The sequence below is a fragment of the Engraulis encrasicolus genome, chromosome 14, assembly GCF_034702125.1.
Source record: "Engraulis encrasicolus isolate BLACKSEA-1 chromosome 14, IST_EnEncr_1.0, whole genome shotgun sequence".
NCBI lineage: Eukaryota > Metazoa > Chordata > Actinopteri > Clupeiformes > Engraulidae > Engraulis > Engraulis encrasicolus.
This window is the reverse complement of record NC_085870.1, coordinates 46,783,791-46,855,879: the sequence shown is the minus strand read 5'-3', so window position 1 is coordinate 46,855,879 and position 72,089 is coordinate 46,783,791. Positions and strand designations below refer to the sequence as shown.

General features: G+C 42.6%; 3 protein-coding genes across 7 annotated transcripts in view; 2 read left to right on the top strand and 1 right to left on the bottom strand.

The window, feature by feature from the left end:
- The first annotated feature begins 12,199 nt into the window (after positions 1-12,199).
- LOC134463373 (uncharacterized) lies at positions 12,200-31,167 on the top strand. The gene is made up of 6 exons (XM_063216584.1): positions 12,200-12,438; positions 12,882-13,112; positions 17,809-18,039; positions 18,778-18,861; positions 25,963-26,253; positions 29,588-31,167. The coding sequence occupies exons 1-6, from the start codon at positions 12,420-12,422 to the stop codon at positions 30,289-30,291; spliced, it is 1,560 nt and encodes a 519-aa protein (XP_063072654.1). The 5' UTR covers positions 12,200-12,419; the 3' UTR covers positions 30,292-31,167.
- A 5,140-nt stretch (positions 31,168-36,307) lies between these two features.
- On the bottom strand, positions 36,308-47,367 carry LOC134462777 (guanine nucleotide-binding protein G(t) subunit alpha-3-like). The gene is made up of 8 exons (XM_063215985.1): positions 47,244-47,367; positions 44,363-44,405; positions 43,401-43,542; positions 41,568-41,725; positions 40,652-40,780; positions 38,792-38,921; positions 37,764-37,917; positions 36,308-37,066 (listed from the first exon to the last, which is right to left on the bottom strand). The coding sequence occupies exons 1-8, from the start codon at positions 47,278-47,280 to the stop codon at positions 36,879-36,881; spliced, it is 981 nt and encodes a 326-aa protein (XP_063072055.1). The 5' UTR covers positions 47,281-47,367; the 3' UTR covers positions 36,308-36,878.
- Positions 47,368-53,253: 5,886 nt separating this feature from the next.
- The window catches only part of ampd2a (adenosine monophosphate deaminase 2a), a 94,432-nt gene continuing 75,596 nt past the window's right edge, over positions 53,254-72,089 (top strand). For 3 of the 5 annotated variants that reach the window (XM_063215983.1, XM_063215982.1, XM_063215980.1), the window contains exon 1: positions 56,964-58,855. In XM_063215983.1, the coding sequence (XP_063072053.1) occupies positions 58,066-58,855 (790 nt within the window). In that variant the 5' untranslated portion in view covers positions 56,964-58,065. Of the gene's footprint in view, positions 53,546-56,963; positions 58,856-72,089 lie in introns of those variants that run through there. The other 2 variants (XM_063215981.1, XM_063215984.1) reach the window with 2 other exon arrangements.

Below are 72,089 nucleotides of genomic sequence, written 5' to 3'. Positions count from 1 at the left end.
TCCAAGTGAGGTCCAAGTGTACGTATGGACAGTTGGGTGCCAGCGGTTCGTTTCTCTGGTGGTTTGACAGGCGACCTCTCTTGTGGGAGGAATCAGATGTGGCTGGGCTGGAGCCTTGGAGAGTACAAAGACAGACATTTTGAGAAGCTGCACTCAAGTAAAACAATGTATAGCCTGCCTGCCTACTCTGCTTGTGATAAAAGCTTTCAATCAAAAGGAACAGTGCCTACAGATTGATTATTAGTTTTGAAATTCATTTTTATAATAATATACTCATCAGTAGGCCTAAATGATGGGGGCAGGCTACTTGTGTGTAGAATTCTCTAAATCAAGAAAAGAGCATGTTTAGGCCTATCCGTTACAACGTGCTGTTCTATCTCGATTACATTCTGAATCTTTAGAAAGGTGAAACATAGCCTACAAATATGGGCACGAGTCATGAATCACTTCAGATGACGGTAAATTATGTCTCGCCTAGCCTACATATGTCAACTTGAGAGCACTCTTCTTTTTTGGGTAGCCTATGTTTTTGCGCATCAGATTAGTTTGAACACAAAGTCGACAAGGCAAGCGCCATGGGCGAGGTTGAAATTCCCCGTGACACACCTCATAACAATCGCCATAAACACAATTGTTATGAAGTATCGCTTGGGGACTGCAACGAGGGGATATTGATTTGAATAACGGATAATTAACGACGATCATTATACAAGTTAGGAGGAGGGGACTTTGGGAGATGGACATAATCAGACGCAGATTTGGCTATAATTTCAAGATTTTCATCCTAACTAACAATCGCTCAAAATATGGGCACGACATATGAACCACTTCCAATGACGGTAAATGATCATGTCTCGCCTACATAGGTCAATTTGAGAGCTCTTCTTTTCTTTTTTATGTTTTTGCGCATCAGACTGCGTTTGCACATAAAGTGGACAGGGCAAGCGCCCTGAGCGAGGTTGAAATTCCCTGTGACACACCTCACAACAATCGCCATAAACACAATTGTTATGAAGTGTCGCTTGGGGACTGCAACGAGGGGATATTGAATAGCGGATAATTAACGACGATCAAGTTAGGAGGAGGGGGCTTTGGGAGACGGACAGAATCAGATGTAGATTTGGCTATAATTTCAATCTTTTCATCCTAACTTAGCTGCGCTATCTAGACTAAGTGAAGTTGCATGGTTATCACCAGACATCAAAAGGGAGATTATGGTCTTGTCTGCACGCTCTCACTACCATATTGCCAAAAGAGAATCCGTCTAGAACTAGAGCTCTAGTTCTAATAATCATCTGGCTCGCAGCCATTTGTGACCTTTGTTGTCAGACTCCGTGAACACTGAACAGGAGACGTGGAATGTCTGGACAACCAGCCTAGAACACTGCTCATCAAAGTTGTATTCGTAGTTATTACTAGTATGATAATTTCACGTCAATCAGACACTTTTGCAGTCCACTTTTGGGCTACTGATTTACAAGTAGGCTAAGTTGGCTGGTTGGCAAACAAGAAAACATCAGTGGCTTGGTTAGCATAAGATTACGCATAGCACCTACCACACCATTCACTACAGTAACCTAGACACACCACTACAGTAGCTAGAAGGGGGAACACATTTGAAGATACTTACAGGTCCTTTACCTGTCGACACATCACGGATAGTTGGGACCGTGTCCTCGGTTAGGCGAAGTCTGTGTGCCAATCCTGCATGGTATTGTCCCAAGTTTCCAAAGCAGTCTTCAGCGAAATGGTTTGCACACACTGTAATTTGTTTTCCAAGTGTTGGTGGAATCTTGCCATCAAAGATGAAATTTAGCCACGCAGATTTTCTCTGGTCAGTTGGAAGAAGATGCACAGACTTGTGTGGTTCCCCACAACCGACAACAAAACACCTTTTTTTGCTTTTGCTTGCCATAGCTCGGTTCCCGTTAGCGATGAAGCTAAGATACAACAATGGCGGACACGCAGGTTCTTCACTCCATGAATTAGTGGGTGGGGATTTCCGTTGGGGGCAGGCCTGGACACCGCCGGGCAGCACCCTCATTGGTCGGCCCCTATATCACGTCACACAGGTGGGGAACTGCTAACTGGCTCACAGGAGGCGGTGTCAAATTTCGCCTGGTGACTCACAGAAAGGGGCTGAATGATTTTTTTTCCACATCTGGAGTGTATGCAAGACCAGTAGAGACCAAAACAAGAGTAGGAAAGCCCTAACAAAGTGTTTTTTTCACAATATGTCCCCTTTCAAAACAAGTAAGGTCGCCAAATTCCGCCCACTTCACTGTGAACGTGATAATGTCACTATTTCAAATACTATTTGATTATGCTATCGTATATTTTTGGATAGCGGCAACTGTGTAGATGAGGTAGCAATATTAGCTAACATTGGTAGCCCTTTCTATCGTAATTTGGAGATAACGTCCAGCATGTCCAAAATCTAGTTTCAGCACAATTCGCCGGCGAAAGGCTCCCAATTCCGCCCGCTTGATTTCAGGTCACGTCGGTATTTCCGTTACTGTTTATTATTCCTTCATGCTGTTTTGCTTATTTCGTACACACTTGTAGTCCTGGCTTTACCTTTGCAGGAACTGTGATTAGTTTGGTCGTTACTGTGGAAACGGTTGAATAATTTTGGTCCTAAAGCGAAACAGGGAAGCGGCCAGGGCGAGTTTTTAGCCAGAATGTCGTCGTGAAATTAAAGTTCCACCTCTTTCATGCTGCCGTTACGACACCCTTCATTACAATGCTGTTTATGGCCGTTGACTCGGTTTAAATGTCATCACTGTTTCAAATTGTAAGCATACAAACTCTGTATCATGTCGATATCCATTCCTGACTTAAACAGCATACATAGGCCTAATTAATTAGGCGGGCGGAATTGGGGGAGGGGCGGAGGCGACTTGGCTATACTGTAGCTTGTTACGGGGGGGCAATCGCCATTCCGACACAACGCCACTTCGACACACCGCCATTCCGACATTTTTTTTTTCATTGTCATTCCGAGCCTCTGATGTCCCTGCTCTTTCGCAGCCACCCTTCCTTTGCAGCCAGTGTTTTTTCAGACTCTAAGCCCACATTTAATAGAGAGCTCTGTTTAAAAACTCTTCCTATCATTTAAATATTGTTGCAAGTGCTTAGGCGCGTGAACAACATTCTAATGCCAATGACATTTGCAACAATGTTGCGACACGAACGGAAAGTAGAGAGAGTGACAGCACAGTTACGATCAGTGTATCTAACACTATCTTAAATGCTGACGAGGTTGCCGATGTCGCGAAATCATAGCCTACCATTTTGATGCAGCCTACTATGCACGCGCAGCGCCATGCAGAAACCAAAACGTTGCGTGAGGAATGTAATATCTTGCGGTCCGCTTTTTGATCAGGGCTTTAGTAAATCCGCATGGCGTTATTGACAGCTGATAGACGGCCAGCGCAGTAGGCCTACCCTTTTCATGCTGACCGTACAATAGACTAACCTTGCGAGCTGCAAAGGCGAGCCACATGCTGCTCGAGAGTTGCGCAAGTAGGACTGTAGAACTGTGTAGGCCTACCGAAAATGTCCAATCAGAAGTTGAGTCCTTCTGTAGGCTATGCCTGTTTTCTTTTGTTTTGCCTACTTTTCTAGACATTCTTCTTCTCTGTCAGCAGTCACTGGAAGCAGCAACAAGCGCGCTGACGCTTTCAAAAAAAAAGCCACCAACGACGGTCATAAAAGGCAAAAAAAAAAAAAAACCTGCTGCGTTATAGCGTCAACAAAATTGTCGGGCGACATTGACCTCAATAGTTAACGCACCGTTAACGCGTTAACGTTGCCCAGCCCTAATTATATTATATTATCAGGGACGTGCACAGGAATTTCAAAGGGCAGTTGCTCTAACCTGAAGAAAGGGCAAACCCCCCCCCCCCTCAAAAAAAAAAAAAAAAACCATCAACAATGAGCGGCCTTCAGAATTTTTAGAAAACTGCACCATGGGTATTATTATTTTTAGTAGTAGTAGTAGAAGTAGTATATTATTGTCATAATTATTAATATTATTTTATTGTAGGCCTATACTGCCCTACAATTTCAGAACGCAGTATAATTCAAAATGCCAAACTGAGAAAAAAGGCTTTAAAGTTTCCTTTCTGTCCACGCGACTGTGTTGGAGGTAAAGTGGTGATGACACTTCCATATAATACTTTTTTATGGTGAAAATTTATGCACACAAGAAAAAAGCAAAAAAAACAACATTCTCATTACTTTTTAGCTGAAAAATCATTATACTGCGCTCTGTTGTGGTATTACTGTCTACACCAAAACCACGGTGTCAATGGAGAAGTGCAGTATAATTCGCATTATACTGCGTTCTTGGCTAGTACGACGTAACCTCCTAAAACCAAAAAGCGCAGTATAATCAGTTTTTTGCGTTTTTTTCCGAAACGGGACCAAGTTGGGCCAAAACATTTTAACACAAGAAAAAGAAGGTATTTTAAAGCCAATTTCCGGTCTAAACCCATTTTTGACCATTTTCAAGATACTGCGTTCTGATATTGTAGGGCAGTATAGTATCCTGAATATGCGTACCATGTGATATAACATGCTAGCTTTTAAACATGTAGGCCTACCTATTAATCATATCAGAGATGATCAGCCTTATGCCCACCTGCCCTAAATGTCTCCTGATCCACATTTCCTCATGTGTGGTATGTGGCTGCCCCTAAATTAAATGAAATTATGAGAAAAAGCCTTGATAGTTTTTAAACCTGTATCAGTCACAGAGATGATCAGTCTTATGCCTACCTGCCCTATGTGCAGAGGTCTGTGGCTCTGAGTCATCCTCATCTTAAATGAAATGAAATGATGAGTAAATTAATAGGCTAAATATGAGGATGCTTAATCAATTAACCCACTGTCATTTTTATAATCCTTGTAGCAGCCAAAGTAGACTTTAAGTTATAATAAATAGAAATAGTTAAAAATTGTTAAAAAGATCATTTAATTTGAATTTGAAATTTAATTAATAGGCATATTCCATGATTAAAATGATGAATATTATATAGGAAAGCTAAAACAATAAGAATTCACAGGTTTAGGTCATTTGTTGGGTCTTTTGTAGCCTATATTAAAAATGTGTACTGTCGCTTTAAGAATGGACGAGCCGGCTTTCATTTCAGATCGCAAAGAACCGTGGCATGGGAGCACCAGTTCTTATATGTTGCTCTGAAGCTCCGAGCTTCTCGCAGACTTTATAACCTTTTATTTTCATTACAGATATTTTAGTTAGTTCATGCACATTTTGTAGGCCTATGTCTTGAGAAGAACAGCAAACGTCAGTTATCACGTGGAGTGGATTTATTTCAATTACATGGACATTGACAGTGGAAACAGTAGCCTATCTTTGGGTCGGAGAATAGGCTATATCAGCGTAAGAAAACGCACTTTCCTAGCGGTCTCACCAAGATCAAACCTCTACAATCCTGAAAAAGATTCTCTGCCTCACCTGCACCTGTTCATTTTTTTCGCAGCCAACTCTGCAGAGATGTGCTTCCTTTAGCTAGCCTACCCCCTGAAGTTCTCTCTTGCTTGATAAAACGACATGTCATTATGTTTCTTAGTTGGGTTAGCCTTCCACAAAACAACCTGAGCCATGTAAAACGTTGACTGCAAGCAAGCTAGCTGGCTGTCGTATTCCCCCAATATCTGAACGTGGCACACCCCGGCTGTCAGATTATTTAGGATCAAACGTCCTAAACTCGAGATCGGCTTTAAGAGATATTAGCCTAACTGTGATCATGTAGTTTAATACTGTGTAGTCTGCTGTGTTTCCAGCTCACCTCAGGCCGTCAGGGCAGTCGCTCTACTCCCACGACATCTTCGACATATTTTGCGTCTCTGCCCTGGTCGCATGCATGCTTGTTCCCCCCTCCCTCCCATGTAGAGCTGCGCGTGCCCCCCGCATCGCGCATGCTGCCCCTCCCTTTGCCTATCTCTCGAGGTGCAGGTGAATCTGAATTTGAAAACTTAATTTAGGAAGCTTCAATCAAAAATACGAATTGCAAAGCAAATCAGTTGAAACATGAAATCTTAGCCTATTTTTCCGAGGCATATCTACAGCTGGCTGTCGGGTTTTTTTGCTACCTAAACGTGGCGCTGGCTGGCTGTCAGATGTATGATAACTAAAAGTTCTAAACTCAACATTGTATTAGAGAGGTTGATTGTGAGCATATTTTGTACCCTAATATGTAGACTGTGTGTAGGGCTCTAGCCGACACCCAGGCATCTTCAAAATCTTTCGTGTGTCTGCTCAAGCGCCTGTCGCGTGCCTTCTCCCTCCCCACCGGAGTTGTTGCGTAGCCTACCTACCTCACATCGCTCGTGCCCATTCTCGACGGGTCTGATGAATTTGTATGACTGACTTAAGTCTTTATTGTACAAAACTTCAATCAAAATTATGAATTATAAAGAAATCAAATGATATTGAAATAGGAAATTATAATTGCCATATTATTTTCCCCTCCCTTGGAAGGGCAATATCAGCCAATGTGGGCAAAAGGGCCGTTGCTCGGGCACCGTGGGCAACTATGCTGTGCACGTGCCTGTATATTATATTATATTATATTATATATATATATTTGTTCTCCCTGGCTTCCTCAGAAAAATAACTCACGCCACGCTACTGCTATTAACTAGCTCTTCCAGTGATAATATTAGCAGGAAACAGAAGTGATTCAGGTGTTTTTTCATGAAAATAGTTAACTTTAAAGCGACTGGTCTTCTCTTTGGAGCGTGAAAATATATTTAGATCCTCAATTTAAACTCGGAGATTCCAAGAGCGCATCCGTGACTAAAAAGCCTTTTTCTCCGGTTCGGAAAGTGCGGAAAGTGCCATTTTTCGCTAAATTAGCTGACGCTTAATTGAATAACTTCGGAATGGAACAACATAAAAGCGTGCCGTAAAAACCTGTAGAAAGCTGAGATTCTCAGCTTTCGAACAAACCCTAACATGTGTCTGTAGGTCTAAGACAAAATATTCGGTGGCTGTTCGAAAATGACAAAAAATGATGAAACTGGCTGGGAGTCTTGGGCCAACATTTCAAAAAACGCCTGGTAGTCAATGTGTTAATATTTACAGCTACATAATTCTCCTGCATATTTTCCTTAAAAGTTGACATCAAACGGGGCCGAGTTGGGAATTGTCCCTATCAACTCTTTGTGGCCCAGGGTATGGGCTAACAGGAAATCATAGTGGGGATGTAGCTGGCTCCCGGCCTAGTTCTTCTGTGTCGAGTTTCTTTGACCATGACTGAAGTGCCTTGAGCATGATACTATGCCACTATGCACAGGGTGCATTCTCACCTGGACAAGAGAGACATGGCTGTGAGAATCATGTTCTTTGATTTCTCAAGTGCCTTTAACACCATCCAGTCACTCATGCTGAAGAACAAACTGCTGCGAATGGGAGTGGAAACAGGACTGGTGACATAGATAACTGACTACCTCACTGGGAGGCCCCAGTTCGTCAGGCTCGGCGACCATACATCCCAGACTGTAGTCAGTAACACGGGCGCGCCACAAGGGACAGTGCTCTCCCCTGTTTTGTTCACCCTGTACACCTCCGACTTCAGCTACAACACAGAGACCTGTCACATGCAGAAGTTCTCTGATGACACTGCTATTGTGGCGTGCATCAAGGATGGACAGGAAGGAGAGTACAGGGAACTGGTGGAGAACTTTGTCAGATGGTGCCGGGATAATCAGCTACAGCTGAATGCCACCAAAACAAAGGAGATGGTGGTCGACTTCAGAAGGACCTCCCCGCCACTGGTGCCTGTCTCTATTGAGGGAGAGACAGTGGAGACAGTTGACACCTACAAGTACCTAGGTGTACACCTGGACAACAAACTGGACTGGGCTGCTAATTCAGATGCTCTTTACAAGAAAGGACAGAGCAGGCTTTACTTCCTAAGGAAGCTCAGATCCTTCAACGTCTGCAACAGGCTCCTGCTGATGTTTTACCAGTCTGTCATGGCAAGTGTCCTTACCTATGCTATCGCCTGTTGGGGAGGTAGTATTAGGAAGAGGGACGCTGGGCGCCTTGACAGGCTGGTGAGGAAAGCTAGGTCTGTGGTGGGCATGGAATTGGAGGACCTCACTACAACAGCCGAAAACAGGACACTGAGCAGACTGGACTCCATACTGGAAAATGACAGACACTCCCTGCACCCGCTTCTGGCCAACCTGCGGAGCGTGTTCAGCTACAGACTCCGGGCCTTCCCCTGCCGTACAGACAGACTACGGAAGTCATTTGTTCCTAGGGCCATCCAGCTCTTCAACACCACACAGAAAGACACAATGAGAGAGATTGTCATTGGTGACTGGACTGCCTAAACCACCACCCCCCACCCCATTCCAACTCTTTTTCTCTACTGAACAGCTACACTTCACCCAACCCCCCCAACCCATGGAGCAAGCGCCTGCACTACCTTGGACACTTTAAGGGATTGCCCAACACAAGACAATAAACTCACTACACCCCACCTCAGCTACCTCACCCATCTTACCCCTGGGATAGCAGCTGTGAACTACTTAACTTTTGCATTTTTAATCTTACTGGACCATCTCAACCACTGGAAACTGCCTTAATTTTTTTTTTTTTAAAGTAACCTGAGGGACTTCTACAATGCACAATAATTAGAACTACTTTGGCTCTTTTATGTGTACTGAACACGTTTATCTTGACTTTTTGTGTCTATGTATGCAACATGATGCCCTACAAGGACCTTGTGTGTGTGTGTGTGTGTGTGTGTGTGTGTGTGTGTGTGTGTGTGTGTGTGTGTGTGTGTGTGTGTGTGTGTGTGTGTGTGTGTGTGTTGTGTGTGTGACAATATGTGTGTTTTTGGGGGAGTGGGTGAGAGAGAGAGAGGGGATGTGTGTATGTATGAGAGAGAGAGAGAGAGAGAGAGAGAGAGAGAGAGAGAGAGAGAGAGAGAGAGAGCGTGTGGCGATATACTTTTACTGTAATGTGCATTTATGTGTATAAGTTCTTTGTGTATGTTTGGATTTGTGTATTTATGTAAGCTGACAGACACCTTAATTTCCTTCGGGATTAATAAAAGTACTCTACTCTACTCTATGCTTTATTGAGATGCTGGTTTGCAGTGGTCCTTTGAATGTGCGTTGCATGAATACAATTTCAGTGTATGCAGTGTTATGTTGCAATGACAATGGGAGTGTGTGAGGTGGCCTTTTTAATGTGTCAGCTCTTGGTGAGCCAATGATGAAAATAGCATTGGCCAGTCGGTAAAAACGTAATTCGCACCAAGTAGCACAGCAAACAAGCAGCACTACATGCTAACTCTCAAAGCAATGCCTAATTTGCAGCAAGCACATTATATGCAACAATGCCACAAAGTATGCCACACAAAGCAAGTGCCACAAAGCAAGCTTTCACAAAGAGGAAATTGAATAATGGCATAACAGCCCTTAGTAATCAGGTGAGGCCAGGCACTGATTAGCAGATTGGTTTAGATGGGACTGCTTGTTGCAAGAGTGTTACAAGTTCTTAAAATGTTTCAGCCATTCACACTTTCATCACTATCAAAATGCATATGCTACTCATACTGTGCTGCATCAATCACTTTTAAAGTATTGTAGTTTCCTTAGACATTGTTTCATGCTTGATAGTATCAGAGAATCTTTAACCAGTGAGAATGACTTTTTCAGTTGAGTTTTTCAATGAGTTTTTCAGGTGGTATAGCAGCTTGATGGCGATCACGGACAAATGGAGGATGAATGGGTTTCAATGGTGCTGCCTAAAATAACTTGGTTGCTTCCACAACGGCCAATGCTGCTATTGTGCAGAACTTACTGTTTATGCTCAATACGTGACTCAAAGTAATATTTTCACAGTAGTTCTTTGTTTTTTCAAAAGACAGTAGAATGCTGTAGTTGCAGAATTGCCCTAAATTAACAGCTATTTTTTACAGTGTAACGCATACCCAGATAGCAGAATGTTTTTGGCTGAGTTTTGGGCCAAAACATGTCTTGGCCTTTTGGCAAGCTTCCGAAATAGTCCTTGGGCCTAAAGTGGCCCAAGTTTGGCATGCCAAAACCAACCAAACCAAGCCATACATTGACCAAAGTTTACCCAAAACCTATTTGGGATTTCCACGTAGGCTCCAGCCTTTAAGGACCCAAAAGGAATTCCAGACCCCACCCTTCAGCCAAAATGCAGCCATAATGTACCCATAACTGTCCCAGAACAGCCATAAATGACCCTAAATATTGACATAATGTACCCATAATTCAGCCATAATGTACCCATAACTCTCCCAGAACAGCCATAAATTACCCTAAATACTGCCATAATGTTCCCATAAGTGATCCCAAATGTAGCCATAATGGGGCCAAATGACACTTATTTGTCTTCATGGTGTCATTGTAACACCATGTACCAATTTTCTACTTACATCATGTATTTGTGTGTAAGTGGTATAACACGGTATTGCATATTGTTACACTGGTATTACATGGTATTAAATATTGTTACACTGGTTATTACACTGTACCTAATGTGGTAGATCCACTGACCAACCATGAACATTAGGTGTGACAGGGCCAATCCACCCAGTCAGACGTTATGGGCCAAATGAAAATTCCACCATTTTGAAAGTGCTGACCTCCAACATCTAATCAGTTAATGGACCTACCCGCCTAGAGCATTAACACACCGAATCTGGGACAAATCCATCCACCTGGTCAGTAGTTATGGGCAAAACAAAAAATTGGCCATCTTGAATTCAGCCATCTTGAAAGAGTTGACCTCCAAACTCGAATCAGTTCAAGAACCTACCCTAGAGCATTCACACACCAAATCTGGGACAAATCTGTCCACCCGGTCAGAAGGTATGGGCCAAACAAAAATTCGGCCATCTTGAATTCAGCCATCTTAAAAGTGTTGACCTCAAAACTCGAATCATTTCATGAACCTACCCTAGAGCATTCACACACCGAATCTGAGACAAATCCAACCATTTGTTCAAAAGTTATCGCGTTAAGAAGAAAGACCTACCGCGGAGGTGGACGCGGTGGCCGACGCGGCAGCGCACACAAAACCATTATCCGCGTTTCGGGGATATAATAATACAAACTATAAAATAATAACTATAAGCTATATAAATAATTATAAACAAATACCAGTAACTATAAATGCTATAAATAAACTATAACTATGACTAAACTACCAATAAATAAAAATAAACAAGTGTAAAATACTGTATTAAATATACTGTCAAAGTAATTAAGCCCTAGTCTTCCTTACTGTGTCATTGTCCTAACCCTCTGTTGTAGAGCCTTCTGATTTTTCTTTTAGATTTTTCGCTTCCGAGAGTATAGTGCTTTTATATTTTTCCCTGTCCTCTCCTCATGTGCTGCACTCCCCCTCCTCAACTCATATGTTTTCAGCCGGGCATCTGATACGTGGATGTACTTATGGTGAGTAACTGTTTGTGAAGGCATACATGTACTTCCTGAATGTAATACTGACATGCATTTGTATCTTACAGTGTGCTGTGATGGATTTAATCCCGGGTGCATCGCAGTTGAAATCCATTGTACAGCTGGCCTGTGGAGATAAGGAAGGGGCAAAACAAACACAGAAGAACTTCCTGAAACGTTGTCCGGGAGTTTCCCAGGTTACATCGGCTGTTCAGCTGATTAGTGGGGATGTGCAGGGGGCCTGGGAGACACAGAAAGAGTTTGGGAAGGTGGTGAATGGCATGGCTGATGCTACCCCGGGGGTAGGCCACGTGAAAGGCCTTGTCCACTATGCCTGTGGAGATGAGAAAGGTGGAGATAACGCCTTGAAGGCTTCCAGCCGCTCCACTCTTGTCATGGGAGGAGGCATCGGTGGCTTCCTGGTGGGTGGACCAGTGGGGGCTGCTGCTGGAGGGGCATATGGAGGTCTGTTGGCAGACACCGCCATCACTGCAGTTACAGATGAACCCCATGGAACCATTGCCACTTTAGAACAGCTTAGCAGAAATCCAAAAGATGGTGGTTTGTATGTGGACCTGATCGGCGGAGTGGCCATGGATGCAGTGACTGGCCATGCAGCTGGGAATCCTTGGGGGAAGAAGATTGAGAACAAACTCAACGATGGTAATCCAGCTCCCCAGAAAAGCAGCAAACCCCTATCCGGCTCTGAAAATGGGCAAAAACCTGGAGGTGGCTCGACATCAGGATCGGCCCGACCCCCAAAAAGACGCTTAGGGCCTGATGATGGAGTGCAGCCTAAGAGGTTGAAACACAGCCAGACGCCTGGAAGTGGCTCGACACCTGGGTCGGATCAAGCCTCAAAAACGAGTTCAGCAGTCACCAGTCGGACATCAAAGGCAAAAATCAAGAATGTGCAAAGGTCCTGTAAACTCGAAGCTAGGATGACAGAAGGGCATACACGTAAGTTGCTCTTCTCAAAAGATTGAAAAAAAAAATTTGAAGACTAAAAGATCTAAAAGACCTATATTTACTTGGTCTGCAAGGTGTTCATCAAAAGTGATTTGGGACATCTAAGTTCAGTGGGAAACAACAGCAACATTATGGGTAGTTTTGATTGTTTGATATAGCTACAAGATTGGTAACATTACTTGAAAAATGTTTTTGGCCAAATTGAGTTTGAGTTTTGAGAAATTCTGAAGTGTAATAACCGTTTCGATTTCCTCACTGTATCTTTAACCCCTTAGCACAGAGCCTGTTATAACCTTACTGTCACCAAAATTGTAATGGCTATGTCTTTATCTCTTCCCGTCGGCGACCCCATCTGCATTAAGACGCTACCACACTGTAAATAATATTTATGATATTTATAATATAATAATTACCTTTTGTCATAATGTTTTAAGTCCTTCAGATGGAAGAGTATGCTCATGAGGGCGGGACGCTGGTCAGAAGAAGGTTTGGGATTTCCTTTGATGAAGAATCTAGCTCCTCCAGCTCAATAGATACAAGATCTGACATGAGAAGCTCATCCAGCTCAATAGGTGCAAGACCTGACATGAGAAGCAATGATGTGTATCAGGAAAGGCCTTTTCACAATGACCCTTCCCCATCTGTGATGAGAGAAGACGCAAGGTGTAAGTAGTACTTTTCAAAGGCTTTTTGTTTATAGATTTTCAAAACGGTTGGTTTACTTCAGGGTAGGGTGTGTAATTTGTTGGTTTGTTAGTTAAGCGTAGCAGTGGTACTCCATGGAACCAAACAAAACATCATCAAATGTACGTATAAATATCTTTAAAGGAACAGTCAACCCTTTTTTGATTTTCACATATTTGCAGTGTGTATAATTTTCTTCTCAGTGTATTCAGTACCTAGATTTATTAGTATTAGAATGATTAGCATTGCTTAGCATATTCACTGGAAGTGGATAGAACCATTAGCATCAAGGCACAAGCGATCACTGGATGGCATTAAGTATAGCCGTTTTGCCCTTTTGAATTTTACATTGACTGTTAAGAGGTTTATAAGTACATTTGATGATGTTTTGTTTGGTTCCATAGACTTCCATTGCAACGCTTAATATTAATTAGGAAATGTTAACACAGAGAGAAAAAATCCTGTGTGTTGTAATATTTTACCAGGGCTTAATTACATGCAAGCAATTTCCTGAAAGGAAATAGACTGTTCCTTTAATATTAATGTAAATTTCAATGCAAAACGGTTGTATATTGGAAGAGTATACTGTATTCACAGAAAAAAGACCTATATTTACTTGGTCTGCAAGGTGTTCATCAAAATTGATTTGGGACATCTAAGTTCAGTAGGAAACAACAGCAACATTATGGGTAGTTTTGATTGTTTGATATAGCTACAAGATTGGTAACATTACTTGAAAAATGTTTTTGGCCAAATTGAGTTTGAGTTTTGAGAAATTCTGAAGTGGGTAATAGGGTTGTGCCGATAGACGATGTCATCGTCCATCGGCGATGGACAGCTGGCATCACGATGGACAGCCAACATCGTGATGCCAAGGAATTTGTATTTTTGAAGCCGCTGCTATTGCCATCATTACGGTGTTTGGCATTGCAATAAACATTACCGTAAAATCCTTAGTAGCAGCGGACTGCGCAGGTGGCAGGACTGAACGGACCGTGGTTGTCAACACAAGCCTCAAGCAGAGTGAATTTTATAGCTACGAAAAAAAACGCAATGGAATAAAAAAAGCTTGTGAACTAAGCCCTACTATTGTTTGCTGCATTTGAGTTCAAGTAAGTGTCTGATTGACTACATTTATTTATGTGACCCAAGTTTCTACAACGGAGAGTCATGAGGCATTGGTTCTCCCACCTGAGTAGTTCTAGCCTAAAGTGAAAGCAACAAATCGTTCAGCAATTGCGACAGTTTACCATTTCATGTTTAACGGAAATTCGACTCAAAATGTTTAATCTCTCCGCGACGGAGATGTCTTGTGAAGTAGCCACACAAGATTGTAGGCTACACTTCTGATTAGCCCACTGCCAAGAGGGAGCGCAAGCGATTCCATGTCTGCCCGCGTCTTTGTGGCTTCACCGCAATTGTTTCCATTGATGAATTAAAAAGTCTCGCCGTGTGCGCTTAAGAAACATTCGCGTCGGGTAATTTGCTAACTCGGGCTAAAATCCATTGCAAAACCTCGAGAAGGCACGCGTGGGTTCTCATCTCTTCCATTTGACAAACGTTCTGGGCTTCCCTGCATGGCTAAAGTTATGTACCGGTATGCAAAAAACGCCGTGACACAGCTGGTCTTGAAAGAGAACTACGCCGTTAAATAACACACTGTAGTAGCAGCCTGCAGTAGGCTACATCGCGAAATTTACTGAAAATAAGTTTCTACGCGGTGGAGTTTGGAAGAGCGGGCTTGAAGCAGCTGATGGTGACACGCGAGACAGGAAGGGCGATGGGGAGGGGTCGGGCGGGGAGAGTCGCTCTCACAGACAGCAGAGGAGCGACCATCTCTGTTGCAGACAGTAGCGCAGCTGGAGGAGGTTTAAACATTTTTTTTGTAAGAATTTAAAAACTGTTAATATATTTGACTTAGGCCTACTCTTAAAGCAAATATATTAAAATAATAGCTTAGCGAAAGCCAAAAAAACGAAACATATGATAATTTTAAAAAATTATCCCCCCCCCCAAACGACGACGATGTCATCGTCCATTGCATCGTCTCACTGTAAACGTCGTCAGCTGCCAATTAGGGGGACATCGCCCAAGCCTAGTGGGTAACACTTCCAAATAAGGGGCCATAATTAACAGTAAAGTAGCTACAACCTAATACTTAAGTAAGGGTTAATAATCATTATTTAATGCCACATTAGACACATATTAATTGTTATTAATGCATATGTTGAGCATTAGTAAGCAGTTACTTAACTATTAGATAACTATTACCTTGTGTTACAAGTTAATAGCATATTATTATTTAACTAATAGATAAGTAAGGGCACAGTTAGTAGTTAAGTAGCTATCAGGTCATACTTAACTAAGGACCAAAATTAACACTTACTTAATACAAAAGCAAGGCATAACTAATGGTTAATTAATACATAAATATTGGGTTTTGGGACCCTTATATTAGAGTTGGCTGAGGATAACTAATGGTTAATTAATAGATAGATATTGATATTTGGGACCCTTATATTAGAGTTGGCTGCGGATAACTAATGGTTAATTAATCGATAGATATTGGTGTTTGGGACCCTTGTAATAGAGTTGGCTGAGCATACCTAATAGTCAAGTAATTAATCTACTGTGACATCTAGTTTTCACTCGTTCAAATCACTGTAATAGTGGCAACAGGAGCCATTATATAGCAAGGATTGGACGTACACTTCTCAATGATGGTGGGGTAATGTGATGTAATTTTTTCATGTACCACTTATTAGTTTTAACGGTAAAAACCCTACAATAAATGCAGAACATTATGAAGAGTAATAGTTTTGAAGCGAAACTAAACAATTTCTTTGTGATAATTAAGTTAATGTTTGAGAATATTAGCTCCAAGAAGAGCAGTGCATGATGGGTACGCAATCTATAGACAACAATAATTCGGTATTATTTAATCATTAGATATGCCTTACTTTTGTATTAAGTAAGTGTTAATTAAGGTCCTTAGTTAAGTATGACCTAATAGCTACTTAACTATTAACTGTACCCTTACCTATCTATTAGTTAAATAATTATATGCTATTAACTTGAGACACATGGTAAGGGGCCATATGAAGAGTTCAGATGCAAAACCCCCTAACTCCATTTCTGAAGACCTGCACTTCTATATTTTTAGAGAACCCCGTTGTTGGTTTGGTTTACATTCATGTACTTGATAATACATATAAATAGTTATATTACATAAATAAAATAAAAACATGTGCAATTTTTATAGCTTTGTATTAAATAAAAATAAATTAACATTATTTACTGAAATGGCACTTAGGGGGTTTTGCATCTGAACTCTTCATATATATATACTTAACATAATTAACAGCAAATTAGCTATAACCTAATACTTTAGTAACAGTTAATAATCACTACTTAATGCCACATTAGACACATAAATTGTTATTAATTCACATGTTAAACATTAGTAAGCAGTTACTTAACTATTAGATAACTATTACCATGTGTCTCAAGTTCATAGCATATAATTATTTAACTAATAAATATGTAAGGGTACAGTTAATAGTTAAGTAGCTATTAGGTCATACTTAACTAAGGACCTTAATTAACACTTACTTAATACAAAAGTAAGGCATATCTAATGATTAAATAATACCGAATTATTGTTGTCTATAGATTGCGTACCCATCATGCACTGCTCTTCTTGGAGCTAATATTCTCAAACATTAACCTAATTATCACAAAGAAATGGTTTAGTTTCGCTTCAAAACTATTACTCTTCATAATGTTCTGCATTTATTGTAGGGTTTTTAAATTTAATAAGTGGTACATGAAAAAATTACATCTAATCATCCCACCATCATTGAGAAGTGTACGTCCAATCCTTGCTATATAATGGCTCCTGTTGCCACTATTACAGTGATTTGAACGAGTGAAAACTAGATGCCACAGTAGATTAATTACTTAACTATTAGGTATGCTCAGCCAACTCTATTATAAGGGTCCCAAACACCAATATCTATGGATTAATTAGCCATTAGTTATCCGCAGCCAACTCTAATATAAGGGTCCCAAACACCAATATCTATCTATTAATTAACCATTAGTTAGCCTCAGCCAACTCTAATATAAGGGTCCCAAAACCCAATATTTATGTATTATATAACCATTAGTTATGCCTTGCTTTTGTATTAAGTAAGTGTTAATTTTGGTCCTTAGTTCAGTATTACCTGATAGCTACTTAACTATTAACTGTGCCCTTACTTATCTATTAGTTAAATAATAATATGCTATTAACTTGCAACACAAAGTAATAGTTATCTAATAGTTAAGTAACTGCATACTAATGCATTAATAACAATTAATATGTGTCTAATGTGGCATTAAGTAATGATTATTAACCATTACTTAAGTATTAGGTTGTAGCGACTTTACTGTTAATTATGGCCCCTTATTTGGAAGTGTTACCCTGAAGTGTAATAACCATTTCGATTTCCTCGCTGTATCTTTGACCCCTTAGCACAGAGCCTTTGTTATAACCTTACTGTCACCAAAATTGTAATGGCTATGTCTTTATCTCTTCCCGTCGGCGACCCCATCTGCATTAAGACGCTACCACACTGTAAATAATATTTATGATATTTATAATATAATAATTACCTTTTGTCATAATGTTTTAAGTCCTTCAGATGGAAGAGTATGCTCATGAGGACGTGACGCTGGTCAGAAGGAGGTTTGGGATTTCCTTTGATGAAGAATCTAGCTCCTCCAGCTCAATAGATACAAGATCTGACATGAGAAGCTCATCCAGCTCAATAGGTGCAAGACCTGACATGAGAAGCAATGATGTGTATCAGGAAAGGCCTTTTCACAATGACCCTTCCCCATCCGTGATGAGAGAAGATGCAAGGTGTAAGTAGTACTTTTCAACGGCTTTTTGTTTATAGATTTTCAAAACGGTTGGTTTACTTCAGGGTAGGGTGTGTAATTTGTTAGTTTGTTAGTTAAGCGTAGCAGTGGTACTCTATGGAACCAAACAAAACATCATCAAATGTACTTATAAATATCTTTAAAGGAACAGTCAACCCTTTTTTGATTTTCACATATTTGCAGTGTGTATAATTTTCTTCTCAGTGTATTCAGTACCTAGATTTATTAGTATTAGAATTATTAGCATTGCTTAGCATGATCACTGGAAGTGGATAGAACCATTAGCATCAAGCCACAAGCGATCACTGGATGGCATTAAATATAGCCGTTTTGCCCTTTTGAATTTTACATTGACCGTTAAGAGGTTTATAAGTACATTTGATGATGTTTTGTTTGGTTCCATAGACTTCCATTGCAACGCTTAATATTAATTAGGAAATGTTAACACAGAGAGAAAAAATCCTGTCTGTTGTCATATTTTACCAGGGCTTAATTACATGCAAGCAATTTCCTGAAAGGAAATAGACTGTTCCTTTAATATTAAAGTACATTTCAATGCAAAAAGGCTGTATATTGGAAGAGTATACTGTATTCACAGAATTAGATTCTGGCCCACTGAGAATTTGAGCTAGACACCCCTGTGTTAGACTGTTGATTTTTCATCATTTTGCCTGTTAAAAGCTAATAGAATAACTCACCTTTGTGTCATCATGTTAAAAGCCTTTCAGATAATTGAGCCAAACCGGAGAGGCAATGTGTATCTGCAAAGGCCCTTACAGGAGTTCCCTCCACGATACATAAGAAGTAAGTAATTCTTTCAAAGTCGTTTGTTCATAGATGTTTAAAAAGGCACTTAATGGTCACAGTATAATGTAAGGATCCACATTAGGAGGATAGAGGGTAGGAGGATAGACGGTAACCCCACGTTCTATGATAGAGAGAGAAGGTATTGCATTTCTCTCACACACACTGTTTTGAAGATGCCTCGAAAGTGTGTCTTGTAGCCTATGTAGAGACTATCCTAATTTGAGTTTCAGTATTTCAGTTTCATTTCAAACTAAAATATTTCAATGATTGTATGCAATAATTTGTTTCACATTACATTGAATTATACTGAAGCTGTAATACCAACATTTCTAGTCTGAGAGATAGATTGGCAAATGCATTTCCAATTTGAAACATGGATTACAATATTACATACATAGGTTATAGTACAAAGACCATTGCAAATTATGATTACGATTGGTTTACTTTAATTTAGAACACGGCAATATAGATAGTTAGATTAGGCCTACTTGACTAATAGTCTGTTAAAAATAGGAATAGTAATGGAATAGGATTCCATTTCTGTCTGTGATCGGCAGTGATCGGTGATCATCAGATCATGATTTTGATGATCAGTAATCGGTGATCGGGTCAAAAAAAGCTGATTTGCGCATCTCTACTACCCAGTCAGATTTGTGATGCATCTAAGGTCTGCTGCTGCTAGTCTACTGGTAGTAGCTTTTTTGTACTGTAGACACTGTATGTTGGGTTTTTGGGAGGGGCTTTGATGCCTTTACTTGTGAGAGGATAGTGAAGATGGCGACAGGAAAGTAGTTGGAGAGATGGGAGAGGATCGGGAAATGGGTTGGGACGGATGTCAAAATGATATATCACTGATTCTTGAAAGTTTGGCAAAAACATGTCCCAGCAGTAAAATGCTAATTCTGTTGAAAATCAACTAGATTTTCACGAACAAAATGAATCCAGGTAATGGCCAAGGGGTCTGTTACACAAATACACAGTTGTTTGAAATATTGAAGTGTAATTGTATTACTTTTCATGGCTATAAACCTGTCCACACCCTGTAAAAATGCCTGTCCCAAGGACTGGCATCATCATTTCAATTGACTTAAAATACAAAAATCACTAACAGAATTGAACTAGAATGGGCACTCGGTAGAGCGCAAACCTTCGCCTACGCCACTTATTTTTTTCTGGCCATCTTCAGAGTGTGGGGCATAACATTCTCCAAATGTTGGTGTTAGTTTCATGTAAATCGGACCGGAATATCGTAATATTACATATTTGGCCCAGTCTTGACCTCTTATTCAATTCCGCATGCACACGTTGTTCTGGCATGTAGTGCTTGGCAAAGAAAAACGTTTTTGACCTTTTCGTGACCTTGACCTTGACCTTGACCCAATCACTCCCAAAAAGTAATCGATTGTTCCTGGGTCATGACCAATCATCCCAGTAAATGTCATAAAAATCGTCTCAGTTCTGTCTGAGTTATACGAAGTACAAACAAACATTTTGACCTTGACCTTTGACCTTTGACCCAATCACTCCCAAAAACTAATCGATTGTTCCTTGGGTCATGACCAATCATCCCAGTAAATTTCATATAAATCTGCTCAATTTACGTTTTTTACCTTTTCGTGACCTTGACCTTTGACCTTTGACCCAATCACTCCCAAAAAGTAATCGATTGTTCCTTGGGTCATGACCAATCATCCCACTAAATTTCATAAAAATTGGCTCAATTTACGTTTTTGACCTTGACCTTTGACCTTTGACCCAAACACTCCCAAAAACTAATCGATTGTTCCTTGGGTCATGACCAATCATCCCACTAAATTTCATAAAAATCGTCTCAGTTCTGTCTGAGTTATACGAAGTACAAACAAACATTTTTACCTTGACCTTTGACCTTTGACCCAATCACTCCCAAAAACTAATCGATTGTTCCTTGGGTCATGACCAATCATCCCACTAAATTTCATAAAAATCGGCTCAGTTCTGTCTGAGTTATACGAAGTACAAACAAACATATTAACAAATAAATAAATAAATAAATAAATAAATACACGGCGGTCAAAACATAACCTTCGCCGACTTTGTCTTGGCGAAGGTAACAATTTCACCATGATGTGGAAGACCATATTAAAGTGGTTCTACAGATGTGCACATAGTGCATGTAGAACAATATTTACTATTATTTTCTGATTGCTCAAAATGTGTCCAGGATATTGGTCACCACCGTCAGATTTTTTCTAAAAGACAATAAAGTCAGGTATGCACAAGGTCATTTTCATTACTGAGGACCCCTTTTCAAACCTTTAGGTCTACTGCATACTTCACCATCACTGAAGCTCCTGTAAGTGTACTATTTTGTCCTCAATTTGTTAATTTGTTTGGACACTGGTACTGTCCCAATCATAAACTGTCAACACCGTCGGATGTTTTAATAGTATTATATTACATTAATGTTAATTAATATATACTTTCTCAGAAAAGGTATGAAGCACCCAAGAAACAGAGCGAAAATGAAATGGCTAATGTGAACAAACAATGCATAATATGTAAAAGAGTGTTTTTTTGTCTCACACCGTCAGATGTCACCACCGTCAGATTTTGTTCAGCTCATCATCTTGTTCCATATTTTACTAAATTGTGCTGGTTAATGAAACATTACTAGGCATGTTAGTAATAATTGTGATCCAAAATGATACTCTAGCCATCACTGAGGTGCATTTGGAGGTTTTTTTGTCAGAAAACCTGACGGTGGTGACATCTGATGGATTTAACCAAAAAACACATGTTTTACATGTTTTTGACATGTTTTAGGATTACTCATACAATAAGTATCTACAGTTATGTTGAATTGTTAAAGTAATTCACTTTAATACAGTAAACATATGTTTTTACTTCTAATTCTGTCTGCCGCTGTTGACAAAATAAGAAAGAGCCCATTTTATGAAAAATGTTAAACATGGGGAGCTTGGGCAATACATTCACTGCACAGCCAAGACCTACATCTATGATAATACACCTCTATATTTTGGATTTGAACAACTTAAAACCTGTTTTTGCCACATTTTCAAGTCCCAGTGGCCTACTTCCTAGAGAATCTAACTAATGAAGAGAAAACACATGTACAAACATACTGTGCACACACAAACATAAAGTGTTTATGCAAGATGCCATTGACTTGAGAGGGCTATTTATTTTGCTAAATGCAGGTACAAATTAGGCCACTTTCACCACTCTCAGATTACTGTCACCACCGTCAGTTCTTAAGTCGCCACCGTAAGAAGGAGTTTTGGACATTTTAAATGAATGTGCTTACAACATTTTCCTTAGGAGTTGTTGAATTATCAAAGTAATAGCCAATTTAAGCCTACAGGAATATTTGTGAATTTACAAAAAATTGTTTGTTCTATTTAGGTGTCAAGTAAGCATCGTATGGCGGTACATATTTTAAAATTAGAACACATGAAACAGTATTAAAATAGAACAAAAGTGAATTTTCAACATTTAAAGGCATATGTGTGAACCAAAAAATACACATAATCACTTACAAACTCCAGATACATATGCAACCAAATCAATACAATTTTAATTACTTTTAATTGTGTCTGACGGTGTTGACAAAAAACAAGGTGTGATCAGAGAAAAGCCTGATTTCTGAAAAAAATACAAAATGGGGAGATTAGCCTTGTGCATTTCTGAAAAGCTAAGACCTTAGTCAACAAGGATATACCATATAATTTTATAATTCACTTTGTTTTTTTCTGTCAACATTACAACCTGTTTTAGCCACTTTCTCAAGAATCAGTGATAATTGCTCTTTGTAGTCTTCCATTAAAGGGGCCCTATTATGCTATTTAGAATAACTTTCATTGTTAATATTTTGCTTTACTGTGGTTAGTTGAGTTAATTTCGAATGACCACTTGTTTTCATGTTCATTATTTTTTATCATTGTGCACATGCACCCTACGCCGCCTGTTTGAAACGCGTGGAAGTGCAGAATGTTAGACGTCAACATTCTGAAATCTCGGCGCAGCATGGAGCGTTTCATCAAGCATTCTATTACTAATATTACGTCAGCAGCACAGCTGCTTTTGACCTGGAATCCAACCCTGTAGCCTATGTCTAAAGTTGAAAGCCAAATAGTTCACCCAATGTCCACAATTAATCTGAAAAGGACGGATCATAAGTCCCACGCTATGTTATACAACTTATTAACCCTTACTTTTGTGCGCCTTGCTGTGTCATTTGCTGAAACCCAGTCCCTATCCAATGCGAGTCTTCCGTGCATGGGCTTCAGTTTGATTTCGAAATCGCTTGGGACAATTAGGCTACCATAAATCTGAGAAAGGTTTGAAAGTGCTGGGTAGGCCTACAGGCTATTGCGTCCGATTTGAGGTTTCCTGAAATAATACGCATATTGCATATGATGCGTAATAACGCGATTGTGGCCATATTAAAAAAAAACTAAAAGTCTTGTTTATTTCTGATATCCTGCGCAGAAGTAGACTATCTTTATCTTAAACATTAGGCTATTAACGCAACAGTAGGGGCCTGATTGTTTAACCCTCTGTCTAGCCTTGCATACTGTAGGCATAAAGGTTACCAGCCAAGTTTACTGCTCGCAAACAGACAAGTGTCGCCCTGGTCGTTAGGGAGTCTAGATCTGCAGTTGACAGTTGGAAATTTGAAGACACAAATAATATTCTCGGGGAGGATTGAAATCAGATCACCTTTCCTTGTTAATGGCAAGTTAACCTTCAAAAAATAGGCTATCCAATAAGCTAATCATCCGTAATTGCTGTACACCGTTAAAATGATATTTATTCAGCGAAGTTGTTGACATTTTCTTCGTTCCCGCGGCAGCCCCTGTCTGGCTGTCAAAGACGCAATCCGAAATTGAAAGAGTGCGCCCAGTAGCCTAAGACAAGCGGCACGACTTGTCGGACTCAAACCTATCAATTCAACGTCCGTCAGAGATATTGTGACACCCTATTTGTGATATGAACTCCGTGTTCAAATGCGTCCTGTGGTCTAGGCCTATTTGCAAGCCAGACTGAATACTGAGCGCACGCGTTGCTGTTGGTTTTTAAAAATGAGTTCTTGTTTGCTCGTTGTCTGTAGGTAATGCACAATGGCGATAGGCTATGTTTCATAAAAAATAATTTCAGAGTATTTTCAGGTGCATTGTTTCATTTTAGTAACTGCATTTCTTTTAGTCCCTGGCAGAAATGACGCGCCCGCTGGACTGGTCTTATAATAACGCCTAGACCTAGTCTCGGTTTCGTGGTTTTTCTGTTTGCATTTATCGACAGGGCAGGAGTTTTTTTTAAACAATATCCGTTCCAGTTTCAGTTTCATTATTGGCATGCCGCCCGACGACGCGACCATTTTTAAGCGACATCAAGCCAATATTCACGTTGCTGTTGCAGATATGAACAATACTGCGTTGCATTTTAATTACTGAATTGTAGCCTATGCATAGCCTATACTAACTGGCTAAGCGTTGCCAACATTGCTGATGCAAACGGCTACTGGTCAAGTCGTGATAGACCTATTTGGATAAAATCAGCGCACGTCTTTAGCCTAGGCTACTTAATGTTATGCTTCAAAATGCAATAAACGTTTAGGGTTTTCACATCTTAACAAACAAAAGTTAGTCTTGTCAACAGCATATGCAAAACGGTCCTGAAGCGAATAGAGAAAGAGAGGAGAGATTCGAGTCTTTCACCCACTTGGAAGTGTTTTGGATTCTCGGTGCGCAACTGTGTTAACGCGTTTTCGACCTTCCCCATTCAACTGTTTCTGACCCGTTAGCCATAAGCCTACCTACGGTATTTTATTAATGTAAAATGCAGCTTTAATATCACAATCAAACAAAAATATATATATAACTTAGGCCACAGATGAGTGTAGCCTACAGCCTAGACCAATGCTGTAGCCTATTTGACGGAGCCGATTTATGAATTGAAAAAAAAAAAACATCCTTGATGGAATCAACTTGTGGATGGCGAAATCCTACACTATCCTTGTAGGGAACACTATTCTTGTACACTGAGAGATGTATTCACAAATTAGATACATCTCATCACAACACTGTCAAATTCAGATAGGCTATTTGGCTGCTATTAACAAATGGACAGACGAGCGCATTAGGTCTGCTGTCTCTGCAATTAATAAATGGTCTGTGACATCATCAACACTCCATCCCATAAGCAGCAATGTTAGGTACAGCATGACGTAGACCCGTACAGGAAACAAAAGCTATAGAATGTTGAAAACCCAACCACGCGTTCTCTGGCAGTTGAGAAATAGCGCTCCTGCGGCAGAGAAATTCTCCCCCAAGAGGACAATTTGTGAAATGCAGCTTTCACCAAGCTTTTACATACAACAGATGCTGTGTAACCCAATAAAAGGGTAGTGGGTATGAAAAAGCATAATAGGACCCCTTTAAATCAACTGAAGTCTGAATAATGTCAAGTTAATGTCCTTCATGAGTCTGCTGATGCTTAAAAGGACAGTTTGGTCAATTTCAACATGCAGTTGTAATGCTCACACTACCCTGGACTTGTCAGTACCTGAGATTTTTTTTTCTTCTTCTTCAGCCGTTTCCGAGATCCTGGTCATTGTAATGGGGGCAGCTCTTTGTTTACATTTCAAGAAAACATTTTTATTTATTCCCAAAAACATCCAAAAGGTTATAAAACATCAGCAGACAACTAGCAAACAGCAGTACCTTTTGGGAAAATATTTGGAGTTGGCCTATGTTTCATTTTAAAAAAATGTAAACAAACGCTGCCCCCATTAGAATTGCTCATATCTCGGAAAGGGCTGAGCCGAAAAATGTGGCATCACCAGGTACTGACAAGTCAAGGGTAGCGTGAGCAATACAACTGCATGTTGAAATTGACCAAACTGTCCCTTTAAATGATCATTATCAGGCAAGCTTATGAGGAGCCGTAGTCCATGGGCAGAAAAACCTTTTTGCAAATTCTGACCTCTGCCACTCCGAGATGAAGGCAGATGTGTAGGTCTTTAGGCAGGCATGTCAACAGGCCCCCGGAGATTTTCCGGATCATGTCTTTAATCTCATATACTGTTTATTGCAGCTGTTCTAGTCCCAGAGGTTCCCGTTCCAGAGTACCTGACTGTAGACTGGGTGAGGGCCACAGCTGTTCGTCTGCGATGGCGTCTTCCTGACGGGACTTCTGAAAATCAGTACAAGTTCCGGATCTCTTGCCACAGTGAGGCGGCTGATCCACTGACTGTGGAGACCATAGATCAGTCATATTGGGTGGTCATCAGATTTTTGAGACCTGCCACTGAATACATAATCAATGTCTTCACCTTAACCCAGTGTGGAAGACGCAGCCAGTCATGCACAAAAATCATCCACACAGGTAAGGCCATTTTAATGACAACTATACTGCATTCTCGCCGAAAATGCTAAAAGTGGGCTTACCTTGCCACTATTATATTCAATGGGGACAAAAAGTCGCCATTAACGTCAATAACGGGAAAAAAACGACAAGAGCTACCGACACACAATATGAAATAACATTTCTAACCTGGGCCAGTTATTTTAGAGTTTAAACGCCCCTGGAGGAGTAAAGTTCTTAAATTATTCTAAACCGGGCAGGTCATTTTGCGACCACCTGTGCTTACATCTATCTATTAAACAGCTTCCTTGGCGGAGGTCTGCACTCTCTGAGTGCATTTCTAGTTTGGAACTGATTTCATGCTACAGGTTTCCTTTGTTTTCACACAATTGGCAAAGAAGTCGTTTTACTGCCACCTACAGGACAATGTGCCTTGTTGTGGATTGATGGCTGTGTTAACCCCTATAATATACTAACAAATGATGGCGATCAGACTCAGCCATTTGTTCCAATACAAAGGAGTGGGCAACTATGTGGTACCTAGAATATCTGCGAAGGACTTTAAAGTGTACAAGAACTTCCTGTGTATGGGGAGCGCTGTCAGACCCAACTCCATCTAGGAGGATGATGCAACAGTTTGATCTAAGATCAGTTAGAGGTAGATCTAGCTCTGATGAACATTAAGTGTTTGCTATTTCAGTCAAATGTGACCAGTCACATGAAAACTGGTTGTGTGTAGTCCCAGGGACAAATTGAGTTAATCATAGATTCTGAGACTGCAGAAGCTTTACAGTGATGTTTTACGCATGGAAGTCCGGTAGTATCTGAATTTCACAAATTGGTTCAGTTCTTAAAGTGGAGAATCTTCCTTCATTAAAAAAACAAAAAAACAAACGTATACTTTTAGACAAACCAATACTGTTTTCTGAAGCATTAAGTAACTTCTTCACGATCTCAACTTACACATTCTTCAAACCCTTGAAATTCTCCCTCGAAAATCATGAATAAAACAAAACACAACAAAATGAAAAATATTTTTTGGCGATTTCTTAATTTTACTAGGAAAGACACATGGCTCTGAAAGACTGATTTATTTACAAACTAGAAATGCACTCAAGAGAGTGCAGACCTCCGACAAGGAAGCTATTTGGTAGAACATTTGACTATGTTACACCCTATTTTTTCAAGTCTTTCTGCTTTGTTGTTGTGGAGTTAGAAACTGGGATGTCAAAATTAGCCCTATGCCGCAATGGTGTAGAACCTTCAAAAAAAATTCCTGGATCCGCTTTAGATCACCACCAAAATTGAATCACTTGTTCCTTTTATTAATTACAACAACTCCACTAAATTTCATCCAAACCCGTTCATGACTTTTTGAGTTATCCTGCTGACAGACAGACAAACCAACGCAACCGAAAACAACCTCCTTGGTGGAATTAATCATTCAGGACAAATACTTTTTTCAATCACCGCAAAGGAACTTTAAGTTTCCAGTCTCTATAATGTACTGTGCTTTAAAGGATAGTTCCGGCGTAAAATGAAAGTTTCACCATCGCTTTCTCATGCCACATAATGTATCTAATGATGAGCCATTCTGGGCAATGCTGCGCCGTTTTGGAGTTAGCTAATTTTAAGCTTTTTGGCGAAAAACGCAGCCAACGCATCACGGCGGGGCCAATTATAGGCCTATTATTTTCTGATGTTTCCCCGCTATAAACAACTTCAAAAACGATACACACTTCATCACAAAGGTCTCGTCAATCAAACCGAGGCACAGAGACGATCATCGGACCATTGTTTTCAGAGGTGTCTCACTGTTGCAACTCTCTGACCCGGATGCAGGGTGGCTAGGTAGCCTAGGCTAAACATGGTCCGCGGTTCTTACACCGGCTGCGACCGTAAAATGAAAAGCTGGAACCCCGACCGTTTTCACCGACTGCCACTGTCTAAATCAGCCATATTACGGGAATGGCTACTAGCATTGGAAGTGGACGAAACTGACATAAAAACCCTGAGGGATCGCTACTACCGTGTATGGAGGGAGCATTTCGAGGATGATGACTACAAGAAGAGTAAGGGAGATGGAACACCTAAACGAATCCGTCTAAACGCATGGCTATGGAGGTATGTTTGAAGAGAGAGAAACATGTGTAAATGTGTCTGGCTCATGAATCTTGAGTGTCTGTGAATCGGTGAAACTGGTTGCAACACCGCGCGTCTTTGCCAGCAAGCACTCTGTTTTGGGAAGGCATACAGGTGCAGTAAATGTAGCCCACTACAGGGGATAAATAAACTGTCAAAACAAACTAGCGCGGGATGGCAAGTGAAATTGTGAAATTGTGCGACCTGAGGCATTCGATGTGGTTGATGTCTAGCATGCTAGAGTAGAATTAGTTTGTGAAGCAGACACTAATTGACCAGGGCGCGCGAGGTCAGATGGACCATTACGCAACGGAGGAGGGCTGGAGGAATTTTATAAAGTCGTACTAGAAGTGCTCTTACAGATGTAAGTACACCACCAGTGGTGAGTTATTACAAAGTTGAATCCATGTTATATTATACCGTGTTGCAATTACTTTGTAAGAGTAGTCTGCCTACCTGATCGAACGTCTGGGAGTGATAAAACCACCTGGGGCTACACGTCCGGGAGTGATCTCAGTTGGGAGTGTCCATCTGCCACCGGTACTCTCCATACAACTCTTCAAATCATGCTGCCTGCACACACGGTAGTCGCGATCCCTCCGGGTTTTTATGTCAGTTTTGTCCACTTCTGATGCTATTAGCCATTCCCGTAATATGGCTGGTTTAGACAGTGGCAGTCGGTGAAAACGGTCGGGGTTCCAGCTTTTCATTTTACGGTCGCAGCCGGTGTAAGAACCGCGGACCATGTTTAGCCTAGGCTACCTAGCCACCTGACTGAGTAGCCTGCATCCGGGTCAGAGAGTTGCAACAGCGAGACACCTCTGAAAACAATGGCCAGTGAAAGACTGTGTGGTCCGATGATCGTCTCTGTGCCTCGGTTTGATTGACGAGACCTTTGTGATGAAGTGTGTATCGTTTTTGAAGTTGTTTATAGCGGGGAAACATCAGAAAATAATAGGCCTATAATTGGCCCCGCCGTGATGCGTTGGCTGCGTTTTTCGCCAAAAAGCTTAAAATTAGCTAACTCCATAACGGCGCGGCATTGCCCAGAATGGCTCATCATTAGATACATTATGTGGCATGGGAAAGCGATGGTGAAACTTTCATTTTACGCCGTAACTATCCTTTAAGATACACCATCTACCCGCACCACTTCTTTGGGAAGGTGCAGTGACCATTGATTTGTCTGTAAATCTCTTTGGTCTTTTTGTAGGTCAAAATGATGCCGATATTCAAAGGGAAAAAGAAAAAACTCTTCAAGCCATAGATGCCATACCTGCCTGGGGTAAAGAAATGTTGAGGAGGTCCCAGAATGGCTCTGAACCAGAGCCCGACTTCAGACGCAGAGATGCCGGAAGAGGTCATCATGTTATTAATAACGCCATGCTGTCCATTCTTACAGATGTTCTGAAGAAGGTGTTACATAGACTGAAGTTCCGCTACGATTCATCAGATTTGGAGAGGTTATCTAAATATCTAGAGTATGACTTCAATAGTTCAGCAAGGAATGATATCCAGAATGTCATGGTGGCTCACATCAGAAGGACAAATAACGGGGATCTTCCTGCAGATTTGAATTCCTCGTTGTTTGGCTTTCATTCCCTCATTCTGACAGAAGTAATGTGCATGGATATGATCAATTTGATCACGGGTAGCGATAGATGCCCAAGAGACCTGGGCATGTCTCCAAAATTGCACTGGATCATTGAAGAAATGATGATGCGTATGTCATATGTTGATAAAATTGCAAAGGATCATTGGATTAGAAACTGTGCAGACAGAACGAACAAGTTTAAAGCCAGAAAGGCTGATGTGGAGAGACACCTGAGGTGTGGTTTGAAACATTTTAAGACCATCATTGGAGAATTGCAGAATATCTACAGAAATGGCTTGCCCATTTCCTGTTGCTTACCCTAATTTAAACAGTCATATAGGGCTTGAAAGTGACGTCACATCCTCCGATTTCATGGGACCTAAGGGCGTTTTTAGCGGAAAGTTTCTGAATGTAATCCAATGGTGGTATTGAAATGATATTTCGATCTCCTTTAAATTGTGTCACATATGTTGTTTCTGATATTTATGTATAATTTTTCGTACCAAACACCAAACGATTTAGAAGGGTGTTTTTTTTTTGGTTTTTTTTACATTTTTCATGCAGACGACCTCGGAACAAAATATTGATACTTCTGCATGAATAATCTAAATGTAGCTCCTTAAACAGCATATTTGTTGCCCAGCGCATATAATGACTGGAATCAAAAGATATTTACTCGCTACCATGCTGTTAGATGGTCAGCTAAGGTCCCGTGAATGCAAAACTAAGTGGGCGGGACTTTCAAGCCCTATAACTATGGGTAGATGACGTGACGTGTAAATTTTGCTGTCGCAGGCTCTTAAAATTAAGTAAATTCATGCTTTCAAAATTGTCAATGCTTTAAATGATTAAACTAATGTCGTTGTTGTGAAAAAGTAATGTGTAATAAATCCAGAGCTTAAATAAGTATACTTAATTTTGAGTCAAATGTCACATTTGTCCTATGGTGTGACTGTCGCAAGCCTGGTTCTCCATATTAAAACATTTTTAAATAAATAATCAAAGCTCAGTCATTTGTCTAAACAACCCTGACATGTTTTTCAAGGTGTCTATTTTAGCAAGTGGCAATGCTTAATTTTTTTTCTGTTTTTCTGAGACCGTATGGACTTATGAAACTTTGTCACAGAAAACAATGTCCTGTGGTGTGACATCATATTTTTGGTTAATTCTGTGGATAATTATCCATTGTTGAAGCTCCAGCGGTACATAAATTGTGACTTTAGACCCTTAAGAAGCCAATGGCAAGGGTGGATTTTAGGTTTTTCTCTCAGAGTTCTTCAATCAATCAATTATGTTTTGCTACCACAAGATTTATTAGTTTTGTAGTCCTTTGGTGTGACAGCCATAAAGTACATTTTGACAATAGTGTATATTTTTCATATTTTTTTCTTACGTAGATGTATGAAAATTCATCTTACTAAAGGTGAAATTGTATTTCAGTTGGCAACGACATGGCTTTAAATTAACTCAAAAGCTCAAAAGTCCTATGGTGTGATGGTAAAAGTCCTATGGTGTGACACTTTGAAGTATCACACCAAAGGACAAACAGGTCACACCAAAGGACTAGATATCTGAGAAATAGGTTTAAAACAACTGGTTGTACATTTTTTGTTTATTTTGTTGTTTGACTAGATAAATATTATGTATTCAAATTACTTATTCCTTTATTGGCCATTGGAATTTATACTTTGATGCATTGTTGATGAATATTTGCTGTTGATTCTAGATACTGTCATAAAATGTCATTAATGGTGCTTTGAAACCATAAAATACAACGGTAACAGTGAAGGAAAGATGAGTGAGAGAGTATAGAGAAGTATAGATGAACAAAGTATGCTGTGGAGAGCTCGATATAGCATGAATGTGCTGTCCAGCTTGAGATACCAAACATGCACTGGCCACTACACACTACAGGTTCAATGGTGTGACAGTCATAGCATACCTACAAAGAGGGTGAGGTGTGATGGTCATGCCAACGTCACACTTCAGTATGAGTCTTTTGAGCTCTGCAGGTTAAATTTAATGACCGCATGGCTTGTCATTGAGTGTTACGATAGGCTGATAATCTATGACTTAAAGACTTATAGGTCAATATCGACTACAATATTACATTATGTTCAAAAGACAAAATAATCATGTTGATACATTTGTTTCTGGCTCAGTTTTGCATTTCTGTCCTTTAGTCCTACGGTGTGACATTTTTAAAACGCTCAAATATTTGTTTGAGCTTAACAATAAATTTGATAAACACTGAATATTGCATTAGGGAAGAACAAATTATCATCCCTATATTATATAATTATTATATCCCTATATTTCCTCGAAGGTTTCTAATAAGCTCACCTCTAATGGGAAAAAAAATCCTTAAATGGTTATTTCTCATTAAATTAAGACTTTAAAAAAATTCAATAAATATGAAGAGTGTAACAATGTTCATAAAACTCCATCAAGCCATTTCTACATTACTTAATATATTTATTTCTTAATGTCACACCAAAGGACATATTTTCAGCAAATTGCTGTATCAACGTAAATAAATAATCAATTAATAGACCAACATTGTGACCACTTGGATTTTTTGACAGATTAATTGTTGCACTATGTAGACATATACTTTTCCCCCTCATAAACAATGTTTTGTAAAAAAATCATTTTTTTTCTGCCTAACTGTCATCTACCTATACAGTATATATGGCAGTTGAAGGGCAATTGATGAGATTGCACTGAATGCACACGTCTGTGTGCAGTATCGCGAGCAAAATTGGCATGATATACACGGCAACGTGTTTTATTGGTATTTTCTTTTCTGCTACGTTTGTATGGCGGTATCAGAGCCATCTAATAACAGAGTTGCGCAAACCGGGGACCAGGAAGTCGGTTGGTGATGTGATTCGCGTAGATTAAAATGTTTCTTAACAGTAAACTTCTGTTCGTTGGAAACTAACACAGAACCATCACATACCAAACAAAGATTAAGTACAAACAAATTACATTACCTTTACCACATTTTCTGTGTTCTACCGCCACCTCCTGGAACTAAGTAACTTCTAATAGAACTAAAGTCAATGGGGATTTCCATGTTAACGCTCTGTGAGGCTCCATGAGAGCCGCCATTGCTGTGGAAAGATTGGTCCATAGAGGTCTATGGGAGTGGCGTAACTCTGATATTAGATGGCTCTGGGCGGTATCATACTCCCGTCACCCCTGATTGGAGGACGTGGGTTTGGCATTCGCTTGGGACTTTTGAAAACTGCTGAGTTAAGATGACACACGGGGGACACTTGCACTTCCTGTTTTGCTCCTTAATGTGCTTCTATCATGATGTCCTAATTTCATTACATTACATTTAGCAGGCGCTAACCTGCGGTCCGGCAGGTTTGTGTCAAATATCAAATTCAATTATGTTAAATACCAAATTCAATGTTTAATAATAATTGCATGTTTTCATAACTTTGTTTTTTTTTAGTTTAAAATGGTTGTTGGTACAATCATTGTTCTACCCTGTACTGCTATGGCCCCACCAAGTCTGTCTACTGTTTGTGACTAACACCGTGTGCTAAAAAAAAGGCACGTTAAAAAGTGAAATGGTGATTTAGAAAACTCACTCTGCCACTATAATTTCATCACAATCGAATGAAGAAAAAAGAAATGAAAGTAAGTGGGTTTTATCCTTCACTATGTGTTTCTAGTTTAATAGTAGGACAGGCTTCTTGTTCCTCCTGTTTGTGTAACTAATGTAAGGAAAGCAGGCTCTGAAAAAAGCTACTGAGAATAATCTGTGATCTTTGAAGTATGAGTAGTTATGGCATATAATTTAAACAATATTTCCTCATTTTTGATACAGTATTATCAATAAGTCAGTTAACTTCTTAAAGAGTTATTGCTGTTTATTCATTTATTCTGTTATCTCTATGTACCGGTATGTTATTTGCAATTACAATTGTCTTTGTGTCCACTGTTTGGCGGTAGCCCACAGAAATAAACACACAATACAATTGATCAATTGTAAAATATATTGAGATGCTGTTACTTTGACTGGGGGTTGAGGGTCTATTAAGAAGTTGAGGGAATATAGGGTCACTATTATAGCACCAGTATGCAGATCTACTTGTATTCTACTTGTAAGCGGATGAACCCCATGTTCTCTTAAGAGGAAGTGTGAGATTAAAATTGAAGGAAAGAGCAAGAATCAGTTACAGAAAGCAAACAGAAGTACACCACCCTAAGTTACCAATTTAAGTTTTAGGGCAGGTCTTATAAAAAGTAATGAATAATTTAATCAGTTCACAAAATCACGTTTTCCGAATTATGCATTGCATATTCATATGGTACTTACCGTATGTGAACAACAATGTGATTAAAGGGGCATTCCACCGGTGGAGACATGAATATGTTACTGAAAGTGGGTCATATGTATAGTAGAATAGTAACATACATTTCTAATTTGGTGCCTTCTTGGCCAAGAAAAGGCAGAAAATGACTTTTTAGTGCTTGTGGATTTGTGACAACAATCCCCATAATGCACGGCAATGCTCAAGTTCCACAGGCCACACCCAGTTATTTGGGACTCTATGCATCATCCCTCCCTCAGCTTGCAGGCAGTGTTGCCAGATTGGGCTGTTTCCTGCCCAATTGGGCTGCTTAGGATGGTCGTGTGTGGGTAAAAATGTCATTTAGCAGAAAAACCCGCCAAATTTTAGCCATAGAAATCAATAGAATTGGGCAGGATTTTGAGCTTCTAGGCTGGTTTTGAGCAGTTTTTGGGCTGGAAATCATCAGCCTCATCTGGCAACCCTGCTTGCAGGTGCATCACAGTGGGACAGACATCACTGGAAAGGAGAAGCTGGAGCACACTGCAGCTTAGTTTTCAAGACTTTATTTTGTGCACACACGCGACCAACGTTTCTGTGTTGCTACACCTTCTTCAGAGTCAAATGATAGCAAGAGAGAGACACACATTTCAAGACTTGACATTCACAGGTGATCCTACTTGCAGCTTGCCAACTTCCCAAAACAAAATAAAAAAGTGAAAAAAAACAATACACAAAGAACATTGTCAATAAAACCACAGCTACAATTATTAGAAGACCACAGCCGCGATGCTGGAACAATTTGTTACAGAGAGCTAGACATATCGTGTTCCTCATTTATGCCCTGAGGCTCCACTGAATTTAGAGTATGAATCCAAAATGCCTTTCCACAAAGCCTCTCTGTCTAATTGTCTGCAATCTTGTCCTGGTGTTGGGGGGTGGGGTCAATTACCTGCAATGAGATGAGACCAATTTAGCCAAACCAAGTGGGATCACCTATGAATGTCAAGTCCTGAAATGTGTGTCTCTCTCTTGCTATCATTTGACTCTGAAGAAGGTGTAGAAACACCGAAACGTTGGTCGGGTGTGTGCACAAAATAAAGTCTTGAAAACTAAGCTGCAGTGTGCTCCAGCTTCTCCTTTCCAGCTATGACAGTGACTTCCTGGCAGTGTTGCCAGATGAGGCTGATGATTTCCAGCCCAAAAAATGCTCAAAACCCGCCTGGAAGCACTAAATCCCGCCCAATTCTATTGATGTCGATGGGAATTGGGCGAGTTTTCCTGTAAAATGCCATTTTTACCCGCAGACGGCCATCCCAAGCAGCCCAATTGGGTGGGAAACAGCCCAATCTGGCAACACTGCTTACTGGAGCCTCAATGCCAGTGATTTCAAAAGCACTGGGACACTGATCTGTGATACGTCTGTTAGAGCATTAGGTCCAACCCCCTATGGGCGGGGTTGAAAAGGTGGGAAAAAGGCTTGTAGTCTCAACAGAAATCCACCTCTCTTACACTTCCTATGTCGATGATGCAAAATGACCATTTTTACATCATTGACATAGGAAGTGTTAAGAGATGAATGTGGATTTCTCCAATCTCAGGGGGAATTGAGAGATTTTTGAAAGACCATTCAAAAGTATGACTGGGTGTCTATCAATGGAAAGCCTAATGCAAAATGGGTGGAGTGTCCCTTTAAGGCTTATGTCATATGTCTTATGTCCATCTGCAGTGATGATTTGATGTGAGTTTTTATGGCTTGGTTTCACACATTCAATCTTTTACTTTATTGAAGGATTGTCCAATAAGGATTAGGAATCGTTTCCCTTCATCTGCTCAATTTATGGTGTTACTCTGTCTCATCACATACAACTTCAACTTGTAAAGAAGAACACACACACACACACACACACACACACACACACACACACACACACACACACACACACACACACACACACACACACACACAATTTTTCTGATTTTTATGTTTTTTATTAACAGAATAGGCTATGACCATGTACTATAAGACTTGAATGCTTTTCTAATAGCATAGAGAAAATACATTTAATTCTCTCTTCCAAGTCACAAAAAAATAGCAAATCTGTTTGAAAATTACACAATTACAAATGTCCATGTACCAGGATCCTGCAACTATTCAAATGATTTACATAGGCCTACTATTGTACGAGTGGCTCTTGTGCAGGATGTTAACAGATCATTTACAAAAATGTCTCCATCACTATGTGGCCTCACAGTAGAAGTTGTCTAAAAAAAATAAATGCAAAAACTGCAAGAAAAAAATGTGAAACTGGGGTGAGAATACCATATGTATAACTATTCAGAGGCCTGTTAAAATAGACTATTATTTACACATAATTACACAGTGCAGTTGTTATTGGCTTGTTCATGTTCAGTCACATCGGTATCAGTAACTGCCGATTAGAATGGGATTAATGTTACCAAGTAGACACGTTCGAACTTTGTTGGTCCACAAGACTCAATTCAATTGAGTCAACTCAACTCAACTCAATTCATATCAAAAATTATTTCAAAATACAATGTGTGGGTAGACAGAATTGATCACAGACTGTACATCAACTTCACCACAGACCGGCAGCCTTCAGGTTTTTGACGATGGTGTCTGCAACGTTGTTGAAGTTTGTCTTGATATCGTTAGTGTCCGTGGCGTTGATCATGTGGGTGAAGATCTCCTTTTCACTGCTCTTCAAGTGCAGATCCACAAACTGCTGCTTGATGAAGTTGCTGCCCTCATCATAAGTGTTTCCACCTGACAGCAAATGACCAGAGACCAGAGAGTTAACCATTTCTCTTTTTTCATCCTTTCAACACCAAAATAGGTCAGGTAAATGTGTTCTCCGGGCATTTTTATCTGAATCGTGTATACATATAAGGAATGTTCATTAAAATGTGAATTTAAAAATATCCACTGTAACAAGTGTTTAAAAATCGGTATGATGCTCATAAAATAATTGTGCAAGCGGACGCTTTTGCAAACCTCTGTAGGTGGGCAGGTGCGTAGGATATTATCCCAGTGGGGTTGTCATTCAAGTGTAAAGAAATCCTGCACACTGTCCATTCCACCAACAAACTTTAATGGGCTACAACATGAACATGAGACAATGTATTAAAGATTGTTGGTGGAATGGACAGTGTGCGGGATTTCTTTGCTCTTAAAATAATGAATTCATAGACAAAACCTTAGCAGGTGCGCTGAAAAAAAATCGCCGCAAATATATTCTTCCTCTGGGGCTGAGCCCCCACTGTCTCTCAAACCTAGTGACGGGCCTACCTAATGGAATTGAAAATGTAAAAGATGTGCCAGTTGTGCCGGTTAAGGATGATTAGAAACAATACATGTAATACACAGCAAAACAAATAGCCCATAATTAATCAACTAAATGCACTAACATCCAATACATAGAATACACTATGTGCACATTATTTGTAACACTTTATGTACATACCTGTATACTGGGGGAAGCAAATGTTCAGAGGAGATTTTGTGATTTTCTTCTTGAAGATGTCTGTCTTGTTGAGGAAGAGGATGATGGAGGTGCTGCCAAAGAACTTGTGGTTGGTGATGCTATTGAACAGGTGCAGGCTCTCATGCATGCGGTTCTGTAGGAGACAGGAGATGGAGAGGTCAACGACAGGAAATACTGGTACCAATTTTATCTGCATGCTGTGTTCTTATGTAAGCAGATACAAAAAATATCCAGATTTAAAAATGTCTGCATACGTGTAACCAAGGCCTAAAGCCAGCACATTGCTGTAGGCTTATAAACTTAAAAATGAAGGAGAAAGGGGGGAAAGTTAACTTTAACCAGGCATTTTCATATGGAAAACACAAAATGGTTCATATATGGACTTAAACCAGGGGTGTCGGATAAGGCCCGGGGGCATAATGTGGACGGATGTGGCCTGCCAATTGGTTTAATAAGGCCCCAGACATGTAGAGAAAAAAACCCTGAAGAATGTCAAAAAAAGAAGAAAATCTCCATTACAGTCCATTACAGAGGTGCTGTATGTGTCTGAGATTTCAGATTTTCAGTGCTTGAATGAATTTGCCCTTTTTTTGACCACCATTTAGAATCAATAGTAGTAGTAGAGTCCCCTAGGGGAAATTTGTCTTGGGCTTCAATGCTCCTGATATACCCGCTGACATCCACCTCGAGATGTTTGATTAGCCTTTTTGATAATGTTACATAAATGTGTATTTTATTTGTGCTTCCTTATGTTAGCCAACCCGTGAAAGTGCAGCATTCCTTGTGTAAGATTTTATAGAACTTGGTTTTTCATGTTTTCATGTGGGCTTCATGTAGGCTTGTTGCTGGTTTTTCAGGTCATTTTTGGACCCCTCATCAGACACACACACACACACACACACACACACACACACACACACACACACACACACACACACACACACACACACACACACACACACACACACACACACACACACGCCCCTGTTCCCCTGAGACCCACTCACCGTCTCCTCATCCTCCACCAGCACTTGGTCGTAGGCGCTGAGGGAACACACAAAGATGACAGCGGTCACCTCCGCAAAAGACTTGATCCAGCTCTTCCTGTCCTCACGCTTGCCGCCCACGTCAAACATCCTATTCAGACACAGACACGTAAAATGTCCTATTCAGACACAGACACATGAAATGTCCTATTTAAACATCCTATCCAAATGGTCTATTCAGACTTAAGGCACATCAAACATCCTATGCCAACAAAGACGCATCATACATCCTCCTATTCAGGCATGCACACATGATTATATTCAAACATCCTTATGTCCTTTGTTAGGGCACCGCACTGGTGGTTGCTGTGACCCTTAATTTCCCCCTGGGGATTAATAAAATAAGTCTACTTAAGTCTAAGTCTAATTTCTAGACGCATCAAATGCAGTAATCACCGAATTCAGAGATACTGTAGACCAGGGGTCCCCAAACTAAGGCCCGGGGGCCGGATACGGCCCGCCATGCCCCTTTGACCAGCCCTCCAGCTCTCTGCACCTCACCATATGAACTGGCCCAAAGAAGCAATCCTCACAGAAAAAAATAATGTCCGTGTGACCCCACGGGGCACATCAATCATTCCACTGTACACAACAATAAAATATATTTTTCAAATAATTTATATTGTCAACAGTCCTTCCTACAGTTTCATTTTCACAAACCTAGTGTGAATCACCAGAAGTTTTTTGTCTTGTTTCTCATCTCACTGTAATATAAACAGGCCTACCATTTCTATTGTATCACTCATAAACTGTCTATCACCATATTTTTCTAACCTTTCCTTGTTTACATGGTTATTAGAAATTAAAAGGAATAGCCTACCTGTGGTATTTCAAATTGAACAACATGTGAAGTACTCACTTCTTTTGCAAATCACTTGTAATGATGAACTACTTTGTGCTAGAAATTATGGCTATAACAGGCAGTGGCCTAGTATACAGCCCACATGATTGATCCTGGCCCCTGATCACAATTAGGAACGATAATGTCAGAGATTCTTTAAGTATATAGAGATATGCCAACATAATAGGTTTCTATGGGCACCTAAAGTGACCAGGTTCCGGTCTGCCTAAAGGGGCGTGTCATAATGCTCCTAGAATGAATAGAACAGTCCTTAGGTCTGCCTAAAGGGGGATTTCCCCCCCTCCCCCTTGCAATAGTAGAACCCGGAAACAATGGGCCAATGGAACCTCTCTCTTATCTAATCTCTGTGATAATGTGGCCCCCAGAGAAAACATTTTGGGGACCCCTGCTGTAGACACATCAGACATCCACTTCAAACATCCAATTAAGACACACATCAAATATCATCAAATTCAGACATAAACACATCAAACATCCTTTTCAAATGTCACTGCGTGCTGTCATTGCGTGTGTGGGTAGTGTCGCCTTGTGGTGGCTCTTCCCTTGTCTGACCAAAGTCAGCCCTAGGTTTATAGCATATACAGCACTGGATTTTGACAGAAATGTTTTTTGTCATAGTCTGTCATTTTATGTAGCCACAAGAAACAAGTGGTGTTGTTTGAGAAACAAAACTGCACAAACTGATTGTCGGTTTGTAATCCTCCTCATTCAGTTAGTTGCTTTACTGTTACAATAGTTTAATTAACTAGAAATTCAGTTGTAGCATCAGCATATTTTGCCCTCCGCACGCACGCACACACACACACACACACAAACACACTCGCATGCGCGCACACACACACACACACACACACACACACACACACACACACACACACACACACACACACACACACACACACACACACACACACATACAAATACAAATGAAAACTAGAGACCAAGAGAAGTAAGCCAACCTGATGAGGAGGTCCTTGCAGGGGAACTGTTCCTCAACGGTGCCTGCGGTGTCGACGCGGGCCAGGAGCACGTCCTGCTCCGAGGGGATGTAGTTGGCCTCAAAGATCCGATCCGTATGATCCATGTAGCTGACAAAAAGAGCGGTCAACTATTTAGTGCAAGCAAACATGTAGCCCCTTAATGCACGCCGTACCTCCTGTGGCATACGGTAATAGACATTGAAAGTTAACTACTATAGTACTACACTACTATGACAGTGCATGGGGCCTTTAGTAATACATTACGACTTGGTCATTGCCATTCCGGTAACAGCTAATTTGTAATGCAGTGTCTTAAGGGGTTAAACTCTGTGTGTGTGTGTGTGTGTGTGTGTGTGTGTGTGTGTGTGTGTGTGTGTGTGTGTGTGTGTGTGTGCGTGTGCGTCTGCGTGTGCGTCTGCGTCTGCGTCTGCGTCTGCGTGTGCATGCGCGAGTGCGAGTGCGAGTGCGTGCATGTGTGTGCGTGCAAGTGTGTATGTGTGCGTGTGTTACATTTGGAGAAGAAGATTTGTATCCATGAGAGTTGGACAGTCCGTTCCAATTGTCTAGGATATGCTAGAGTAACTTTGCAGCAGCTAAACTTATCTGTGGATTTAATTGTGGGCACAAATAAAGAAGTAAAATGTATGTGTGTGTATGTGCGCCTGACTGTGCATACTCGTGTGTGTGTGTGTGTGTGTGTGTGTGTGTGTGTGTGTGTGTGTGTGTGTGTGTGTGTGTGTGTGTGTGTGTGTGTGTGTGTGTGTGTGTGTGTGTGTGTGTGTGTGTGTGTGTGTGTGTGTGTGTGTGTGTGTGTGTGTGAGACATCACATGCTACTTGTGTGTGTGTGTGTCTTTGTGAAAAAAATAACAAAGTGGGCGCTTGGTAAATACTCACTAGGCTGTACAGTCGTTCACATCATACATGTTAGCACGGTCAAGGCATTGCACGAACCCATCGTCCACCCACAGTCTCTTGATAATCTCTGACATGTCTGCAGGCATTGTGCCCTCCTCGTTGGAACCGGACATGGTCGTCAGTTTCTTAGCATCTGCCTGCAAACGTGCACAGAGGCACAGGACAAGACAGCACATTTAACTTTTCTGCGGATGAGAATGCAGGTCATTTGCTTTTATACATGCAGTGTTTTCAAAAAAATGATTATTGCTGTGTGCTAGATGGTACATATTTTGTGAGGGGGCAAATGATCTTAGGAAGTATGGAACTGCTTTTTAAAATAAATAAATAGTACATAAAATAACCGACTTTTCTAGAACGCCCTATAAATAAATGTGAATTCTGAGAAATCATTCCAAATAGAGAATTTTGAAATTTGGAATGCAAAATATAATTGGAAAAATAAGGTCTTACAAAAATATAATAAGATTCATATTAATTTTTAATACTGGTGTGTATTGAAATGAAAACATTTAAAATATCAGCACATTAAAAATGTTAACACTTATATTTTGCCATTTCATTGACTTGATGCCATCACATGTTTTAGCCACCAGTGTAATGCCCATCCCCCGCCCGTCCCCCCTCAAACTACGCCCCATGTGGTGAGTTGCTTCCTGTTGAACTGTCAATGTGCGTTCCAATATGCGACCTTGCGTCCTCCACCTGTGCTTGTGGCCTCGTACCAGGAAGTAATATGTCATGACATCACTGACAACATTATTATATTTCAATATCTCGCAAAAGCTCAATTGTAAAGTCATTTTCTCTTTTGCAAACTGGATGGTGAACGAAGGATAGTCCCCAAAAAAATGTTTTGGCTAGGCTGACAGAGGGGAAACACAAGTGGAGGACGCAAGGTTGCATATTGGAATGCACACTGAGCCACACTCTATTTGACACTCTGGGATTAGGGCTGCAGCCTCCAGGGCAGGCATCCTCAGTGCCTTCTTCTTCACCTGAGTGACCTACTCTTGTCCTGAGACCACCTCTAGGCTCTATTTTAACTCCTTGCGCACCTAAGGAGATTATAGTCAATCTTTGCAACCAAAAGAGTGAGAGTGAGCGTGCCGACACGGAAAAAATGCACAGTTAATTCAACGCTTAGAGAGCACTCTAGGACCAAATATACTCTAGAAGATGCTAAATTAGCACTGCATTGTTAATGTGAGTTTTCTTGGAAGTGTCTGCATGATAGTGAGTGTGCGTATGTGTGTTTGCAAACGTTCGATTTACCACCTATAGCTGCATCTATCAAACACATGGTTGTGTGTGTGTGTGTGTGTGTGTGTGTGTGTGTGTGTGTGCGTGTGTGTGTGCGTGCGTGCGTGCGTGCGTGCGTGCGTGCGTGCGTGCGTGCGTGCGTGCGTGCGTGCGTGCGTGCGTGCGTGCGTGCGTGTGTACGTGTGTGTGTTCGTGTCACTGACCTGTGTGTTTGTTTGTAGTGGCTTGATTTACCACCCAGCTGTATCAATTCTATGCATGTCTGTGTGTTTGTCACTGACCTGTGTTTGTTTGTATCCACAAGCATATTTGTGTGTGTGTGTGTGTGTGTGTGTGTGTGTGTGTGTGTGTGTGTGTGTGTGTGTGTGTGTGTGTGTGTGTGTGTGTGTGTGTGTGTGTGTGTGTGTGTGTGTGTGTGTGTGTGGACGTGTGCACATGCGTGTGTGTGTGTGAGTGTGTCTGTGTGTGTGTGTTTCTGTCTGTGTGTGTTAGTGCATGTGAACACATGTGTGCATGGGTATACTATGTGTGTGCATGTGTGCCACTGACCTCTGAGGTGGGGTTTGCAAATTTGATCTCTAGGGGCTCCATGCCTCCCAGCACGGCCAGGGTGAACTGCAGCACGTTGGACCAGATCGTCCCCCTGTGCTCCAGCCTCTCCTCATCCGTGTGGCCACCCAGGTAGATGATTCTGAGGAGGACATTGCATTGCGTGACTGACATTATATATTACATTGCATTACACCACACTAGACTACATCACATTGCAAAAGACTACATCACATGAATGAAGTTACACTACATTATATTGCATTATAAACATGTCATTACATTACTCATAGTTGAAGCTCTCAAAATGACTAGCAGGACTAAGCAAGATGCAACACTGCCAAGAAAAAGAAAAACTGCTGGAAGGTGCTCCACAGGAGCTACAAACAGGGCTAGTGCAGGTTTCCCTAATGGAGCATGACAAATTGAATTTGGATGTGGTTTTCACCCTGCTACATCCTGTTTCATTACTGCTGAAATGATTTTGGAAACATTATTTAGAGGTTCAAAAAAGCTATTTATTATAGCTGTGATCTCATAATGCGCACCGCTCCACCTGTGGAACGCTGTCTCATCCGTAACCCCAGTGTAACCCTGTGCACTTTGTTTGCTCTGGTTGCACACTCACTATGGCTGCTGCACTTGTTTGTATTGCATTACATGTATACTGCTTTACTCTGTATTCACCTCATACTTGCTTTATGTCCTCTTTGTAAGTCACTTTGGATAAAAGCATCCGCTAAATGTAATGTAATGTAATGCATTAGTCTATAAAAAAAACCCACAACAACCTGTACTATACTACTATGACATTGCACATTAGTAGGCCTAATACATTATGATTTGACCATTCTGGTAAGAGCAAATTTATAATAGGGGCCGTGCATTATTATAACATTAGTTAGAGGTTCAAAAAAAGCTACTTAGTGCAGCTTTAAATAAAGCAACCAGGATTCACTCACTTCATCTGTTTCAGAATGGTGCTCTTGCCAGCCTCATTGGCACCTGTGGGAACAGTACACACACACACACACACACACACACACACACACACACACACACACACACACACACACACACACACACACACACACACACACACACACACACACACACACACACACACACACACACACACAGAAATATCGTCTTACTCAGTGCGGGCATGTGGGCCCTCTCTAGGGCAGCACTTGGCATTGCATTGGCATCCACTCTCCATTGACTCACACTGTTTCTGCCATCAGCAGTGCACTCATCAAAGACAATTGTGTCAGCCACTAGACCAGACACCATCTTGTTGTCTGGCCTAGGGGCCCATGAAGTCATAAACTGTCCCTGTGCATAACGCATGTGCTAAGACTTCAGTGTATATTGATTAGTTGTCGTAGATATTGTTCCTGTTAGATGAATTAGGTACAGTATAACCAAGTGGTGTAAGTAGTATGTTACAACGTATAACATTATGTAGGCTATTTCTACTTAGGTTAACCCATTTAAGCCTAAGGCACCTGCAAAACCGCCCGCTGAATGCCTAAGCCCTTTTTGGAAAAGGTGCCCTCAGCCTATAAAAACCTAAATATATCAGCCTCCGAAGCACATAAAACAATTAAATGACTTTCATTTAAAAGCTAGGAACCTCATATTGCATTAGAATGTGTTCATTCAGCTCTAACATACCCACAATTCTAATTAAAAAAGGTCAAATCTCAAGAGCCTGAAAGCATCCATGCACCATCAGCAGTAGATGCAGCATCAGGCTTAAATGGGTTGGGGGCTGATGATTACAGGTGTGTACAATCAGAATAAGTGCACAATTTTACATGTTGATACTTGTACAGTAGTCACACTAAAAAGACACCATAAAATAAAGTGTTACAGTATAGTTACAGTTGTAATTATTATTGTGTACTAATTTACGTCAGCGAGAGCGAGACCCTAACTTTTAGCTGTTCTTTCCTAACTTTGCTTCACTGAAAGCTCGGGAAGATGACTGGTGAGGTGTTGCCAGGACAAAAAGGCAAGAGCTCCATGACGTGATGTCCTGCGTAGCAGAGTTCAGTAAGAGGCTTATTACATAATAGGCTTCCATTGATCCCACTTGATGACAAGATAGCTGGTTCTTGACCTGTCGCCAGAGCCAAGACTTTTACTTTAGAAATAGCTCTAAAATGGCTTCCCTGTAGGACACATTATACTATCAAAATACAACTGACTCGGTTTGTTGTGCCTATACCGGCCACCCTACGTGCATTGTTCTATCAGTGTGCTGCACATGTCTCAGACTGGGTCTGCAGTGCAGATCATGTCTGTAACCTCTTGTGAGATAAAAAGCCGGGCCCCATGCCAATCACCAGCCTCTTCCACTGTAACCTCTGGCCCCTGGTGTTAAGAGTGTGCTCTTGTCTAAGTAAATGGCCTAGGTCAGGGGTTCCCAACCTGTTTCAACTTGGGGCCCAGTTCAGGGCCCACCTCTGAAGCAATCAACAATACCACTCAAATGGTCAACAGCAGCACACACACACACACACACACACACACACACACACACACACACACACACACACACACACACACACACACACACACACACACACACACACACACACACACACACACACACACACACACACACACACAGAGAGAGACACAGACACACACACACACACACACAGAATTGCGGCCCACCAGTGGGCCCTGGCCCACAGTTTGAGAATCACTGGTCTAGGTAGCTTAACCCAGCAGGCAAGCAGCACTTTAGAGGCATCAAGACTGCTGAAGAGGCTTGGGGATCACTGTCTCAAATAGGAAGCATCAGAGGAGGATCAATTAAAGGATTTGGACTGAGTGGAAGAACACCACTCACACTTTCGCTTTGGTGGACCCATAGATGGCACTGCAGACTGCAGCCAAATTCTAAGGCTATTATTTGAAAATCTATTGTCCCACTGTGCCATGGAGAGGTTAGGGATTAGGTTGGAATGGATGGGTAAACGATACATAAAATTAAACCAAATTCCAACAAACCCTTGCTACTGTCTCTGGGAGTGGACAATCCAAAGTGTTGCATTTGCTCTGTGTTTTTGTTTGTTTGTTTGTTTGTTTGTTTGTTTCCTATCCTAATTTCTGACTTAACAACCAACTCTAATGGTAATAAATGTCATGAGCCTGGGACTCACACACTATATAAAACAGCATTTCCAGACAACAGTGATTCCTAAAATTCAGTAATTGAGCAGCCACATTTATGCTAAAAGCAGATTCGCATCAAGTTTTGCAATCTTTGAGGGAAAATATGTGTTGTTCTAGATGTAAAACAAGTGCATGCGTGATGTATGTCCTTTATGTACCCTTTCAACATCCTAAGCAGACATGCGTGCATGAGTACGTAATCTTAAGGCACAGGTTAACAAAAACCTCCAAATCTGTTTTTCCCCTTCAACTTTGCATTGCAACTTTTTTTTGGTCATGGTGGATCTCCTGATTGATGTCTTGATTGAATCCAAAATGAAATACTCATTCTTGCTCAAATACTAATTGGATGCAGTTCTGGTAAATGCTCCGCAGCTTGTCAAGGAAAGATTAAACTCACAGGCTGACAACTCACAGACTTAAGGAGCACCATTATCTCCATTTCATCCTTTGAAGCTAGATTCATTATCATTAGAAAACTGTTTTGCTTCGATCACCCTTAGTGCATTTTTTTTAAAAGGCAAATAACAGTCCAGTGACACACTCAGGCACCCAAACTATATGAAGACCACAGGAAGCTAAACACCTTCTAAACCATCTTCTAAGAGATATCTTTTTGTTTTGTTAAAATAATAATCAGGTGCAAGCTCTTACCCAGCAGTAGAACCTTCACATTTTTGGGCTCAGCCATGTTGTTCTTTGTGTGGTGTTCCTCTTCCTCTTCTCAGTTGTCTTCTGTGTGTCTGTGTTTGTGCCCTGGAGCAGAAATCTGTCTAAATCCCAGTGGTGCTGAGGGGGCGAGCTGATGATGCCTTGAGGCGATGCGTAGGAGGGGAGTAGGAGGGGACTAGTAAGACCAGTGACACGACTGTTGATGTCAGAGGGGCCTAAACGAGGCCAGTGTATGTAGGACGTCCCAACGCAAACACGGCATGTTGTACCGTACGCAGTTTACATCCAAATCCCTCCCTCTCTGACTGTGCCAGAGGCTAATCATGAAAGACCTTCTGACCTTTAACAAGTCTTTGCGGTCCAACACCATTGCTCTTTTTGTCTCAGTGTGCTTGCGTAGTGTGGCTACGGGTGCGAAATAAAAATAGACAATCTAAAGGAGACGTGCTAGAAAGAGTTCTCTGTTCGCAGACTAGTAGGCCTGCTTTCACAGAGACGCCTGTTGAGGCTATTGGCAGGAGTAAACCTGCATTGACGTTACCTCATTTGGACTGCTCTTGTGAACAAGACTGAGAAGATAATATTTACTATCTTCCCAAAATGAGGTTGTATTTTTTTTTTATTTCCTGCCTCCCTGCCTGCTTGCCTGTCCGTCTGTCTGTCTGTCTGTGTCTGTGACTGTCTGTTCTTTTGTTTGTGAAACACATTGTAATATAATGTAATGAAATAAAGTGCATCGAAAAGTATCATTGTGACATTCTTTTCTTTAAAAAATCGCATTGATAGAAAATGAAAATCACACTGATTAAATTTAGGAAGGTGGGAGGTGGTGTGTGTGTGTGTGTGTGTGCGTGCGCGTGCGCGCGTGTGTGCGTGCACAGAACTGCTAGGCTTGGGTCCGACCTTAAATGACCTAATATGACCCACGGACCACTGGGCTCCTACTCTTGGCTGTTGGCTGTTCATTTGGAACTACCCTCTGTGATATCCAAGTCCTTTGAATCCTTTTAAAGACTTTTTATGCATTTAGCCTATTCAGATAGGACAGTGAGACTGGCTCAACCCAGAAGTTAAGATCGGGGAACAGAAAGCTTCAGTGAGGTGAAAGATTATACCTCGCAGCAGTGCGGGTCAACCTGGGACACGCACTAAGGTTAGCAGTAGGTAGCCTGTCTTTGCCATCCATAAAGTTCCAGTCAACTTACATGCCCACCATCTATTTGGAATGAATGAATTAAATGAATATGAGGGCATAGTAAGACGATGCTGCGCGTTAACCGCTGTTAAATTGAGGCAGATCAATAGGCACGTAGCTTCACTTGACATGATTGGGGTGGAGGCCTGACCTGACATGATTTTCTTTCATGGGGCTCACAATACTGGAGTGCATTTCTCGAAAATGCTAACTACATTAGCTACTTTGTTGTTTGCCGTGCAATTTCCCATTGACAACTACCCAAGTTGCTAACTACTAACAACTACGCTTTTGCCTACATCATTTCATATTGCTTTGCACCACTTGTTTCTAAATTGATGTCTAAACGCTACGCTATGAGACCTGCAACACTCACTGAATAGCAGCAATTGAAAGTGAATGAACAGAAATACCAAGATAATAATCATTATATGTGACTAAATTCTGGACCGGAATGGATGTCATTTTAAGAACAGGAGGTGAAAGAAAAACAATAAAATGATGTCTAAATTATAGTTCACTTTGAAATTTAGTTTGAAGTTAAATTAAATTAAATCAAATCAAACAAGCCTACTACTTTACAATGGTTGAAAGTGTGTATACTGTACATTTTTGTGGGATATCCTTTATTTAGCAGTGGCTTCTGAGATGGTACTGCTACCATTCAGCAACTCTGAGAACTTCAGAGGGGATTAGTTTGATATGAGCTACCGGTTTACCATTTACCTACCAAACAGTACTGGCCAAGCTTCCAGAACTGCTGTGGCTGTGTGTCAGCAGTGTTAACATCCTTACTCATTTACAAACCTTTGTAAATGCTTCCTTTAAAATGATTTCATTATTTACTAAGAGTTTATAAACTATTTACTAAGTATTAAAATTAGGGCTGGGACATTAACGCGTTAATTTTGATAAATTAATCACGCGATTCGATTAATTAATTAATTAACGTGGTTAAATAATAAAATAATCACAGTTTAATATAGCTACATAGTTCTGGATTAGACCAGTGGAGGGCAGTATTACGCCTGATGGTGAACAGCCTGCTAAAATTGAGAAGAGTTCTAATATTTTTAGATGAAGCTTACTTATTGTAGTTATTCAAAATCCATGTGAAAAAAAAATTCACTGTTCTCTAGTCAGATATTTAAATGCGATTAAAATGTGATTAATGATTAATTAACTCCAAAACCTATAGATTAATTCGATTACAAAATTTAATCGAGTCCCATCCCTAATTAAAATGTTAAGTGTTAATAAAACTGTCATGTTACAGTAGCAGCGATACAGTACAGGAATTATTGCAACCACCACTCCATTCACAGCCAGGGCATCGAGACAAATCCAACTCCTCTGCCACCAATTACCCAGGCTAATCAAACTCCTTCTAGAAAACATTGCAATAGGCTAATAGGTTCGGTTTACGTTTAGATTTGGCACTTCCAAAAGTAGTGGGGTTGGAGGCCGTTTGAAGATGCTGTTGGTTCCAGTTGGACCAGTGTGGAATGGCACTTTATTGGAGACTTAATCTCCTTGATGTCAAGTAATAGGAGGTCTAATCGGCCTCCTTGCCCTCAGCTCTTCAAGAATAGCTCAGGCCAAGCTGGCACACCAGACAGACAGCCAATTTCAATGTTTACTGTAGGTGGATTGTAGTTTATCTTGTTAAGACTTGGCCCCTGTTATAAATTGGCTGTTGTCAGAATGGCAAGAACCAAGTCGTGATGCATTACTAAAAGCATTGTGTAATGTCAGTGTGTAGCACTATGGTAGTAAAATGTATAAATGTATGTCTACTACAGTTTTCCACTGGCGGAATGCCATGCATTATGAGTTAGTACCACTGCAGGTCCATTGACAGCCTTGGCAGGGCCCAGAATTAATTCATCTGAAAGGGTCTCCCACCCAATACATACAATGTAATGAGGACCCAATTCTGGGCCTCCTCTCTCCCTGGGCCCAAGACAACTGACCACTTTATCCCACCCTGTTTGTTTCCCTGGCCACAGGATTAGTGGTTTCAACTGCACCGCTTGTTCTAGTTTTTCTATGGTCATATGGAGCTTTGACACACACACTGGTAAAGTTTAAATGAGATCTGCCTGTCCTCATTCACGCATGTAAATAACACCACCCAGTGTCTGGAGTATGTATACTGCTGACTATGTCTAGCCACCTCATTAGGTACAGTGGAATAACTGGTGTAACCACTACGTAATATCATGTGAGAGTCTTGTACTTACACCATACATTTATTTCTACATTGGCCACCTCTGGGTGTTGTATTGTAGGTGGTTGTAATTGGACAATAGTATTATCCCATTGCATACATCCGCCTCAAATGGGTGCTCAGTTCTGTGGGTTTAAACCCTGTGTACAAAATTACTACAAGCATGGTGTAAGACAGAGATTGAGGATGTGCCTCTGACTTCCAATTTCAGTGAACATGGCTTTCATAGATTTGCACTCATGCAGCATATTTGGCACATCTGTGAATTTGGATCAAATTCACCAGGGGGAGCGGCACCTTTGGCTCTTGATCCTCACCACAGATTTGAAAAGAATGTCAATTCAGCTCAAAGTGTAGCAAAGGGGAGTAGACTTGGACCTAAAGACAGGTAAAACACAGTCATTTTTTACACAGCACCCTCTAAATTGTGGGCCAAATATAAAGAGCCCAAGGACTAGTTGGTGCACTGTGAAATTCTCTGTGTGCCACATTACCAATCCAGAACTGGGAGTAGTTTCCCAGTCCAGATTCGGAACTAGGCCAACCATACTAGAATTCCAAACTGGGGCTCTGAAACCACACACAAAAGAATCAGGGTCGTTGACATGACAGTCAGCGCATACCTCCGAACCAAGTGATGGTCCCTCAGTCACCCTCTTTCCCTTCGGGATGCAAATCCTTATACTTCACGCATTCAGGGTGTCCCTCACATATCTGTGCTGCTATGGGGTCACCTATCTGGGTGGTCCCTCGTACGTCCCATAGCATACAGTGGGTGCACCCAGGCCCGATGACAAGGGGGGAAAGAGGTATGTTGTCCCGGGCCCAGGGAGATAGGGGGCCCAGAATTGAGATAGGGAGCCCAAAATTGAGTCCCCATTACATCGTATGTATTGGGTAGGGGGCCCTTTCAGATGTCTTTGTCCTGGGCCCAGCCAAAGCTACAAAACGGGCCCTGGGTGCACCTACTACGATAGTCTCAAAGCAAGCCATCCCACTTCTGACACCTTGTGAAGCCAAACACACCCATGCATCTTAAAGGGTCACTTGTAGAAAAACAAGTACCTGGAAAGATAGTCTCATAGGTTATGATGTCAATGGATACTTAGATGAAATAAAGTATGTCAATACTCAGACTTGCATAATTTCAAGACGTCACAGAGCTTGTTGAAGATTAAACACAGTTCAGAGAGGGGATCCTTATCATGTCTCTTTCAAGCGAAGCAAAGCCCAGGGTAGCCCATAATCCATTATAGCCTGACGTGACGTACGACTGACCTCTTAACAAGCTTTCCAAAAGACGTACGTAGGCAGTCCAGTCACTTCCACAATCCCAGTGTGAACTGTACACTAGAATGGCTTTTGATTGTTTGTCGGCATCTCCGGTGCCTCATTGTTACTGCCCTCGTCATCCTCATCATCATCATGCACCAATGCACCACCACCGACAACAAAAGCACATAACCATTAATGATTATATCTGTCATAATAATATACAGTAGGCCTATTCATTATTTAAATTTTCAATAATATTTATTATGATCCTTTTATTTATTTATCACTAGTATTATTATCATTATCATTATTATTATCTTTATTATTAGCTTATTATTATTGTTATTGTTATTATCATCATCATTATCATCATCAAGAACAATGATTAGTAATTTACAATTCATTGCATTTTTTATGCAACATGCATTTTGTTCTAATGATCAGAACCATGATGAATACTACTACTCCTTCTACTGCTACTATTTCAAGAACCACATAGGCTAGGCCTACTGCTACTCAGGGCCGCTGATAGCTTTAGCAGGGCCTGGGACAAAGTCATCTGAAAGGCCCCCCACAGAATAAATACAAACTAGGGAACAAATTCTGTGCCTTCTCTCTCCCCGGCCTGGGACAACTGACCCCTTTCATCATCATCATCCTCATCCTCATCCTCATCATCATAACAATAACAGCAACAATATTAGGCCAATAAAAATATTAAAATCATTATAGGCCTACTGTAAATTTATATAGCCTATTGTTACATAGGGCCTAGGCTACATATTTTAGAATTATTTACTGTTATTTTTAGGCTGCTTAAATACATATACAGTAGGTCTACCGGTAATTGTTGTTGATGATAGGGCCTAATGATGGATGGATGATGATGATGATGGACGATGGATGATGATGATGATGATGATGATGATGATGATGATGATGATGATGATGATGAAGTAGTAGTCATGCTTCAGGTCAATCCAAATAGGCCTACATGGAACATCAAGCCTTCTTCACAAAACACCAAATTGGGTGAAATTGCTGTTGTCTGTCGGTAGGCCTTTGTTCCAAAAGTATTTTGTGCATACTAGTTCAACCAAAATGCCTTAAAGGCCTAGAACTAAATTTCAAAAACTAGCTAGCCAAAGTCCTCCTTTGCTGTCAGCAGCCCAAACCATGTTGGTTCTCCCGACCTCCATAGCTGCGCTGAATTTACGCAAACTGTCAAATGAAGAACTACTCCATTTTTCCGCAGTGTGGCGGTATGCCCCCGCACATTGTAGAGACAGACTATTGTGAATACAGCAAAGTTGCAGAAATCCATAAATCTTGTCGCTGAACTGAACTTCGTTCGTACGCTATAGCCTACGTGAGGATACTCTATAAACCCTCACCACATATTGGAAGTAGTCTATTGCTGATAGCGGTTGTTAGTAAATGTTTACTGACCAACTCTTCAACTTTCTGAAACCTGTTTTTTAGTCAACTGCGGGAAACTGTTATATTACGTTATCTTTTTGTTGACTGAAGCGGTTTCAGATCCTCCCAGCAAGTGACGGTCTGTCATTTCAACAATGTCAAGTGGTGAGTGAGTGATGTTTTCTTCTGTGTAACAAAGAGTTGGATGTCGTTCAGTGTCATTTAACTGCTTAATTTAGAAGAATTGTGTACTGTACTTGAAAACAAAATATGCAGGGGAAAACTTGCAAGCAGACAGCAGCGTTGATGAAGGGGGAAATCCCAGGTTAACGTTAGCCTATGTTAGCAAATGTGTGATTATTAATGCCAGTTCAGACCATAACGTCAGAGACAGGCTGCGTGATGTTGAGTTAAATAATAAATAAAAAAAACATTTGGCTGTGGATAATATTGGGGTCTTTCGGCCAATCTCGCCGTATAGCGCTACGTCTATCACGACTATTAGTTGTTCAGCTGAAGGAGAAAGTTGTGTAAGACAGTAGCATATGCCTAGAACAGTCAAAGAATAATGCGGTCAATTTGAGGATGTAGAACTAATTAATTTGAGGAAACCAGTCTGGAAAATCTCTTCCACGCCTCTGCCACAGCAGAAGAGGAAGTGCACAACGTTCCTTTGAAAACAGACCCATAAACATTTGGGCAGGTTGAGGTTGGAAGAACCCCCAATGTGTCTTATTTTTATATTTAGGCATGTAAATTGGGTGGCTGGTACGACGCAGCAGCTTGCTGCTCCCTGCAGTAAACTAAAGTGACACACAAAAGTTTAGGCTACTTACGGCATGCTTGAATGACAAAAGGCACAGAACCAGTCGTGATAGTTAAAGAATAAACCCTGTCAGAAATGGGTTGAGAGGAATGCTGTGCACGCGCATTTTGTTTGTATTAGGCCTGGCCTCGAGAATGGCAAACCTGCACCTGTCGTGACTTGATGTAATCCTTTTCGACCATGGCTTTGGGGACGATTTAACGAAGTTAACATGGCCGTGACACTGACAACCACCTAGACAAAGTTGTACACACCACTCGTTTCCACTGTGTAACACCAATTTAGTAACTAATTAACTTAATGTAATGGCCAATCCAACTTGCAATGTCTTTGGACAGCCACTAGGTGGTGTTCATTGCATAGGCCTACTACCAATCAGATAGGCTGACCAGTGTGCTGACCGGCTACACTTTGGTTTTTAATCTGAGGTCCATTAAATCAGCATTTTACCATTCATTTTTTTATGAATGTTTAAATAATTGAAAGAACTTAACAAGATGACATGCAAACGGCCACACTCGATGATTTGATACAGGCAGACTGCTCAGTTTAACCACCATACATAAACCACCATACATAGTTTTAGTAGCCTACATCTTCGTTTTCCTGATTTCTAATTTGACTCTTTCAACTGGGATTGTGTGTTCACAAGGCTTATTCCTTGAAAGAGATTCAAGCAGTTCACTGCAGCAGGTTAAGGACTGAACAGCCTGGAGAACTCATAACCAGCCGAGCGTTATGACAAATTGTCATCCCTGTGACCCACTTTCTGTAGCTGTTGATCTGCTTTCATTCATTGTCTGGTTAGCAATTAAGTTATTTTGTATCTACTTCTGTAGTTTTTCCTCTAATGAGACTCAAAGTTGATACCATTGGGATAGATCTGTGGTCTAATGGTTAGGGAGTTGGTCTTGGAAATTGAAAAGTTGCAGGTATCCTTTGTCAGCAGGAGTAATGTGGGTTGGTTGGCACTCTATCATACGTGGCACCCAACCCAAACCCACATTGCCCCAGTCCAGAGACTGTCACCAATACTTTGCACCTGAATTATTTAGGCTGATGCACTTGTGTAGGTGATAAAGTTCCATACACAATTATTCCGGTTCAGTACAGAAGGTGCATGAAAACAGACACAGTTGTGGTGGACATATAGCAGTAAACCCATGCACCATATTTACACATACTTTTACTCTTGCTTCCCTGCACATGTAGGCCCATGTAGACTGCCTAAAGCAGAAATACAGGATAGTCTACTGCATACATGTCCTGGCATGGTAAAGAGAGAAAATGTAATTTCATTTTCTTTGTATGACTTGTGCATATGAAGAAAGTGACAATAAAACTTGACTTGACTACAGTAACACACTGGTCTTTTATGTATAGCCAGTGAATACGCTCTTTGATTAGCAAAAGTATGCAAAGATGTTTGCTTGCCCCAGGCTTGTAGGGTTTATTTACTGTGAAGTATGTACTGTATTCTAGGCCCTGATGGCATAATCAAGTTTAAGCACGACGGCATTTAGCCCAATTTTTTAACATCACACTGAACCAAAATTAATTGACTAATGCTCTAAAAGTGCTAACACAAAATGAACACTCAATATGAAGACAAAATAACAGGTTCAAACAGTAAGCTTACAGGCCACGCAGACTAAAATATCCTTTTAAGAAGGTAAACATCACATATACTACACCAGCTGGTGGTACCAGGTCAGCAACATGTCAGAGGTATGAACATTTGGACTATGCCTTACCTATTGCACCTATAGTAATACCTATGTCACCCATGAGTGTACCAACATCAGGTGTTGCCTAACCAGCCAACAAAACTGTCTTCTTATGGTGGCAGCCCAGTCACTTGTGACCGTTTACAACTTGCCAACTCAAGTTTTGTAAACAGACTTCTTGAGGAACTTGGTGTGGCATATAGTAACGATGGCTTCGCAATTGCCTTCTAAATGATTCTAAATGTTTCCACAGTAGATAGCCGGCGGCACTAAGCCTGTTGTACCAATGATATCTAATATCTTCCCTCAACAACTCTCTATCTGAAAGTAGGTTATACTGTCTCTTTCTAGCCCCTTATCCCCTCACCTTACCCCATATTTGTTTATTTATTTATGTATTTGTTTATTTGTTGTTTTAACCTCTGCTCTTGTGCGGGCCTGAGGTCGTGCCATGTCCAATTAGCCAACATGGGGGCAACAGCTTGCCCCATCCATGCTTGTTTTTAGTGGTGTGTGTTTGTGTGTGTGTGGGGTGTCACCCCTCTGCTGTATGATCAATAGCAGTGGTGACAGCCTGTTGACATGGGACCTCAGAGCATTGCACGTCCTGGGTAGGGGAGGAGAGAGGGGGGAAGGGGAGGGGAGGGAGAGAGAGAGAGGGGAAGTGAGAGCCAGAGAGGGAGAGAGAGAGAAGTAGTAACAGAGACTGAGGGAGGAGGGTGAACGGTTGGGGGGGTGGGGGGTGCAATACTTCATAAATGTGCGGCTTGTTTCATTAAAGATAAGCTGGCCAGCTAACTTGTGGTTATGGCCATTTGAATAAATGCCAAAGCATTCCATTCTCTTCACTGAGGGGAGCAAGGAAAAGAGGGAGAGAGAGAGAGGGGGGGGGTGCTGAGGGAGAGGAGGGGGAGGTACGTTGCTGTCTCCAGTGCTGTGACAGTGGCCCTGTTCTCTCTCTCTCTCTCTCTCTCTCTCTCTCTCTCTCTCTCTCTCTCTCTCTCTCTCTCTCTCTCTCTCTCTCTCTGCTGGTGCTGCTCTGCTGTGTGTCGTTGCTGCTCTTTTATTTTTAAACCAGAATGCCAGGCATCGGCCGTCCTGGTTGGCCCGAATACTACAGTACCTCCCCGCTCTGCGCTCTGCCTGCTTTCTTCTCGTCCTCCACTCTACTCTATTCCCTATTGCTCTCTGTTGCTCTCTCTCTCCCTCTCCCTCTCTCTCTCTCTCTCTCTGTCTCTCTTTATCTCTCTCTCTCTCGGTTGGGAGATTTTCCAGGAAAGCTGATTGTGCACGCTGCTAGTCTGCTTAAGTCCATAACGTCACTCTGCCCAGAGCACTTCTCTCCCCACGTATGGTAGCACTCGATCCAACTTTCGTTTCCTGTTGTCCAACTCTTCGGCTTTGTTTCCTACTGTTTTTCTTACCATAACTGGAGTTTTTTCTTCCTATCCCTGGACGCTGGCTGCGGTGTTCCGTTCTCACGGATATTTTCTGCTTGTGTGTGTAAACTGGCACGTGCGTGTTGTTTTCACCACTGGATTAGCCGTGACCTGCTGGTGGTAATCTGTTGGTGGCTCTCCTCTCCTCTCCTCTGCTCTCTTCTCCTCTCCTCTGCTTTCGTCTGCTCTCCTCTCCCTCTCCTCTACTCTTCTTCACTCTCCTCTCCTCTTCTCTTCTCTCCTCTCCTATTCTATCTCATCTCCTCTTCTCTCTTCTCCTCTCCTCTGCTCTCTTCTGCTCTCCTCTCCCTCTCCTCTACTCTTCTCTGCTCTCCTCTTCTCTCTTCTCTTCTCTTGTCTTCTCCTCTCTTCTGCTCTCCTCTGCTCTGCTCTTCTCTCCTCTCCTCTCTCCTCCTCTCCTCTGCTCTCCTTTGCTCCTCTCTCTTCTCTTCTCTTCTCCTCTGCTCCCCTCTCCTCTCCTCTCCTCTCCTCTTCTCTCCCCCCTGCTACTGCCGGTGACATGGTGGTGCCTGGGACACCTGCAAGCCATCTCGGCAGCCGCTAGCCTGGAGCTTCACGTGTCTCTTCCATTTGGTTACGTCTCTACGCTGAGCTACTCTCCCTTAGCTAGCCCCCCCACCCCACCCCAACGCCAGACCCTCTTGCACCCTTCCCTCGTTCCTTGTAGTAGCAATGTTAGCCCCCACCACCAACACCATTGCTACTCTCAGCGTCTTCCGACAGCCTGGGCCGCGGTTACTGTGGCAACAGGGGAGGCGTGGTCACGGCAGGGAGTATGGGGGAATCCTGGGGCTGTCCTACCCACCTCCCCCTCCCCATTATCAGCAACCTCACCACTACTGGTCGTCCTCGTCCTCCTCCTCCTCCTCCTCCTCCTCCTCCTCCTCCTCCTCCTCCTCCTCCTCCTCTTCAGCCGGCCTCATGATGACGGAGGTAGGGAGGAGGAGTCAGGGATTCACCTCCAGAGGAGCGCAGCATCAGCATCGGCATCAGCATCAGCACCAGCAGCAGCATCCAGGGAGCCAGTGGTCCAGCCTTCCCCACCTCAATAGCACTCCCCCTGGGTACCCCCTCAGCCCCAGTCCCAGCCTCCTCTGCCACCACCACCAACCGGTTGGCTCTCGTCCTCCTCCTCTTTCGCCTGCTCCGCCTTCTGTCCTTCCTCTGTCTCGTCCCGGCTCTCTCTTCCGCACTCTCACTCCTCCTCTTTCTCGTCTCCCTCCTTCTTCGACTGCCGCTACTCCTCCTCCTCCTCCCTTCCTCTCCCTCTCCCTCCGCCTCTGGCTGGGGCAGTGTTCGCGCCGCTCGCTCTGCTGCACTGGCTCACTCGCCGCCGGCCGCCACAAGAGCAGCAGCAGCAGGGACATGTCGGCCTCCGCCGGAGACGCCCCGTCCTCGGGGAAGGGCAAGCCCAAGTCCCCCCTCCGCAAGCGGGGCAGCATGCACAGCAAAACCAGCCCCGGTGAGTCGAGTGCAGTGGAGTGGAGTTGGTTGTGAGTTACCATAGTGTCAGACTGGAAATAAGAGCACAGTTGCAGATGTGGTTCAGGTTCTTTACTTCAACAAAAATCTTCAATTCATCAACAAAGGACTTAGGTAGAATACAAAACTCAGGAGGTCACGCATGAAATCACAGCTTGGTAAATACAAAACTTAGGAAGTCTTCAATGATCAATAATCTTCATAAACACAGTCCAGTAATCAGTACGTAGGCAGTCCAAGATCCATGTACAGAAATTAGGCAGCGTGACAATGAATTCCAATAATGGCAGAGTAACAGCACAAAGAGTTGGGCAGACACAGTACCGTGACCAAGAGAGAAGTTCAAGGAGGCAGCTTCACAGAAAGAGTCTTTAAGATTGTCCAGAGAGCACAGTCCGGTTCCAAAGCAAAGACAAAGGCACAGGGGTTTCAGCAAACATGAGCACATGCATGAACAGTGACAAACAATTCTCAAGACAATTTAAAGATGGCCGTCACTTCCTGTGGGCTGAGCGTGTCACTCGTTGACTCATGTGCGCCCTCCGCTGTTCAGGAGGGCATGTGTTCGGTGGGATTGTGACAGGAGCCCCCCCATGAGGCCCGGCACCTGACGGGCCAGGAATGATCAGGATGTGTGTCGTAGAACTCAGAGATGAGAGACTTGTCCAGGATGTCCTTCTTGGCCACCCACGAACGCTCGTCAGGTCCATAGCCCTGCCAGTCCACCAGAAAACTCCAACGATCGCCCCTACGCCGGACATCCAGAAGCCGTCGGACGGTGTATGAGGAGCACCATCAATCATTCTTGAGCTGGTGGCGTCTGGGATACTGGAGACAGAGGAGAGAAAATAGCCTTGCGGAGCAGGGAAACATGAAAGACAGGGCTGCATCTCATTGAGCGAGGAATATTCAACAGGTAAGCCACAGGGTTGACTCTCCGTGAAACTCTGAATGGGCCAACATACCTCGGAGAGAGTTTTCTGGACTCTGTTTGTATTGGCAGGCCCTTTGTGGAAACCCAGACTCTGTCGCCTGGGCGGTAGACCCACTGCCACCCTTCTTCTCCGGTCAGCCTGGCGCTTGTGTTGTTTGGAGGCCTCTGGAGGTTCTGGCGAGCTCTCTTCCATAGACGACGGAGGCGTTGAACGGAGGCGTTAGCAGAAGGCACTGGACCATCTGTAGTTGACCCTGGGAGGAAAGCAGGTGAGTAACCTGTAACAATTTCAAATGGAGACATACCAGTGGACGAGGAGGTTAGTTGATTATGCGCTATTTCTGCCCACATTAAGTGGCTGGCCCATGTGGTGGGATTAGTAGAGCAGTAGCAGCGGAGGTAATTTCTCTAATTCCTGATTGACTCGCTCGGTTTTGGACCATTACTCTGAGGGTGGTAACCTGACGTGAGGCGAATAGTTACCCCCATGAGTTGCCAGAAAGACTTCCAGAACCGCGCAATAAATTGGGGGCCTCTATCCGAGAGGATTTCCTCCGGCGGTCCATAGAAGCGGACAATCTCCTTCATGATAGTGTCAGCTGTCTGCCGGGCAGTTGGAAGTTTTGTAGGGGACAAAGCGAGGACATCTTAGAAAAAGCGATCAACAACCACCAAACACAGTATTGAAGCCATTAGAGATGGGCAGCCCAGTTACGAAATCAAGTGAATCATGGGACCATGGCCGCCGGGCTATAGGCAGGGGGTGAAGGAGGCCTTGAGGGCGTTGATTGTCAACCTTGTTAGCGAGACAGACAGGGCAGGCAGATACATATTCATTTACATCATCTTTCATGGTGGGCCACCAGAATGTACGATCAATGAGTTCCATGGTACGTTGGCGTCCCGGGTGGCCTGCAACACGTGCATTATGCCCCCACTCCAGCACCAGGGGTCTTTGGGCAGATGGGACAAAGGTTTTGGAGTCTGGCGTGTCGGGTGGTGGTTGTTCCAGCTGGTGGCCATCTCGCACCTGTTCCATCAGAACCCAGCGGACAGGGGCTATCACACATGCCTCAGGGAGAATAGAGTCGTGAGTTACAGGAGAATGGTCAGGTGAAAACTGGCGAGAGAGGGCATCGGGTTTCACATTTTTTGATCCAGGTCTATAAGAAAGAGTGAAATGGAATCTTGTAAAGAAAAAGTGCCCACATTGCTTGACGAGGGTTGAGTCTGCGAGCGCCACGGATATATTCAAGATTTTTATGATCTGTCCAGACCATGAATGGATGTATTGCCCCCTCTAACCAATGACGCCATTCTTCGAGAGCTAGTTTGACTGCCAGCAATTCTCTGTCACCCACATCGTACCGACTCTCAGCTGGGGTGAGGCGTCTTGAGAAGTATGCACAGGGGTGCATCTTCTGGTCCTGGGGGGTTTCTCTGAGACAGGGACTGCTCCTACACCAGTATCTGAGGCATCTACCTCCACAATAAAGGGCTGCTGAGGGTCAGGGTGAGTTAGCACAGGCGCAGAGGTAAATCTTTGTTTCAAATCAGTGAAGGCTTGCTGTGCCTCAGGCGTCCACCGTAGTTTGGTGGGGTGTCCCCTGAGAAGCCCAGTGAGAGGGGCCGCTACGGTACTGTAGTTTCTGATGAAGCGCCTATAGAAATTAGCAAACCCCAAGAAACGTTGAAGCTGCTTCACTGTGTTAGGGGCTGGCCAGTCTAGTACTGCCGTCAATTTGGACTGGTCCATAAGCAGACCCTGAGGGGAGATTACAAAGCCCAAAAAGGTGGTGTTAGTGGTGTGAAACTCACTTTTCTCCAGTTTGATGAACAGCCTGTTGTGTAGTAGTTTCTGCAAAACCTGCCGGACATGCTGGACATGGGTGTCTAGATCAGGGGAAAATATCAAAATGTCATCAAGAAAGACATAGACGAACCGGCCCAGAAATTCTCTCAACACATCATTTACAAATGCTTGAAATGCAGCAGGGCAATTAGTCAGGCCAAATGGCATTACCAAGTATTCATAATGGCCGCTTGGTGTTATGAACGCCGTTTTCCACTCATCTCCACGTCGAACCCGGATTAGATGGTACGCGTTCCGAAGGTCCAATTTCGTGAAGATGGTGGCTCCACCAAGTTGGTCAAAGGCAGTACTCATCAGAGGCAGGGGGTAGCGGTTCTTGGACGGTTATTTTGTTCATCTCCTGTAATCGATACATGGTCTAAGGCCGCCATCTTTTTTGCCCACAAAAAAGAATCCTGCTGCTGCTGGTGACGTAGAGGGGCGAATCAAGCCATTCTCAAGGCATTCTTGGATGTAGGTTTCCATTGCTTGAGTTTCAGGAATGGACAGGGGGTATAGCCTGCCTCTGGGTGGCGTAGCACCAGGAAGGAGGTCAATGGCCAGGTCATAGCTGCGGTGGGGTGGTAGAGAGGTGGCCTTGTCTTTGCTGAATACTGCACTGAGGTCATGGTATACAGCAGGGACTTTGGACAGGTCAGTCGGTACAAAGGATGTGTCTGCCACAACTACAGAGCGAGTGGGTTGAGGGTCAGGAGAGAGATGGTCTTTGCACTCTGGACCCCATTGAGTGAGTGTACTGGTGGCCCAGTTGAAGGAGGGCTGATGGTGAACAAGCCATGGGTATCCTAAGACAAGAGGGTCTTGGGGTGAGTCGATTAAGAAAAATACACAGCTCTCTTGGTGTTTCTCCAGGGTGGTCATCTGAAGAGGTCGGGTACAGAATTCCAGTCGACCAGATCCTAGGGGTCGTCCATCAAGGGCCTGTACTGGCTCTAGGAGATTCACATGGGAGGATGGGTATCTGTAGCTGCCGCGCGAGGGTTTGGTCCAGCAAGTTGACTGCAGCTCCAGAGTCCACTAAGGCTTGAAAGTTTAACCTGAGATTCCCCGCCAGTGCCCCAGGAGAGACACACAGGTAAGTTACAGCGGAGAGGGGGGCAGAGGTCACCGCTCCGCTCACCAGGAAGCCCCCTTTCCCTGGTGGGGCATTGGCTTTTCCCTTGCAGCTCTGGACACTGAAGCCGCTGATGATCCTGGGACCCACAGTACAGACAAGACCCTGCATGGAATCGACGGCGTCTCTCTTCAAGGCTCAGGCGGGATCTTCCCAGTTGCATGGGCTCCTCTCCTTGGTCGCTGGTGGGCGATGGTGCAGGCAATGGGAGTTGTGAGGTTCGTCGTGAAGGAGAGATGGCTCGGTTGGGCTGGAGAAGTCGAAGCTCTCGACGCTCCCTCCGTCTTTCCTGTATGCGTTTGTCCAGGGCTGTTGCCAGTGTAATGATGTCATCCAAGTCGTCACCCCAATCTCTGTTCACCATTTCATCTTTTAGGGACTCTCTAAGCCCTTGGTAGAAGGCACTCATCCGGTCTCGGCTGAAAGGGTGCGGAATTCAATTGCATAGTCAATCACTGACCTTTGCCCTTGGGTAAGTGTGAAAAGCCGAGAAGAGGCCTGTCGCTGGGTGAGTCCTTCATCAAACACCCGCTGGAGAGCGTCCATGAACCTCTCGATGGTCTGGCAGTCTGGGTGGCGATGGGTCCACAAGGCTGTAGCCCAATCCAGGGCCTTTCCCTTCAGCCGAGTGATGATATAGGCGACTTTGGCTCGCTCAGTGGGGAAATGTGCAGGCTGCAGCTCGAAGATCAAAGAGCATTGAGTGAGAAACCCTCGGCAGGCTGAAGGCTCCCCAGAGAAAGGAGGTGGAGGAGAGAGGCTTGAGTTAGGAAGAGAGGGTGATGAGCATTACCCAGACTCCCACCCGATTGCCAAGCTGGTTGAGGGCATCTTCCATTTGCAGTAGGCCATCTTGTTGGGAGTGCACAGTAACGCTGAGTCTCTGAACATGGCCGCGGAGTTCTTCAACATCTGCTGCGCTACTTTGATTTGGTTCATGCATGATGTCAGACTGGAAATAAGAGCACAGTTGCAGATGTGGTTCAGGTTCTTTACTTCAACAAAAATCTTCAATTCATCAACAAAGGACTTAGGTAGAATACAAAACTCAGGAGGTCACGCATGAAATCACAGCTTGGTAAATACAAAACTTAGGAAGTCTTCAATGATCAATAATCTTCATAAACACAGTCCAGTAATCAGTACGTAGGCAGTCCAAGATCCATGTACAGAAATTAGGCAGCGTGACAATGAATTCCAATAATGGCAGAGTAACAGCACAAAGAGTTGGGCAGACACAGTACCGTGACCAAGAGAGAAGTTCAAGGAGGCAGCTTCACAGAAAGAGTCTTTAAGATTGTCCAGAGAGCACAGTCCGGTTCCAAAGCAAAGACAAAGGCACAGGGGTTTCAGCAAACATGAGCACATGCATGAACAGTGACAAACAATTCTCAAGACAATTTAAAGATGGCCGTCACTTCCTGTGGGCTGAGCGTGTCACTCGTTGACTCATGTGCGCCCTCCGCTGTTCAGGAGGGCATGTGTTCGGTGGGATTGTGACACATAGTGTTATAGAGTTATAGCAAGTGGGTGAGTTGAATGAGTGTGCGAAAATGAGATTGCAAAAGGGATGTGTGGAAGGAATGATGATGAGAGAAGAGCGGGAGATGGGTGTGCGTGGTGGTAAGACTAGCACGTGAAGGAGCATGAGAAGTGGAGAGATAGCGTGACAGAGAAAGAGGGAGGGAGAGGGAGAAGCAGAGCATCCTGAGGCAGAAGTGAACTGAAGATGTAAAGAGGAGAGGAGAGGAGAGGAGAGGAGAGGAGAGGAGAGGAGAGGAGAGGAGAGAGTGGAAGTGAGGCAGATGAAACACGATGCTCTTGTGATGCTCACATGGGGGGTGATGAGCGAATATGGGCGGAGGGGGAACTAAATGCTTAAGATCCGCATCACAGTAGCCTAGTTTACAGCATAAGTTATGCTTTTTATGTGTGTGTCGTGCTCCCGTTTGCAAAGTTCCTTCAGATATTTCTCATGCCTTGGGAAAAAAAAAACATTTCTGTTCTGTATAAGTAAAAGACTTCACTACTAATTATCATCATTGAGCTTTGCACTTTGCACCGTTATGGACTACTGGCTCATTGTTATTTTATTACTGTGCCCCTCTATGACCATCAGCAGCAACTCTGTAAATCCATTGCTGGCCCCCTGAGTGAATTCATTTATTTTATATTGACTGCTGCTGCTGTCTGTGGGACACTGTGTCCTTTTGCCTGTGTGTGTGTGGCCTCTGTGCAGCGACGTGAGGTCCATCCTGAGCTGACACCGGTACGTGAGGGTGTGTGGATAAGTGGGCTCGGCTGGTGTGTGTGTGTGTGTGTGTGTGTGTGTGTGTGTGTGTGTGTGTGTGTGTGTGTGTGTGTGTGTGTGTGTGTGTGTGTGTGTGTACTTGGATGATTTGGTATAGGGGTATGGGTTCATCAACTGCTTGATACATGGAATACGTCTTTATTGCCCCTAATGTTTGTATCATCTGTAAATCACGTATTGCAAATGGCAGGTGTAAAAGACAAAACAGCAGTATAAACAACTGTGTCAGTGTCCCAGAAAATGTATAAGTCAAGGCGGGTGGGGGGTGAGCATGTATCAGAGACATGGGACTAACACGCCTAATCCTCATCATTGGATAAGCTTTGTTGGGCAGTTACATTTGAAATGTAATATAAAAACCTTAGAACCCTGATGATCCGATGGGAGTGGAGAGAGGGGCGTGGGTGTGTGGGTGCTGTGTTGTGGGCTGGGCTGTTGACAGCAGGCAGGCCAAGGTGGAGATGGTAGGTGGGTGTGTGGGTGGGGTCGCTCTGGACCATAGGCTTCTACAATACTGCGATATGGGAGAAATGTGTAATGCACCTTGTGAGGCTAAGACTCATTTTGGACAAAAACGTCTACTAAACGTGATGTAACGTCATGTTAGATAGACCACTTGCAAGGATTGTTTTCAAGTTCCTCTCCTGATGCACACATTACAGGGGAGATATTGTTCCTTGTTGGTCTGCTATACTGTACATTGCATTGCTGAACATTTTCATTCAGTATTACTAGTCTGGGTTTGGGGTTTGGTGACAACGCTTTTACAGTAATTTCACTTTATCTATTCAAGCATCCATTCATCCATCAATGTATCATTCCATCGACCAATATACCAGCAACTTTTATTGGAATTTAACATCACAATCCTTTATCGTACATAATAGATGCAAGTCTTCATTGTCGCAAATTGTTTGAAGCAACATGACAGTTTCAGAGAGTATAAAACCAAAATACTAAGAACAAATATAAAAGCAAATTTGTTCATTTAAAATCAGCAATAAAAAGTGCCATAAATAAAATATCAAGCCTACCACAGATCATATAATCAATGTAATCAAATAGGTCTCTCATAATTGTGTCACATTATCAAATGTTGCACACGGCAATACAAATATAAAACATGCAAACTTCAAGTCACCACCTTCCAGCGCTGAAGACCCTAGTAATATACAGCCTGTGTGTCACAAATGGGTTACTCATGTGTCACATAATCAAATGTTGCACATCAACACATTGCACAATAACATATCAGTCTACACAGAAGAGAAAACACGCCAACACCATGCAAGTGTGTCACAAAAGGGTAACTCAAAAATCAAATGTTGGACATGGCAATAAACATATCAGCCAACAGAAGAGAAACCATGCAAACACCATGTCACCACCACCACGCGAGTGTGTCACAAAAGGGTCACCCAGAAATGATACATAATAAAATGTTGGACATGGCAATAAACATATTAGCCTACAGAAGAGAAAACATGCAAACACCATGTCACCACCACCACCATGCATGCCCCCGTGGTACATGTCAGGGTGGTGGATAGGATGGGATTAGACGAGTGGCCTTGTCACTGAGAGAGGCGCATCAGTGTCTGATGTTTCGCAGCACCGAAACCCGATCGGCCCCTTTCCATTCGGTGTCCGCTCTGCGCCTTGACACGCTCCCATGAGGGGGGCAGAGTTACGAGCGCAAAGAACCGGTCGGGAAGCAGCCGATGACAGCGGCTCGTTTTTCTCCCTGAGGGAGAAGATATAGCGGCGCCAGGTCTGTCACGACTAACCAAGCGAACTAGGCGATTGCCTAGGGCCCACAGCTGAAAAGGGGCCACCCTGGTAATGACTGCACTGTAACAAATAGCTGTTAATTTACGGCAATTCTGCAACAGCATTCTACTGTTTTTCGAAAAAACAGACAACTACTGTGAAAATATTACTTTGAGTCACATATTGAGCATAAACGGTAAGTACTGCACAATAGCAGTATTCGCCGTTGTGGAAAAAACTAGAGATGCACCGGATGCTGATTTTTAGGATCCTGCCGGATACCAGATCCACTGCTTAAAATCCTGCCGGATCCGGAACCGGATACCGGATCCTACAAAAGGGTTGAAACAGACAGTCTACTCGCACACGTGGGCCCTTTTTATTACGTTGGCGCAAACTATTTTTTAGACTCATTGGCTTATTGCCACACTGCCTGCAATAGCCGCTTCCAAAGGGATTTCACTCCATGCAGTGATTGGGGTTGTGAAAGACTGAAAAGCCTAGGCTAGACATGCACCAGACCCTGATTTTTAGGTATCATGCCGGATACCGGATCCACTGCTTAAGATCCTGCCGGACCCAGATCCTGTGAAAAACTCTATTATCCTGACGGATCCGGAACCGGAACCGGATCCGGTGCATCTCTAGAAAATAACAAGTTATTTTAGGCAACACCATTGAAACCCATTCATCCTCCACTTGTCCGTGATCACCATCAAACTTCAATACCACCTGAAGAACTGAAGTCATTCTGACTGGTTAAAGATTATCTGATACTATCAAGCATGATGAAACAATTCCTAAGGAAACTACAATACTTAAAAAGTGCTTGATGCAGCAAAGTGTGAGTAGCACATGCATTTTGATAGTGATGAAAGTGTGAATGGCTGAAACATTTTAAGAACTTGTTACACTCTTGCAACAAGCAGCCCCATCTAAACCAATCTGCTAATCAGTGCCTGGCCTCACCTGAGTAGGGCTGTTATGCCATTATTCAATTATGGGCGTCACCTGCCAAGGGCCTGATGACTCTGGTCACATGGTACTCTTGCACCTGTATATAAATCTGGACTATCAACACTTCAGTTGCTTGCCTGCCTGCTGGCTGGCCTGCATGGCACAGCATAGCACTTGCTTGCCTACAAGCTTGCTTACATGCTTGCACACTTTCCTCTTTGTGAAAGCTTGCTGTATGTGGCATCATTTGTGGCATTGTTGCATATAATGCAAGAGAGAGAGAGAGAGCTAGCTTGTAGTGCTGCTTGTTTGCTGTGCTACTTGGTGCAAAATATTTTTTTAAAGACTGACCAATGCTATATTCATCATTGGCTCATCAAGAGATACAGTAAAAAGCCCACCTCGCACACTATCATTGTAACATAGCACTGCGTACTCTGAAATTTTATTCATGCCCACACTTTCAAAGGACCACCGCAAACCATTTTCTCAATACAGCATAGCGCCATAGTATCATGCTCAAGGCACTCCAGTCATGGTGAACGATGGGAGGGTGGGGTGGTAACATGGCCAGGGTACCACAGTTATGGAGAATGATGGGTGGGGTGGGAAGTTGCCATGGCCATATTCATGAATACAACTATGACCCAGTATTTGCCTGTCATCACACAGTACAATTCAACTTTTTAACTGACATGTACTGTTATTTTACTTATACTACTGCATAAATATTGTAGAGCACTTTTAGTTTAACAATACTAATACTGTGAACGTTCTGTAGAGTACTGTTATTTAACAGTTCAATTGCTCCTGAAAAAATGTCATATACTGTGATAAATTAAACAGCAATGAGCTGTATTTGATTTTTGGTGTGAAATAACAGTAGAATTATAGGTAAATATAATTGCCAGTAACTGCCGTTATTTTGCAGGGAAATTTTCTTAGAGTGTGGTTATGTTCTTGTATGTAAATGACAGCAATGACAAAGAACATGACGGATGTCCTTGTGCACAAACCTTCAGTATGAAAAGTTCAGAAAACACTGCACATTGTATACTGTTCTTTTTTTCTCTTTATTTTTTGGAGCGAGCAACGCATTTTGCCCTGTGTGTCTTCAACTTCGCTTGCTTGCTCCAAAAAATAAAGCAAAAAAACCCAGTATCCAGTGTGTGGTGTATTTCTGAACTTTTCATGTTGACAGCAATGACAACTTTGTGAGTGTGGCTGCACCTCCTTAAATTCAGTGACCGAGAAGTGTTACTGCCATTGAAATATCCCCTGAGTCGGCCCCTCCCCAATAGTTTGAAGAGAAGAAAGGGGTGCTGTGGTTAAGGGCCCCAAGTCCCTCTTTGGCTAGGGCCCCCAAATATCTTGAAACGGTCCCTGAGCGTCGCTGCTGGGGGAAAGTCATGACTCTGCAGAGCTTGAACAGAGCTGAGCAGAGCTGCTAGCCTCCAAGTCGCACGTAAACAGGGAAGATTAATGCTGTTTCATGGTATCATCTTCCTCCCTCTATCCCTCCTTATTTCTCCGAAATAAAAGGCACGTACAGTAGTGACACTGCTTGTCAAAGCAGCACCTTTGTAGGGAAAATAAAAGCTCTTGCTTCATAAGTGCTTTTGCTTAAGCAACACCTTCAGTTGCTGAGGCAGCGACTTTATGTGTATGAGACTGTAAATATCCACCTACTATTTTATCCAGTGACATTGAACAGAGGCCTCCTTTTCTTAACTGGCTCAAGTCCTTTGGTAGATTTTATACAGTAAGAAGTTGATGTATACTCCATATAGGGGCTTGCATGAAGGGAAGGTAGGATGACTTAGGCTACATGAAATGGAAGAAATCCTTCAAGCCAAGCCCCAAAAAAGGCTGTCATCTTCTGCCTGAATAGCAGAAATGGTTCTTGCACAGCATGCCAACAGCACAGCACTCCCACAACCTTGCGTGGAAGAAGACCAACACCTTTGAACCTAAAATGAAATTATACCTGTTGCTATACTGGTCGCCAGTATCTGCCTAACCTTACTGTGAATAGAAGGAGGACCAGAGAGTACCGGTCTACATGGCTTGGCTCCCCGCCTCAGGCCCAGGCTAAGCTAGGCCAAGGCGGTGCTCTGCTCCCCTCTCTTCACCCAGGCCAGGCGTCGTGAACATGAGAGGGAGGGAGATGCTCTCCCCACTCACTCTGTATCTGCCAGCCAGCCCGGAGTAGGAGCGGGAGCGGGAGCCAGCGCAGAGTGCTGTGTGCCGCAGTAATAAATAACTTAGCAGCTCGCCTCCCACACAGCTGCCATCACAGGCCCCGCAATTAGCCGCTCCGCTGAACGCACAGGCGGATGAACAGAGCGAAGAGGAGAGGAGAAGGGAGAGAAGAGAAGAGAAGAGAAGAGGAGAGGAGATGTGAAGAGTGGAAAGATGAGAGGAGAGAAAAGTGAGGAGGAAAGGAGAGTGGAAAGCCAAGGAGAGGCTTGTAGGGGGTGAGGGGATGAGAAGAGAAGAGAGGAGGGGAGAGGTGAACAGAGAAGAGTGGGGAGGAAAGGAGAGTGGATAAGCCAAAGAGAAGGTTGGGGTAGAGAGAAGAGAAGAGAAGAAAGAGGTGAGCTGAGAAGGGTGAGGAGGAAAGGAGTGTGGACAAGCCAAGGAGAGGCTTAGAGAGGGGGATGAGAAGAGATGGGAAGGGAAGTAGAGCAGAGAAGAGTGGGGAGGAAAGGAGAGTTGATAAGCCAAGGAAAGGCTTGGAGAGGGGATGAGAAGACAGCAGAAGAGAGGGAAAGCGGAACAACTCAGCAGATCCATGGGGAATGGTGTGCTATACTTAAGTCCACTGGCAAGCACAGTCACGCAGTCCAATAACACAGCTCAGTTCATCATGTGATTAGGGCAGGATGACAGAAATAGACAAAACACAGCAGAAAACAATTTGCCATTTTTCTTTTCAGAATTGAAATACATTTCAGGAGGTGCTGCACAGTATAGTAGACGGGCCTACAGCATGGCGTGCTGTGACAAGCATGCCTGCTATGCGTAATATGCAGCATTTCTGACCCAATTGAAAGTTGTTGCTGACTCATGCTTCTTGCAATAATCTGTAACAACCTGTCCTTGTTTCTTTTTTTTAGATGCTGAAGTATACATTTCAATACCAACATCAACATGAAAACATGTGGCGTTTGGGGGACATTATTCAGTGTTTTGAATCCATACACAAAACCACCATAGTGTATTTCTTCTTGCCAAGTTGTTCCAACCATGCCCACCAGCTGATAAGTGCCCTATGGGTCTCTATACTGCCATACCACACAAGGACGCAGTAACTACACTTCCTGGCAAACTGAGAAAAAAAGGCTTTTAAGTTTCCTTTCTGGCTAGACAACTGTGTTGTACTGTAGGTAAAGCGGTGGTGACGCTTCCATGTCATACTTTTTTAGAATGAAAATGTATGCACACACGAAAAAATAACATTCATGGCTTTTCACCCCAAAAATGTAGTTAGTGTGTTCTTGTTTGGTATTATCTGTCTGTTCCTGAACCACTGCTTCAATGATAAGTTGAGTAACCACACATGACTTTACTGCGTTTTAGCTTGTAAGACGTAACCTCTTAAAAAAAGTTTTGTAGTTATTGCATTTTCAACATGCATTTTTCTCATAGATGGACCAACATTTTTGACTCGAGACAAAGGAGGTATTATAAAGCCCATTTCCGGTCTAAACTCAATTTCGACAAGATATGTAGTTACTGCGTTGTTGTTTATCCTCCAGCTAGGCAAACCCATGGCGTGGGTGCCCCATAGTGATAAGGAGTCATGTTCATTCAGTGAGGGCTGATTGAGCTGTCTGAGCCAGCCTTCCCCAGATCTACTCTCTCTCTTACTATTCACTATCTCTCCCTCACACACACACACACACACACACACACACACACACACACACACACACACACACACACACACACACAAACTCTCTCTCTCTCTCTCTCTCTCTCTCTCTCTCTCTCTCTCTCTCTCTCTCTTGCTCTCTCTCTCTCTCTCTCTCTGGAATACGCTGACTTGCTTGACAACAGCCCCAGTCACCCCCTGTCTGTTGGGACTTTGACCCTTGTGGGCTGGGTGGGTTGGCAACTGTGAATGAGGGAAATCTCTTCCCAGGTCTGGAGTGTCTTTTGCTGTAACCTCCTCAGTCTGACTGGAGACTCTCGATCTCTCCTCCTGAGTCACTGGTTCCATATGGGTTGTGAAAGGAAGTGAAGCAATAGC

Coding starts and splice junctions, on each gene's coding strand:
- LOC134462777 (XM_063215985.1), bottom strand. CDS start 47,280: ATGGCTGAGCCCAAAAATGTGAAGGTTCTACTGCTGG. Junction 43,543..44,362: donor ACCATTCTGAAACAGATGAA/GTGAGTGAATCC, acceptor TGTCCTCCTCAG/AATCATCTACCTGGGTGGCC. Junction 37,067..37,763: donor TTGCTTCCCCCAGTATACAG/GTATGTACATAA, acceptor ATTTGCTGTCAG/GTGGAAACACTTATGATGAG.
- LOC134463373 (XM_063216584.1), top strand. Junction 13,113..17,808: donor GATGAGAGAAGACGCAAGGT/GTAAGTAGTACT, acceptor TAATGTTTTAAG/TCCTTCAGATGGAAGAGTAT. Junction 18,862..25,962: donor CCCTCCACGATACATAAGAA/GTAAGTAATTCT, acceptor TGTTTATTGCAG/CTGTTCTAGTCCCAGAGGTT.